This window comes from Ambystoma mexicanum, chromosome 5q (genome assembly GCF_040938575.1).
Source record: "Ambystoma mexicanum isolate Mex_15411 chromosome 5q, UKY_AmexF1_1, whole genome shotgun sequence".
NCBI classification, from domain to species: Eukaryota; Metazoa; Chordata; class Amphibia; order Caudata; family Ambystomatidae; genus Ambystoma; species Ambystoma mexicanum.
In genome coordinates this window covers 115648641-115720729 of record NC_090933.1, presented here as the reverse complement: position 1 = coordinate 115720729, position 72089 = coordinate 115648641, and positions in this window count along the sequence as shown.

The window sequence follows — 72089 nt, the reverse complement described above, 5'->3', positions numbered from 1 at the left end:
AAGACGGCAAGCATGGCCAATGATGTTATGCTATTATTACTGATATCAGATCTATATGAGTTATTTATATTTTCCTCCATCTCTTGAGCCTCCCTCTGGCCTTCCTGAACTGTTTGTGCACAAGCCGGCTCACTCAGAATATGGTAGCAGAGGGGTCTGATATCCATCAATTGATAGGTCTCCCAATGCTGTATTAAGTACAAACTGTGACACTTGACACTTTCCACACTCATCATGTGATGGGGTAGAGGTGATATTTACAGAATAGGCCAGCACATTACATAATTTTCCTACTTCAATGCCCGGATCTAATCTAATTTGATGATTATTGTGCTTGGCTATCAGACAATGTTCTACAACCTGCTTGGTTTCAGGGACAAGGGGCCTCATTACAAGTGTGCAGGTCCGGAAACAACAGTGCCGGTATGCTTACCGGCACTGTTGTTTCCGGACCGGGACACAATGGATTTGCATGCTGGAGCTGCTGTGCCCGACAGGGCTGACCCTGCCGGACACAGCGGCCATTATAGGCAAGCTGTAACGGAAGCACTGCCACCGTTAACAACAGAGCCGGTTCTTCCATCCTCCCCATTCCCATAGAGTCCAGTAGGACTCTATGGGAATGGGGACTTACAAATTGCTGGCACCTGACTTCCCGGACCGCCAGGGTTAGAATCCCCTGGTGTTACCGAGAAGTAAGGCGCTGTTAATTCATTCCGAGTCCGGCGGCAATCCGCCGGTATCACCGGCAGAGTTACCACCGGACTCGTAATGAGGCCCAAGATCTTTCAATGTAATACATTCATTCAGATGCCTTTTTCTAGCTCAATTTCGGCATTAGTAGTCGATTCTCCATTTATATCTCTTCTTTATTATTGTGAGTTACCCACTCTTGCACTCATCACCTCATAATCTGCACAGAAATCTGCTTCAAGATCAACAATAATATTGCATTCTATTTGTTGCATTTCCATCATACACTTTAGATCAGATACCTTGTCATTGGGCGTTTCAACAACACAACAAGTTTCAACAACACAAGTTGGTGTTATCACCCTCTCAATTAGTTTTGAACCAAAACACTGCAGTGTTACATTTAAATCTGACACTATTTCCTGGATGATTATTTCCTCCTGAATTGCCCGTAGGCCATCTATTTTAGGATAGTAGTTAGTCATTTTGTTTGACTTCTTTGTGTTGCCAAGAGTAGAAATAGGCGAAGAGATAGTTTTAGGCACACATGTGAAACAATGTCTAAAGGGTTATGTGCATTAAGGATCAGAAGTCACGTCCATATCCATAACAATAGTAGTGTCATTATTCATGATCTCCAATCCCGACTCTAGCACTTTGTTGAAATTGAGCTCATTAGTCGGTTTGGACGTCATGGCAACACTCCTAAGTCGTCCAATTAGGTTCTCTTGATATATTTTCGAACTAAGGCTATGTTAGTTCATGATTTATACCACAGAAATACCATAGCTCCTGATTACTCCACTCACAGTCTGTACTGAAGCAACACAACGCGCGTCACACGAGTTGCACTCGAACAGAAACGCACGTTGTTACTCGTTGTCATTCGCTAGCTGCTCTCTAATACGTTTCGCACCAATGTCCTCCTATATGTATCCTTCTTTGTTCTGTCACATGTATCCAATCACATACTAACTCCAAGAAATTTAATTCAACATACTAAACACAAACCGCCCAACTCCCCTCTCACCCCAAACCACCAAACAGCACTTCTGGAGCACTTCCAGGATACGCACGCATGCATGCGCGCTGCCCCTTCCTTAAGTAGGTGGGGGAGGAGTCAGTTGCACCAACCTTTTCCTTCTTAATAAGTAAAGATAAGACTTATGAGAGTGTGTCTAATGATCCAATGTTCACAATCTCCAACACTCTTAGTTAAATAGTCTGAAAAAAACTCACAAAAAGGGAGGAACAGCCGCCTGATTGCACACACCCTTGTTGCTTCTTTTCACCAGCACGGCCAGCAAAACCGCACTTTAGGGGCACTTCCAGTTTTTATGAAATGCCACATAGGATGACGTATGTAAAAGTATATCAACTCTGTGGTAGCAAACTTAGCTGTGAATATATCGAGCATCTACTTGATAGCTGTATTTCTCCCTGCTTTCTTTCATTGAGATTAAAGCAGGATTTTACCATCTTCCTTTGGTCTGTCCGATTTCTTGGTCTGTGATAATTACTGGTAATTCCATCTAGCACAAAGAAGACACTTCAAGGTGCTAGAGCACACTGTAATGCAAAGAAAGTGGGGATTAAACCGAAAGAAGGCATCTAAGACAGAATGCGCCTTGTTACAAACTGAGCGTGCGTTCCATAGAGCAACATTAATGGAAGGAGGAGCATTGACAGAAAAGGAGTAGCAGAGATTGGTGAGATTGTGAGTGACTGACTGGATAGGGGGTGAGTGGTAAGAATTGTGTGCAGGGATAGAAGAGAGATAGGAACAGAAAAAGTACAAGACGTTGCAGTTAACAGGCAAAACATTGAAATGAGAAGCTCCAAGATGTTAACCAACAGATGGGCCGTGAATGAAATCCACAAGGCGCAGATATGGGTGGAAGTTGGCTGGTGGGAGGACACCAGGCAAAGTGAGGGTCACGCAAGGGAGACATTAGAACAGTCAGAGCAGAACAGCAGGTAAAAGAGAAGGGTTGGCTCCCACCAGTGGACAGCTGCAGACAGCTGAGTCTGGACTTGCCTGACAAATAAGGGCTGACTTTAAAATACATTAGTACCCGGCGAGAGACAATCTGAATGCAACAAGCATTCTGAGTGGCTCCGCCAGGTCCCTCCCCGGCCGGGAATCCCTCCGTCGGGATTCTACGGCCTTTGTCCCCGGCGGGGGGAGTGGCAACCCCTCATCCAATGAGGAGGCTCGAAGCGGGGCCATCCGAGTGCCGAGCCTCCCCGCGGCTGAGATGCTGCCTTCGCCCCCTGCCGGGGACTCGGGTAAGTCTTTTTTTTCCCGCCCCCCCAACTTACCTTCTTGGTCCTGCATCCCCGGCGGGGGACGAGGGAGGCCTCCAGCCGTGTGGAGTCTCGGAGCGGGGCCATCCCCTCTCTGCGCCTCCACACGGCTTGGGGCTTCCCTCCAACTTATTCTTGGAGGCAAAAAATATGCATTCCTCCAAAAATCGGTCTATTTACTATGGCTGAATTACCACTTGGAGAAAATATGCAAAAATCCTCAGGGTGTCCTATGGCTCTAAAAAATGGTCTAACACCACTTTACCGCCACGTGTAATACCGCCATCGATCAGTGGGATCAAGTTGCAGTAATAAAATATGAAAATTAAGCTTTTTTGGATACAATGAACTACGTCTTCGACAAATGTCTGTTTTCCCTTGAACTGCGAAAAACAGACTAATGGCCTTCACTATAAGATGATGAATGTGCAGTAATGATTACTGCCATCACCTTTACTGGAAACTGGTGATGAGGCCACAGTCTGTTTTTATGCGCATGAATAAGCCAGTGATGTGTCCAAGTGCTAGGAAGATGGGTGGTGTCGCCCCTGTATTTTAAAGATGTTAAACACAAGTTAACCTTTACCTTTTCTTAGGACGTAGTTCCTGCTGTCAAATTAAAGTGGTTCCCTCAGACAAATTAAAGCCAAACAGAAAAATAGCATTGAGAAACTAAAAAGAGACACAAAAAGACTGTAATGGCGGGAACTCAAGATTGTGAACAGCAGTAACATTTGACATGGGGGCTGTCAGTGCACAACCTTGGATCAGATCTGTCAGTTTCAATATATGTATCTAACAAACACCATGGATGTTATGGTGGGTTTACAAATGCATAAGAAAACCCTTTCCGCCCAAAATATGAGAGTAAAACAGGCCATTTCACACAAGGCCACATGCAACAACCATGTAGTCATGATTGCAGGTTCACCTCCACTTCTGAACGACTGGACAATGTATTGCAGGTATGCAAATTACCTAAAAGGCACACACCTTACATCAAAAAATGCTCCTTTTTCTTACACAGAAGCACTATTTTATATATAGTTTTAATAAGACAGAACCAACAGCTCACAATGACACAATCAACTACTTATACATGTTATCCTAATTAGGAATCATCAGAGATTAATAGATTGACATCCTTGCAGAAGTGAGTATGTTTAGCAAACACCATCAATATTATGGGGGGTTGGAAAGTGCATGAAAAAACCTTTCTCACGGAAATGTAGGAGCAGAAATAGACCTTTCAGCTAACAAGCCCCACATGGACAACACCACCCACTAGCCATCCCTGAAGGTTCACCTCCAGTTTCAGTTCAGAGCTACTGAACAACGCATTGTGGATATGGAAATTAGCTCACATTATCTAATTAAAGGCAAATTAGCTTAAAGCTTAGGCATGCATCTTCCAAAAGGAAATGATCTTTGTCTTAGACAGCAGCACTATTTTATACATAGCTAACAGAGTCGGTTTAATTTCCATTACAACGCAAGGAACAACCCCACAGAGCATACATTTCAGAAAATATGAATGCACAAATAAGCAAACCTGACCCCTCTTAAAGTATATCACATAATAAACAGAGAGTATTCTTATTCTTATTTTTATCATGGTAATTATTGACCGCGGTCCTAGCTCAGAGAACACACAGAGCGCTTTACAGAGGGATACACCAACACAGATAAACAACGGAGCACTTTTTAGAGGTATGCAACAGTACAGATGTATAATGGAGCGCTTTTCAGAGATAACAACAGAACGGATATACAGCAGGGGCAGGATTCAAAAGGGCACCGAGGACAGCCAAAGGCTGGCGGGGAGGAGGACAGTGGCTAGCAAGTCAGATGGCAGGGGGGGGTGCAACATGATGGCCTAGGTGTTGAAGAGGAAGGACTCCTTTGATTGATTACTTGATTGATTTGTTATTTATTATGCGCCTATACACAAGTGTTTCAAGGTGCAACAAGGCAAGGGTGGGGTAACAGAGGGAGGACAAGACAGCGATCTTACTAGGCCCTGTGCCATCGAGATCGTGCAAGTGCGCAAACAAGAAGTGCAGTGGAGAGGGTACAGGGAGAAGTGCACCCAGAGCAGCAGAGTCCTGAGTTAAGTGCTGGGAAGATGTGACTACAAGGGGCAATCCCAGCCCAGTAGTGCAAGGTTAGCCAGGAGACAGTACAAGTAGAGGCTAGGTGGCAAGTGCAGAGGGACTAGTGAAGGGGGTAGAGGGACGGGTGTCCTGTAACACTCAGAGGACAACCAGGCAGCCAGTCAGCAGATGGAGCAGGAGCAAGGGAAGGCCAGCAGGGAAGATGGAGAGAGAAAGAAGAGGAGAAAAGGTAGGTCTTGAGGAGTTTCCAGAACTTAAGGAGGTCCGGCTCAAGGCGGAGAGAGGCAGGGAGGCCATTCCAGAGGAAGGCACCTGCAGAGGAGAGCGTTCTACCCTCCTATCTCTGTGTCATGAACCATCGGACACGTCCCTTTTGGACTTCCTGGTCCCTGACACACAGGGGCTTGCACTCAGCAGTACTCTCAACATGGCCGTCAAACACGGAACGTTGTTTACCAGCTTCCGCGTCGGACACAGCACGTTCTATAAAGAAGACACGCGCCCGCGGCCCCGTGCGTCTCAACGCTACCGCTTGCAGTGGCTAGACGTGTGCTGCCATAGTTCGCTCTCGCTACCTTCTTTGATTCCTGGTTCCTGGCCTCTAATTTTCCCTCCTCATTCATTCCCTTCCTCTTTATTACCTCTTGCATCCCGGATCTCCGTGTACCCGTCTCCGAGTACACTCTTCATCGTTTTCCAGGACTTCCCGGACATTCTGAACGTTCCAGGAGTCGGAAGGCTGAACGCACGCTGGGCTGGAACCCGAGGACGTTCGCACAGGGTTATACAAGACCCGAACTGTGCGCAAGAAGACTCCTTCAAAGAACTCCAATAAAGAACACAGACAGGTGAGAAGTGGGGAAACCTGTGACAGATTGAGACGCCAACAAACTGAAATTGATACGGACATGGAGGCGGCAGTTCAAGACCTCATGCGCGGCATGCAGGAGTTAACAACAGAAGTGCAGAATCTTAAAGCTGAGAATGCTGCATTAAAACAATTAGTCCTATCCTGTGACTCTGCGACCAAGGAAAGCGTATTGCTGGGCGGAGTAGTAGATAAATACGATGGTTCTTCAAAAAATCTTCGCGGATTCCTTGATTTGTGTTTAGTCCACTTTACCTTTAAGCCCTACTACTTCTCTACCCCCAGGGCAAAGGTGGGCTTTATGATTTTGCATCTTTCCGGGAATGCATTAACTTGGGCTACGCCTTTAGTTAATTCTGGAGATGCCCTCCTGGATGACTATGATGGATTCGTACAGGCCCTAAAGGCCATGTTTTACCGCCCAGAACAGGTCTACAGTGCCCAGGAACGCCTACTGGATTTCCAACAAGGTTCCCGGGAGATGCTTACATATGTGACACGCTTTAAGCAACTGGCCAAAGAAGCAGGTTGGTCCTCAGAAGCCTGCTTTACCCTATTTTGAAGAGGACTGAATGAAGAAATAAAAGATGAGCTAGCCAGAGTGGATCGCCCAGGTTCCTTCCGGGCTCTTATGGACCTCTCTTTACAGATAGACTTCCGTATCCAGGAAAGGAAGGCAGAAAAGAAGAAGACTACAATGCCTTACCAAAAGACCTCCATAGAACCTTCCTCTAAAGCTGAGCCCACTCCTGCCCCCACTACAGATCCAGAACCCATGCAACTGGGGGCCTTCAGCGGACCCATATCCCTGCAAGAAAGAATGTGACGGATTCACACTGGGCTGTGTATGTATTGTGCCTCAGACAAACGTCTTGTGAGAGAATGTCCCTTAGCTCCTCCACGGCGTTCGGGAAACGCCAGCTCCCGATCCTAGATGGAGCACAGCTTCGGGAGAGAGATGTTTGCTCCACATCTATTCCATCCTTGAACTCTCCTGGACAAAACAATCTTGTGATCTTGCAGGCCTTTCTATCGCCATCCAAGAACGAAACCTACCCCATTTTGGCATTGGTGGATTGTGGAGCCATGGGGATATTTATAGATCAAGATTGGGTCACTACCCACCACATTCCATATGAAACTCGAGGCATCATGCAACCTGTAGATGCTATCGATGGAAGACCTCTCTCTTCAGGACCCCTAGCCCTACAAACCAAAGAGATCCATCTCTCGATAAACCATCATCGAGAGTTGATCAAATTTGACATCAAGTCTGCTCAATACCCAATGGTACTGGGTATGCCCTGGTTACAGAAGCACAACCCATACATCAACTGGGCAGCAGGATCCTTGTTTCTTGGTTCCGAGCATTGTATGTCTCACTGTCTATCCCTGGATTTCTCGTCAACATCTTCTGAAGGTACGCTGACAGACCAGCAAGGCCCATTCACGGTCTCAAATATCATCCAGGTTCCTAGGGCCTATTAGGATTACACTGATGTGTTTTCAACTGCCATAGTTCAGGCCCTACCCCCTCACAGACCTGAAGACTGCACTATTGAAACTGAACCCTCAGCAGTGATTCCTTTTGGAAGGATGTTCATTTTATCCGAACCTGAGAAAAGGGCCCTTTAAGAATACTTGGATACCAACCTTGAAAATGGCACCATACGACCTTCCAAATCTCCAGCGGGAGCTTCGTTGTTTTTTGTTCCCAAGAAAAATACTAAAGAGCTTAGGCCTTGTCTTGATTATCGTGGTTTAAATCAATGCACCCTCAAGGACCGCTACCCATTGCCCTTAATCTCAGATATCCTGGAAGCGGTGAGAGGAGTTGTAGTCTTCACGAAATTGGATCTCAGAGGTGCCTACCATCAGATCCGTATTAGGGAGGGTGACGAATGGAAAACAGCCTTTAGAACACCCTTTGGTCACTTTGAATACCCGGTCATGCCCTTCGGACTCGCCAATGCCCCAGCGGTCTTCCAACTTTTAATGGACCGGGTGTTTTACGATATGCTGTTCCTCTTCGTCATAGTTTACCTGGACGATATTCTGATATACTCGAAGGACCATCTTAAGCATGAAGAGCATGTTAAGGCAGTCTTACAGCGGCTACGTGAACACAAGCTCCTGGCTAAACCTGAGAAATGCCTTTTCCATGTCTCTACTGTTCACTATCTAGGATTTGTTCTTCGTCCAGAAGGATTTGGAATGGATCACTCAAAAGTAAAAGCTATACTATCCTGGCCTGTTCCAACTACTGTGAAACAGATTCAATCCTTCCTGGGACTTGCCAACTTTTACTGGAAATTCATACCTTCCTTGACTGAGATAGTTCAACCGATTATTACATTGTTGAAAAAAGATACGCACTTTCTCTGGACAGCAGCCCAAGGTGAAGCGTTCCAATGATTAAAGGCAGTGTTTAATCAAGCCCCCATCCTGGCTCAACCTGACATCAATCGACCTTTCCTAGTGGAGACGGATGCCTCTAACTACGCCATAGGAGCAGTTCTAAAGCAGGAATTTGAGGATAACTTAGAACATCCCATTGCTTATCTGTCATGATCCGCCCCTGGAAGCTATGGCACGATTGGAAAGCACTGCCACGAAGAACCTGACAGTAACGGTCTAGCCCTCAACCAACATGGCGGCGACCGTTACTTAAAACAGCCCCGCCCACCTACCGGCGCGTTGTATCTGTGATTTTCTACGATACGCTCGCTCGGCTACTCCTCCGAGTAGCCTCCTCCCAGCCTTCTACCGTTTTCTACCTGCTTATTACTCTACTTGCTCAGCCTACGATTTTGCCTTGCTTCCTCTTTTCTGCGGCGTCTGCCGCTCGTCATTTCTATCTGTTTCCTTACCTTCGGCGCCTCGCCGTTCCGACTCACGGTCTCCTCTGCCACTCTCGCGCCTCCTCGCGTTCTCCTCTATTAGCTTCGGGGTTCTGTCTATCCTTTGGGTTTGTGACTATACCTGGCTTCTACGCTCTCTCTCTCTTTCTATCCTTTCTGCTTCCATCGCTCTCTTCGGAAATTGTTACGGATCCTTCTGTGACAGCTTACAGTACTCTACTACTTCTCCCAATACACCGGACACTTTATTGTACACTATTCCTGGGACTTTGCCTGTTTGCTTCCTATTTGATCCTGAGAAGAGAAAGTCACCCCAGAACTTTACCGGCCAGCCTCTTGCACTATACTCGACTCGAGTATCCTTCCTCGAACAGTCTGCAGGGTTTTTTGGTGCCATCCATCGGCTTTTTCCCTGTCTTTTGGGGCTTGGCTCCTCGGGGCCCCCCTCAAGACAGGTCCCACTCCCTGTCGAGGTGGCCTCCGAGGGAGCCAGGCCTTACTTGCATGACAGGAAGTCAAAGGAGAAACCATCTAAGGAACATCCCAAGGTACTACGGAAGAAGCCATCCAGTGTCCAAGAAAGCCAAGAAGAATCTTCAGGTGAGGAGCAGGGGGCGGAAGGTGATCAACGTGACAGAATACAACGCCCGAACGTAACCATGGCTTCTCTGGAACAGTACCAGGAGTTGGTTGCCGCCTTACAGGGTTTAACCTTAGAAGTTCAAGCCCTGAAAACTGAGAACGCCGCTTTACGCCAACAAGTGGTCCTCCGTAGAGATGACCAAGGGGACTTGCCGCCTATGCCTCTTACATTTGGAAAGTGTGATGGTTATGATGGTTATCCCGGCGGTCTTAAGGAATTCTTAGACGCCTGCCAAGTTCACTTTATCTTTCGACCTTATGCGTTTGAAACTGCCAGAGCTAGGGTCGGTTTCCTTGTCACCAACCTAACGGGGAATGGCCTTGGCTTGGGCCACCCCTTTGGTGACCAGAAACGATCCCGCTCTGTCCAACTATGACCAGTTTGTGGATCTCTTCAAAGGGAGATTCAATCGTCCTGAGGTCCTATACACCTCTCTTGAGGCAATACTCGATGTGAAACAGGGGAACACAGACGTGCAGACCTACATATCCCGATTTCTGAGACTAGCGGCGAAGACAGACTGGCCTGATTCAGCTAAGCAAACGATATTTAGGAGAGGTCTCCAGGACGAACTAAAGGACGAGTTGGCTAGGGTAGCTCGCCCACCGTCGTTCCAAGATCTCATCACACTGACCCTACAATTGGAATACCGGCTATCTGAACGCCGACGGGAAAGAAGGAGACCTCGGCTCAATCTACCATCACCTAGCCCTGCTCCACATCCTCCCAAAGACATGCCGACATCAGAAGAACCAATGCAGTTAGGAACAGCCCAAGGTCCTTTGACGCCAGCAGAACGCAAAAGAAGGAGAGACTCCGGTCTCTGTTTATATTGCGGTTCCTCGAAGCATTTACTCAGGGACTGCCCTGAAGTACCTCTACGAAGAAAGGAAAACTCCAACCCTCGGTCCTTTGCAAGGGTGGTCTCGGGGGAACAAGAAGCAGCCCTTGCAACCTTACCCGACCCTCGGAACTAAGGGAAGACAACAGTCTGATGATCTTTCGGGTTCAACTATGGACTACAGAATCCTCCCCCATAGAAGTTCTTGCTATGCTGGACTGCGGAGCCGCAGGAAACTTCATGGATATCGAATGGGCTAAGGCACAACGAATCGCCATTAGACGTAAGGAGAAACCTATCCCTGTAGAAGGGGTAGACGGTGAACCCTTGTCCTCAGGCCCCATAGAATCCAAGACTTTACCCTTACACTTGGTCTTGGGAGAACACCATGAATCTATGATATTTGACCTAATTCGAGCAGCACATTTTCCTTTGGTGATAGGTATTCCATGGCTTAGGCGTCACAACCCTCAGATCAATTGGACCACCAATATTGTGCGTTTTGACTCTATTTATTGTAACGACCACTGTACCATCAATCCCCCTACCCAGGGAGAGAACAAGGAGCACCGAGCACCCCAGCTTAAGGTGGTAGCTGCCATTCCCCTACGATACCAGGAATATGCTGAGGTGTTTCAGGACACTGTACCCAAGCTATTACCTCCCAATCGACCAGAGGACTGTGCCTTAGATCTCCATCCAGGGTCCATGGTTCCCTTTGGTAGAATGTATCCTTTGTCTCCTTCCGAAAAACTAGCCTTACGGATCTACTTGGACGATAACCTTCAGAACGGACTCATTCAAGAATCCCGATCGTCAGGGGGAGCTTCGTTATTCTTCATCCCCAAAAAAGACACCACCGAATTGCGGTCTTGTATTGATTACAGGGGACTCAACCAGATCACTGTTCGTGACCGCTATCCTATGCCTTTAATCAGAGACATTCTGGAAGCGGTCAGAGGGGCCTCTTATTTCACGAAACTAGACCTCAGGGGAGCCTATCATCTTCTCAGGATAAGGACAGGCGACGAATGGAAGACCGCATTTCGTACCCCATTTGGGTTATATGAATACCGTGTCATGCCCTTTGGTCTCGTGAATGCCCCAGCTGTCTTCCAAAGATTTATAGATAAGATCTTTTCTGACATGTTGTTTGTGTCAGTTGTCATTTATCTGGATGACATCCTTATCTACTCTGAAAGGCTTCAAGAACACCAAGAACATGTTAGATAGGTGCTACACCGACTCCAGTCTAACCACCTTCTGGTAAAACCCGAGAAATGCCAGTTCGAAGTAACAACTGTTTCTTATCTAGGTTATATCCTATCCAAGGAAGGAATCCAGATGGAACCCGAGAAGATTAGAGCTATCATCGAATGGAAGGAACCTAGAGGAGTAAAGGAGGTTCAAATATTCTTTGGTTTAGCCAATTTCTATCGCCAGTTCATCCCTAACTTTTCCAAACTGATGTTACCTATTACAGGTCTTCTCAAGAAAGGAGTTAAGTACGTTTTTGGTCCAGAACAGAAGATGGCATTTTTACGCCGTAAGGAGTTATTTACTTCGGCTCCCATACTTGTACAACCTGATCAAACAAGACCCTTTATCGTGGAAACAGACGCGTCTGGAGGAGCACTGGGAGCCGTACTTCTACAAAGAACGGACGATGGCCTCAAACATCCAGTCGCCTATTACTCAAGGACTCTGACGAAAAGTGAACGTAATTACTCAGTTCTGGAAAGAGAATTACTTGCCATAAAGTCAGCCTGTCAAGAGTAGAGGCACCTACTCTTGGGAGCAGCTTATCCTTTCCAAATACTTACAGATCACCGCAACCTCCGGGTGTTGCAGCAGATGGAGTGCACCAATGCTCGACATGCAAGATGGGCCTATTACTTTTCCCAATTTGAGTTCACCATTTCATATGTACCTGGTACTGAAAACAAGATGGCAGACGCACTCTCCAGATGCCAAGGAGAGGAAAACAACCTACCGCAGGAGCATGACCTCTTGTTCCCAAATCTGAAGATTATGGCTAGGGTCGTGCCACTTCTACAAGATCTGGTAACCCAATACAGTCATCTACCGGCCATACCAGCCTCCGTCACTCAGGCCAATTACGGTCTATACTACCATGGTGCAGAGCTGTTTCTCCCTTCCAGAGAGCTTCAAGAACAGATACTATCATGGTGCCACGATACCCCCCTAGCGGGACACCCAGGTATCAAGAAGACACAGGAATTCATAAGCCGCAGATTCTGGTGGGCAGGACTACCCAAGGATGTAAAAAGATATGTAACCACCTGTCCCGTATGCGCCGCCAACAAATACCAAACAGGCAAACCTTTGGGCCAGTTGCAACAGCCCATCCTACCCACTAGACCCTGGGAACTGATTTCCATGGATTTTATTGTTGACCTGCCGGAATCCGAGAACAAGACAGCAATTATGGTCACTGTAGACACCTGCAGCATGCTGGCCCATTTTTCTGCTCTTCCAGGTCTTCCGTCAGCTCCAGAGACGGCTTCGATCTTTCTCAGAGACGTCATTCGTCTCCATGGATTGCCTCGGACCATCATTTCGGACCGCGGAACCCAATTCACCTCCAAATTCTGGACATTACTATGTCACCAATTGGGTATCAGCCGAGCACTTTCCTCTGGGTTTCACCCCCAAACTAACGGTCAGACCGAGAGACTCAATGCTGGGTTGGAGCAATATTTGAGGTGTTTCTGTAGCCACAAACAAGAAAGATGGTCAGCCTTTCTCTCTCAGGCCGAATTCGCCTATAATAACAATTACCACACGTCCATTCGCATGAGTCCATTCTACTGCACTTACGGGTATCATCCACAACAACTGCCCTGGACCGGATTGCAACCTACCCAATCTCCCGCCATAGACGACAGGTTGTCTGAACTCAAGGAAGTTCGTAGAATGGCTAGAGAAGCACTGGAAGGCAGTCAGCTCACACAGAAAAGATGGGCGGATAGAAGTCGACGGTCCAACCCAGAATGGAAGCCAGGACAGAGAGTCTGGTTGTCTACCAAACATCTCCCTAGATGGATACACACAGGCAAGTTTGCACCTCGATTCCTGGGTCCTTATCCCATCATCAGACAGATCAACCCCATAGCTTATGAACTACGCTTACCTAAGGGTCTTCAAAGAGTACATCCAGTCTTCCACACCTCATTACTCAAGGAATACAAGGAGGATCCTTTACACCGCAAGACTCAGAAGACTAAGACTCCGGAGGTAAAGGAATCCCAAGAATACGAGGTTGATTACTTAGTGGATTCACGTTACCACCGAGGGAGACTCCAATATCTGGTCCATTGGAAGGGATATTCTGAAGATGAAAGGACGTGGGAACCCAGGTACCATCTTCACGCACCCAGACTTATAAGAAGGTTTCATCTGAGGTATCCAGGAAAACCAGGGGGGTTCCGGGGAGGGAGAGGCCATACTGTCATGATCCGCCCCTGGAAGCTATGGCATGATTGGAAAGCACTGCCACGAAGAACCTGACAGTAACGGTCTAGCCCTCAACCAACATGGCGGCCACCCTTACTTAAACCAGCCCCGCCCACCTACCTGCGCGTTGTATCTGTGATTTTCTACGATACGCTCGCTCGACTACTCCTCCGAGTAGCCTCCTCCCAGCCTTCTACCTTTTTTCTACCTGCTCATTACTCTACTTGCTCAGCCTACGATTTTGCCTTGCATCCTCTTTTCTGGGGCGTCTGCCGCTCGTCATTTCTATCTGTTTCCTTACCTTTGGCGCCTCGCCGTTCTGACTCGCGGTCTCCTCCGCCACTCTCGCGCCTCCTCGCGTTCTCCTCTATTAGCTTCGGGGTTCTGTCTATCCTTTGGGTTTGTGACTATACCTGGCTTCTACGCTCTCTCTCTTTTTCTATCCTTTCTGCTTCCATCGCTCTCTTCGGAAATTGTTACGGATCCTTCTGTGACAGTTTACAGTACACTTCTACTTCTCCCAATACACCGGACACTTTATTTTACACTATTCCTGGGGCTTTGCCTGTTTGCTTCCTATTTGATCCTGAGAAGAGAAAGTCACCCCAGAACTTTACCGGCCAGCCTCTTGCACTATACTCGACTCGAGTATCCTTCCTGGAACAGTCTGCAGGGTTTTTTGGTGCCATCCATCGGCTTTTTCCCTGTCTTTTGGGGCTTGGCTCCTCGGGGCCCCCCTCAAGACAGGTCCCACTCCCTGTCGAGGTGGCCTCCAAAGGAGCCAGGCCTTACTTGCATGACAGGAAGTCAAAGGAGAAACCATCTAAGGAACATCCCAAGGTACTACGGAAGAAGCCATCCAGTGTCCAAGAAAGCCAAGAAGAATCTTCAGGTGAGGAGCAGGGGGCGTAAGGTGATCAACGTGACATTATCTTTCACGTACTCTAACTCCCAGCGAGACTCATTATTCCGTATGGCGACATCTACTTCTGGGAGCAAAACATCCTATTCAGGTCCGTACGGACCATCGGAATCTTCACTTTTTGCAATCCCTGGAATGTAGGAATAGTCGTCAAGCCCGTTGGGCCTTCTTTTATGTCCAGTACCAGTTCCAGATCCATCATGTCCCTGGAACACAGAACATAATTGCTCACGCCTTATCCCGACGTCCCGACTACGAAACTCTTGAAGATCGGTCCTTCCCAAAGATGTTCCCCCACACAATTTTTGTAGCCCAAGCAATCAGCCTCCTGGAAGACATTTGGATGCAAACCCAGTCCTCTGAGATCTGGAAGGAATTTACAGGGAAGAATCGATGGAATCTTAGAACAAAGGACAGGTATATGTTCAAGGATAATGGCCTGGTCATTCCCACACAGAGACTACAACAAAGGATTATAAACCTCTGTCACGATACCCTTCACTCAGGACATCGTGGCATCACCAACACCCTCCGTCTAATACAAAGACAATTTTGGTGGCCAAAGATGAAAGTTGACATCCAAATGTACATCCAAACCTGTTCAGTCTGCAATCAAAACAAACATGATAACAAGAGACCAGCGGGTCTCCTACTTCAACCTACACTACCGACAAGGCCCTGGGAATTCATCGCTACGGACTTTATTGTGTAATTGCCACCTTCCAGGTAATACACGAATATCATGGTCACCATTGATTTATTCACTCATATGGCTCATTTTACACCATTGTATAAACTACCATCTTCCTCAGAACTTGCTGGAATCTTCCTGGAACACGTATTTCGACTTCATGGACTTCCTTCCAAGATCATATCAGACAGAGGAGCTCAATACATCTATCAATTTTTGAAACACTTATGCCATATATTAGTAATCCAACGCGCCCTCTCCTCAGGTTATCATCCACAGACTAACGGAGCTACTGAACGTGTGAACCAAACCCTACAGCAATATCTTCGTTGTTTCACCACCAAGGTACAGGACGATTGGTCACTCTTTATACCTGTGGCTGAATTTGCCTACAACAATTTGGATCACTCGGCTGTCAAGACCAGCCCCTTTTTTTGCAGCTAAGGATTCCACCCTTTGGTTCTACCTTCCATTCTCCCACATCCTACACCAGTACATACAGTCAACTCCTGGATTGAAACTCTCATCAACGTACACAAGGAAGCCAAAGAACACTTAGAAAGGGCCCAAACTAACACCAAGCATTATGCGGACTCCAAAAGAAGACCAGGAACTTCCTATGCAGTGGGTGATAAGGTCTGACTATCCTTGAAACTACTGCCTCGACATTTACGACCGAATAAGTTGGCTCCCCGGTACTATGGCCCCTTTTCCATAAAGGAAATCATAAACCCTGTGGCCTTCCGACTCAAACTACCAGACTCCTGGAAGAGGATCCATCCAGTGTTTCACACGTCTCTAATGAAACCGTGCGCCCAGTCCTCCCGGACTGCCCCAAGGTCTACCCCTGTAATTGTCGACGACCAGCTGGAATACGAAGTGTCCAGAATATGTTACTCCAGGTACAGATGTGGTCAGCTACAGTACCTGGTTGAGTGGAAAGGGTACCCTCCTAGTGAACGCAGCTGGGAACCAATCTCAAACCTAAATGCCCCCAGATTACTCAGAAGGTATCATCTTATACACCCGGGCAAACCCGGAGGGACAGTCCTTCAGAGGAGGCATGCTGTCATGAACCATCGAACGCATCCCTTTTGGACTTCCTGGTCCCTGACACATAGGGGCTTGCACTCAGCAGTACTCCCAACATGGCAGTCAAAGACAGAACGTTGTTTACCAGCTTCCGCGTCGGACGCAGCACGTTCTATAAAGAACACACGCCCCTGCAGCCCCGCACGTCTCAACGCTACCGCTTGCAGTGGCTAGACGTGTGCTGCCGTAGTTCGGTCTCGCTACCTTCTTGGATTCCTGGTTCCTGGCCCCTAATTGTCCCTCCTCATTCATTCCCTTCCTCTTTATTACCTCTTGCATCCCGGATCTCTGTGTACCCATCTCCGAATACACTCTTCATCATTTTCCAGGACTTCCCGGACATTCTGAACGTTCCAGGAGTCGGAACGCTGAACGCACGCTGGAACCCGAGGACGTTCGCACAGGGTTATACAAGACCCGAACTGTGCGCAAGAAGACTCTTTCAAAGAACTCCAATAAAGAACACAGACAGGTGAGAAGGGGGGAAACCTGTGACACTCTGCTTTGAGAAGTGACTCAACAGTAGAGAGTTAGAGGTAGACGAGCGAAGGACTCTACAGGGAAGGTACATAGGAAGAGAGAGTTTAAGGTAGTAAGTGCCACCGCCTCAAAAGCCTTTTTTTATTTCAAATTTTTTTATTGGGTTTTTTAACAACATAACAATTAGTGTCATCAATGTGCAATTTTATAATAACTTGAATATCCCCTCACCGTCCATTCCCTCCCCCCGCCCTCCCAAGACCACAGTTTTTCTTCTTTCAATTCTGCCTCCACCAGTTGTCCATCATGGGGTGCCGGCTTCATCGGCGGAAGCAGCTTCCTCTCTGGGATTGAATAATGACACCGTGAGTGCCACCCATTGGTGTAGGTCTTCGCTAGTGTCCAGTTTTTGTTCTCTAAGCGCATTCTCCCATGCCCCAGTTTCTGCCGTCACCCACTTTCGGAGGTCCTCCCACCATAATGTAGTGCTTGGGTTTTTGGGGCTTTTCCAACCCATAGCGATGCGTCTCTTTGCTAGAATGTACATCAGGTCCTTAAGTTTCTTCAGGAACTTGTTCTTCTTGCTTTTCTTGTATCTGGCCAGTATGCATGCCTTTGGTGACAGTACGTCTAAGTTAATGTCTGCCTCGGCCACTTTTGCAGCGATTGCCCAAAAGGATTGTATTACCTGGCATCCCCAAAACATGTGTGTCATCCCCGCGCGATGTTCGTTACATTTTGGGCATTCTTTGGTGCTCGCCCCCTTGAACTTGGAGATGATCTCAGGTGTGAGGTATGCTCTATTAGTGATGTAGAACTGTATAAATTAAAATTGGGCATTTGTGGATACCTTTTTGTGATAGTGGGTTATGGATCCCCATTCCTTATCCTCAAATTGCAGGCCCAACTCATGTTCCCATTTCTCTTTGCTCTTGAGTTCTTGCTTAGTCGTGCTGTCTAACAATGTTTCATAGAGCCTCGAGGTTTTGTGTCCTCCCTCAGCTGCGTTCAGCATGTTCTCTATGGCCTCGTGCCCTGTTTCAAGGTTTTCGGTCTCAGGCCATCTGTCTATGAGCCTTCGTACCACTGCACTGTGGAGTAGGAATTGTCCCTTTGGGAGTCCCGAGGTCTCATGTAGCTCCGTAAATGTCAAGATCCCTTGATCACACACTAGGTCACCCAGGGTGGCAACTCCGCAGGGTTCCCATGTACTTCTGACCTCTTTTAAGCCCCCGGGTCTGTTCGTCATAATAGCAGCTATTGGGATCTGGGGAGAGTATGGGTCATTTATCTTCACAGTCCTGCAAGCTCGTTTCCAGAATACGATCTCTAGTTTCACCAAGTATGGTTTGTGTTGGGTTACGCCTGCAGGGGTCCAGAGTAAGTCTCTGAGTAGTATGTGGGGGATAGCTGGTTGAAGGAGTCGGGTGTCAGTTGTGGCTTCATCTGCCATCCATTGCACCACATGTTTTAGTTGACCTACTAGGTAGTATAGCTCGAAGTTGGGGATTTTCAGGCCTCCTTTGTCGTAGGGTCTCTGCAGCACTTCTAGTGCAATTCTGTGCCTCCCTCCCTGCCAGAGGAATCGTCTGCAAAGCTTGTTTAGATCTTTGAAAAACTGCGGTTGGATGTTGAATGGGACGTTGGTGAAGTGATGTAAGAGCTGGGGCAACGCCACCATCTTAAGAAGCCCAGCTCTACCTGCCACTGACTGAGAGCAGGAGTTTATTACAGAAGTCCATTGATTTTTCTAAGCTTTCCTTTGCTCTCACCGTGTTCAAGGTGTATTCGGTCTTAGGGTCTCGGTGGATGGTAATACCCAGATATTTGAAAGAGGTGGTCTCCCACTTGAAGGCCATGGTAGGGAGGCATTCTTCTCTGGCCTCACTTAGATCGGCCAGGGGAAAGAGGCATGACTTTTCGTGATTGATTTGTATCCCCGTGTATCTGTGGAACCCATCTAGAGTCTCTAGGATGTATGGCAATATGTGTTCTGGGTTGTTGAGGTATAGGAGAGTGTCATCTGCATGCATAGAGACCAGGTGGGTCACTCCGTCTGTCACAATGCACCCATATCCGTATTCCTGCCTTAGGTATGCTGCAACAGGTTCAATGGCTATGATGTACAACATGGGGGAAAGTAGGCATCCCTGCCGCGTGCCCCTGTAGAGGTGCCACTTGTCTGAGTATGTGTTGTTCGTACGCACCCTGGCCGTGGGTTTGGTGTATATGAGTTTGGTCCACTTCAAAAAGGACGGCCCTATCCCCATCTTCGTCATGGTGGCGTGCAGCCAGGACCATCGGACAGAATCAAATGCCTTGGTGGCATCCAAGGACGCCACTGCGCGATTTCTCCGGCCTTCCATAGGTGCTATATATAACATGATGTAATTTGCGGAGGTTCTCTGTAATGGACCGTCCTCGCACATAGCCGGTCTGGTCGTGGTGGATCAGCAAGGGGACCGCTCTGCGCAGCCTCCTCGCCTGTAGCGATGTCAGGATCTTGTTGTCAGAGTTTAACAAAGATAGGGGCCTGTATGAGCTGCACTCCTCTTCATTCTTACCGGGTTTTAATAGGGGGATAATTACGGCTTCTCTCATGGTGTCAGGGAGGGTGCCTATTTCGTATGCTTCATTGAACACTTTGGCTAAGAGAGGTGCCAGAGCATCTTCATATGTTTTATAAAACTCCCCCGGGAGCCTGTCTGTTCCTGGGGCTTTTCCGGACGGTAGGGATCTGATGGTGGCCCCCACCTTGTCTGGGGTGATGGGCTCATCTAGGGTCTCGGTCATTTGTGCATCTAGTTTGGGTAGCCTGATAATGTCCAGGACATCTTCTATTTCAATGTCTGTGGTGTGGGGGACAGGGGGTCGGTATAAAGGTCCTGGTAGAATTCAGAAAATGCCACATTTATCTCAGCCTGTGTGTGTACTACTGCGCCATCCTGTCTGTGGACTTGGCAGATGGGCTTTCTGGGGGCTTCCCGTTTGTAGAGCCATGCTAGGAGCTTCCCTGTTTTGTCACCGAGGGCATGGCTCCTTTCCATGTGTTTGGTGTTGCTGAGCTTCCCTAGTTTTTCCCAGTGCACCAAACAGGCTTGTCTGAGCTCAACCACTTTTTGTATGTGATCTGGGTCCAATGTGGCCTTGGCTTCTAATTCCACCAGCTCTTCCTCAGTGCGTGCTAGTGATGTTACAATGGATCTCTGGGCTCCCCCTATGGCTGCAATCATTTCCCCCCTCATGACCACTTTGTACGCCTCCCAAGCTGTGCTAATGTGCTGCACGCTATTTTCATTTGTTTCCCAGAAGTCTAGTGTGGACTTCCTGATCTGTTCGCAGAAGGCCTCTTCCAGCAGGTCCTCGCCTCTAAGCCTCCACGTGGGCGCAGGGGTCTAGGTGCGAACACTGTCCAGGTGGTTGTTAAAGGGGAGTGGCCAGACAACACTCTGGCCAGGTATTGCGTGTCCCCAAACGAGACTTTTTGCTCTTCGCTCGCAAATATGTAATCTAATCTGGTGTGAACAGCATGTGGGGGTGAGTAAAAGGAGTACTCTGGTTTATCTGGGTGTTGCTCCCTCCATAAGTCTCGAAGCGTGATTTGTTGTGTCAGTGCGATCAATATTTTGGCAGGTGGGGACGGGCGGCTGTGCTTGCTGTGAGATCTGTCTTTGGAGGGGTCTAGGGTGCAATTGTGGTGTCCCCCCATATCATGGTGCTGTCTCTGTATGGGCGTAGCCGATTGTATAGTGAGCGAAAGAAGACCGTGGCGTCTTGGTTGGGGGCATAGGTGCAAATTAGTCATACTTCCTTTCCTTCTATTGTGCCATGTATAAGGGCCATTCTGCCTTCGTCGACCGTTTTCGAGTGTATCAGTTTTATGGGGATGGTTGGGGCAATCCAGATCAGGACTCCTCTGGCGTACGTGGAGTATGTGGAGCCTATCAATGTCCCTCTCCAGGTTTGGCGAATGCTGCAAGCTTTCGCGCATCCAGATGAGTCTCTTGCAGAAGGGCGATTCCGACCCTGTTCGTTTTATGAATGTGTGAATCCGGCGCTGCTTGACGTAGCTATTCATTCCCCTAACATTCCATGTCATGATTCTGATTCTGATTTTGTCAGCCATGAACTTTGCATGTTCAAGGGTTCAGGGGTGGCGCTTATGGTGGGCTTTCTTCTGGTTCCGGCAGCTTTTGATGCGATGGGTGGTCTTGGCTTTCCCTTATATAATTCCACAACTAAAATACCAACTCCAATGTTCCCTCCCTCCCTGAACTTTAAACTCCCTTGTAACAGAACAGGTCCAGCGAGGTTTCCCCCGTTCTGACTAACCCGTTTCCGCTCCATTTGACCGTGTGGCGGTCTCTTGGTGCCCCACGAGTGGGTAGGGTACACCCAAATTACTTCTGGGAGTGGAAGAAGTCCGCTTCGGCTGCTATCACGTTAGAAGCAGTCCGTCTTCGGTACGGCTCCTATCTGAATCTGTCTTGCTGCATTAGGTTGTAAGTTTTGCCGTTTGCATGCTTGTCTTGTCTAATGGCTGGGTTCACGGTAGTCCTTCTTATCGTGGCTTAGTGTGGTTTGCACTCTTTTGCTTCTAAGTCTGGGATCTGTTCCCCATCCATCCAGTCTCTGGCTTCTGCCGGCATGTCGAACAGGCCACTTTGTTGTCATGCAGTACTTTCAGTCTTGCTGGATATAGGAGCATGTAGCGCAGGCCTGCTTTTTTCAGTCTCGCTTTGGTGTAAATGAATTGGGCTCTTTTCAGTTGGACTTGGAAAGTGTAGTCGGGACATATGGCTATCTTTGCAGACTCTCTTTGTATGTGGCCACCTGATCTCGAAAAAGCTAAGATTGTCTCTCTGTCTCTGTAGTAGAGCACTTTAGCAATTATTGGCCTGGGTGGGCTCTCTCGATGATGAAGCCTTGCGATAGTTTCTCAGCCCCAATTTCTTGCAGTAGGAGATCTTCGATATAGTTTGTGGGGTCGTTCCCTTCAATGCCCTCTGACAGGCCTAAAATCCTAATGTTATTTCGGCGCGCCCGCCCTTTGGCTTCCTCAGCCCTATCTTCCACGTTTTTTACCTTCTGTAGCAGCTTGTTAACATCCTTCAATAGCTGTGCTTTGGTCTCAGTGTTGTCTCGAACCTGGGTTTCGAGCGCGTCGGTTCTGCCAGCAATGGTGCAGACATCTTGTCACAGTAAATTCAGGTCTATGGCCACTGCATCTATTTTGCTTTCCATAGTCGTTTGGAGCGTTTTGATGGCAGCCAGGATCTGTGAGTTACCTGGTTCTGTAGTAATTTTGGGGGGGTTCGGGTGGTGCTGTTGCAGCACTAGTGTTGCTGGTGTCGGGTCTCGCTGCTCCTCCAACCGTGTAGGTCTCCATGGTGGTCTGTTTCTGCTTGCCCCTAGCTCCTCTTGTGGACAATACACAGCCAGGGCACAGGGCATTGTCTTATGTGCTCCCTCTGGGGCTGTATGGTCAGCACCTGGGGTTCGTGGTGGATTTGCGGCTTGTCCGTCCGTGTGTGTTTTTTATCCCCAGCCCCCTTATTACGTGGGAGCTGGGCAGAGGGCCGCTTTGGTGCCCAGGCTTGCCACCCAGTCGGGGTGCCATCCGTACACTGCGCCTAGGTGTATGTGGCATGTAAACTCAGTATGAGGGCCAGTCCTCTTCCTCACCAGAGCAGGGCCCTATCTCTGCCGGGATCTCTATTTGCGCTGTGCCGGGAGTCAGGCGGCACAAGTCCCTCTCAGCGCTTACTCCCCCTCTGGCTCTCCAGTTCCCCAGCAGTGGTTCCGTTGTTTGCCCTGTGAACCCTCTGTGCCCTGTTATGGGCCCTGCGCTGTCTCGCCTCGGGTTTCCTCTCTGTGAGGGCAGAGTCCTGCGGGGAGGAAGGTAGCCCAGTTCCCAGGGTGCTATGGAGTGGCAGTCTGGCTGGGTCTCCCCTCCCCGCTATCTCCTCACCTTACGTGCTCCTCTGCCTTGGCGATGTCGTCGCAGCTCCAGGGTTGCCGCTCCGCTCCCTGTAGTGATCTTTCCGCCACTCAGGTGTCCCCTCTGCAGCACTGCTGTGGCCCCTCCACCGGGAGCGATCTCCGCTCTCCTTGCGGCGCTGTTGCTGCTCCTGGATGTTTTTGCCCTGCCACAGGGGTCCCGGCCCAGGCACCAGGGTGCGGTGCTTCTTTCTCCCTCGGTCCGGCCTGCTCGGTTCCCTCAGGGGCGGTCCTCTCACGGAGCCCTGAGCTCGCTGGGTCGCCGGAGCCAGCCAGTGCCTGCAAGCACACCCATCTCCTTTCCTCAGTCGCTGCGGGTTCCTGCTTGTTTCAGCCTCTTTGGCTATGCCCAAGGCTCCCTCGTCCGTTCTTTGGTTCTTGTTGACCCGCCAAGGGTCGGATCAGTAGCCTGTGTGTGTGAGCGCGGCTCCGCTCGAGTCCTTCACATGGTGGGCGCTATTTTCCGTTCCGCTCCGGGGCTCCGTGTCTCACGGTGTCTTGCACGAGTTAGGGCTCGCAGGGTCTCAGGAATCAGGGCGGAGTTGCCAGATATCTTCGGCAGCAGATGTAGCGATGAGCTGATGCATTAGGTGTCCATAAAACGTATTTTAGCAGCTTATTTTTGTCACATCATGCGGAGCTTGCTGATTGTGCGTCTTCTCTACATGGTGGTTAGCCACGCCCCCCTCCTGCCTCAAAAGCCTTGTGGATGATGCAGAGGGTCTTAAACTTGATCCTTGCAGCCACCGGGAGCCAGTGGAGGGATTTCATGGCCACAGAGATGCAGTCCCTGCACTTGAGGCCAAGGATATGTATTGCAGTCGTGTTCTGGATGAGTTGAAAAGGGCGAAGAGTAGAGGTAGGCAGATTGTTGCAGTAGTCCAGCATAGTGAGAACCAGAGCTCTGGAGACAGTGAGCTTCTGGGGGAAGGTGAGAAAAGGGAGATTACCTTTGAGGAGGTACAGCTGGAAGTTGGCCTTCTTGGCAAGGTCTGTGATGTGTGGCGAGAAGGAGAGTGTGGAGTCGAACATCACTCCAAGGTTTTTTGCCTCACTAGAGGGTGACTGCAGAGGGCCCAAGGTGGGTGGCCAGAGTGAGAGAGGGAAAGTGGGAGCAGGGGTCCGAATGGGAAGTATCTCAGTCTTACGGGCATTGAGGCAGAGATCGTTAAAGGTGCACCATGACTGAATAGCAGCTAGACAGTCAGGGATGAGCGAGGAGCAGGCCGAGGGTAGCCTGAAAGAGAACCTGAAAGAGATCCACATAAGACTGATAGTTAGAGGTGAATGTAGAGATCAGGAGGGCCAGAGTGGCCAGATAGATGTTGAAGAGCAAGGGGAAGAGGATAGAGCCTTGGAGTGCACCACATGAAGAGAGAGAGGTGGTGGAGAGAAAGGAACCAAGCTGGACCTCAGAGGGTCGGTCCAGGAGGATGAAGGTCAGCCAAGCCGGAGCCTGATCTGGGATTTCAAAGGTCTCGCAGAGACGAGTAATCAGGATGTTATGGTTGACCGTGTCAAAAGCAGAGGAAAGGTCGAGGAGAATAAGGCTAGGAGGAGAACCAGATCTTCACGGGTGCTCAGGAGTGCAATTTCTGTGCCTCTGGCTGCTCTGAAGCCAGACTGATGGTCATGGAGACAACCAACAGATTCAGTGTAGAGGGTTAGCTGGGAGATGACCACTGCAAAAGGAAGTGCTTGAGAAAAGAGGGGAAAGTGCCAATGGCGAATGAGTGATTACAGAAATCGGCCAAGGCTGGAGTGAGTGAACGATTGTTGCCCTTGATGGTTCTGGAGGAGCAGGGGTCACCTGTTTAGATGAGACTTTCACTGACGGGACTGGTCTGGAAACATCTTCACGTGTTACAGGAGAGAAGGAGGAGAGAAGGAGAGGAGGGGCGGCAGCCAAGGAAGTCCTTGGAGGGGTGGGGGAGAGAGAGAGAGGAGAAGTGGTAGAGAGTGCGGACAGGATTTCCTGGGTTTTAATGGTGAAATGAGAAGCCAGAGCCATGCAGAGGGCCTGGGTGGGTGTTGAGGAGGAGGATACTGCAGTAGGATTGAACAGCTCCTTGCAGATTTTGAAAAGTGTAGTTAGAGGCAGCAGAGATGCGGGCTTGAATGTAGTCCCTCTTCTTAGAGAAGATGGATGGTCTGTATTGCGTTTGGAGCAGGCCAGGCCAGTTTGTCAGAGGGTGTACCCGAAGCTCCCACTTCTGCTAAGCTACTCTGCACTTGTATTTCAGAGCAGCCAAATCGGAGTATTACCAAGGGTTGCACTTTGTGGCAGGCTTCACGCGGATCCTCATAACAGGGGCAAGGATATCAAGAGTGTTAGAGATTGAGAGGTGAAGGTTGGAAAGGGCCGTGTCGGGATGGAAGTCAGCCACAGGAGTAGGTGCATGGGAGAAGGTGGAGGCAAAGGCGGACGCTGACACTCGCTACATAGATCGAATGACCGCAAAGGAAGGTGGCATTGCTGAGAGGGCCTTTGCCAAAGGTACAGGAAAAGGATTAGAGAGGGGGATGCCTGAAGAAATTAGAACATCCACAGTGTGAATGGCAGAGTGAGTCGGACCAGAGGGTAGAATGGAGAGGGAAAGAGAGTTGTGTTGGTTTGTGAAAGAGCCCAGAGCAGTCTGGGGAAATCCAGGTCGATTTTGTGATCCCCAAGGAGGAGGAGCTGGGTGGTTGAGGATAGGAGAGAAGAAAGAGATCAGCCCATTGAGAGAGGAAGAGAGTAACTCAGCCAGGAGGCCTGCCGATGGTGCCCTATGTCAGAGAGAGGCCAGGAGAGATAGAGAGCCTGCAGACCTTGCATTCTAAGGAAGAGTAGGTCTGAGTGGGGATGATGGAAGCAGGGATCCACTCAGTTCAGTAAAGATCAGGGCCACTGCGCCTCTGTGCCTGTTGGCCCGGGGCTCTGAGAGGATCTTGTAGCCCTCGGGGGGAGTGTGTCAAAACTTGTGACAGAGCGGGCCTTGAACCATGTCTCGGTAAGAGTGACAACATCCAGGTACAAAGGTTCAAGAAGGTGGCAGATGTCAGAGGAGTGTTTGACAGCCGAGCAAGAGTTGAAAGTACCCATGTGGAGCAGGTTACCACTTTTGAAAGACTTCTGAGGGGTGCAGGGGAGAGGAGTCTCCAACAGAAGATGCAGAGCAGCCAGGGAGGTGGAAGGAGGAAGTGGCAGAGGAGCCAGGGATGTAGTGGTTGGCGAGGGACCCAGAGCGGTAAAAGGAGGAGGATGAGGCAGAGTAGCCTGAGAAGTGGTAGAAGGAATAGCAGGAGAAGGAAGGAAGTTGATGAGCCGGAGCTCCTCAAGTTCCGGAAACTCATCAGTACCTTCCTCTTTTCTTCCTTTTCTCTCTTCCTCTACCTTGCTAACCTCCCTCTTTTCCCTCCTGCCTTCCTCCTCCGAATGCTCTTCCCTAACTCGGCTCAGTTTCTTTTGACTGGTCTCCTGGTTCAGGAGATAGAAAAGCAATTAGAGAAGATGGGAGAGATTGAGAACACCATAGTGGGTGTAATAGAGGGAGGCAAAGGAGAAGTGAGAAGAGGAGAAGGAAAACACAGCACAAAGCTTAACCCCACAGGGTGCACTTGGGGTGAAGTTGTGTACAAGGGGGGGCTAGTCGGGTACAAGGGGGGTAACATAGGGGAAGCAGGCAACAGCAGAGCGCAGACGGAGACAAGCAGCATGGGCAGCACCAGGCAGTGTGTGGAGAGTGCGATGAGAGCCAACCAGGCTCAGCTCAACAGATAGAGGAAAAGCCTGGAGGGCAACAGTAGAGATCACAGCATAAGAGATGCAAGGCAGAGTCATAGAGGCCAATACATTCACCTAGAGGGAAAAAAGCGTAACATCAGAGGAATGCAGAGAAACAGTGATTGAAGCCTAAACAGACACCTAGATGGGGAGAAAATGCGGCAGATGCAACAGAAAAACAGGGAAACAGCTTGCAAAGACAGCAGAAAACAAATGTACGACTACCCAGAAGCGGGATAGCCTAAGGAATACATAGAAACAATGCAGGTTGAGATACGCATGAAAATGGAGGTATGCACGAGGTAGGGCAGTTTAGTAGGATGCAGTAATGGTGCGTCCCCCGCCAGCACCTGTCTTACCTTGCAGTCACAGCTGGTCCGCGGCTGTGCTGAATGCTCACAATCTGTGTTCCGACCCCATCATTGCCAAACACCCTCGCCGCATAACACTGCAGGCTTATCCTGCGAGGCCTTTGCCAAAGAGGGTCAGATCCTCCGTTTTTAATGGTTTAGATGCGTGGTATTAAGCACAGCGTATTAAGCACCGACGGGCAGCATCTCCAGCGTACCTGCGTCGCACAACACTGTGGGCTTGTTTTGAGAAGGCTTTGACCCTGAAGAGGTGGGTCTTGAGTTCTTTTTCTGAATTGTAGGAGTGTGCAGGTAAGTATGATACTGACAGGGAGGAGCTTCCATAGTTTTGAGGTGTAGGTAGAGAAGGCTTGCTTTCCGGCCCTTTTACTTTTTGCAGATGCACACTTCAAGTCTACACGTGTCCTGGCTCCTGGTGGTCTGCTGTCCACCGGAGATGCTGAGTTTCTCTGCGAGGTAGCTGAGCGACTTGAGGGTGACTTCTTTAAAGATGATGCAGCAAGTCTTGAAGGTGATTTGTGCATGCAGTAGGAGCCAGAGAAGGTTAATGAGGGCTGGGGTGTTGTGGCCGTCTCTGCGTAGACCTTGATGAGGCGTGCGGCCGCATGTAGGGCACTTCTCAGGGGCACAAGGGAGGATGATGAGAGGAGCAGATAGCAATTAATGCTTGATTGAAATTCAGGCTGTTTAAGTAGGTTGTGCTGCACAAGTAAACGTAGGATTTTAATCTACCCTACACACAGAAACTGTTCTTAAGAGAAGATGCTGTTTTTGTCAAAGATTGTCTGTACTTGCTCAGTTTTTATACATTAAACAAAGCCAAACAGCTGCTCATCTCCCAGTGGGAAAAGCAACGCGTGTCTCTTTCAATTATTGAGCATAGCTGCTTAGCTTAAAAAAGCATTTTAAGAAATATAATTGTGAAACTGGAAAAGAAATGCTGTTTTTGGAGAAACCTCAAATTAATTTTCCAAAGGAGCATTATACAAGTATGCCAGGGGAATTGCGAGTTCAGTAATGCAAGATAAAAAGCGTACAGCCGGGACAGACGGTGTTTAGCAGTGGTAGAAATCTATACACAGGCCCAGCTCTAGCAGGGAGGCCAGGGGGGCTAGGCCCCCCCAATGCCACGCTCTGGCCCCCCCAGAATGTAGGCCATGCCAGTGGGACATGAGGGAATATGGGTGTGGGGGTGGATTTCACTCTACAGGTGCACCAGCAACCTCAGAGATATTCTGAGAAGGTGAACTGCAGGAGGTCGGCCAGGATTTGTTTTCATGCCCTAGACAATGTATGCCCCACAGCCATGACATGACTATGGAGATGGAGGGCATTCACACCTAGCATAATTATTCAAGCTGGCTCCCTACAACTATTTTCTCACCTAAAATCACAGTTTTGCTTTCTGTAATTTAAAGCATGTATATCTTTTGTGGGAATATAGCAGTTTTTCGCATCATGCTTAATAAAATGCTTAACTATATCAAACAATAAATGACAGATGATGCTGCTTGAACACATATTTCTGCAGAATGTGCATCATCTGACTGGGGGACCTTACAAATTACATTCAAAGTATTTATTCTGCTGCATTAACTACTTGAGTACAAGTAAAAAGATTAGGTTGATAGTAACACAAATGTAATTCTGGAATGCAGTAAAACAAAAAGTGATAGATGCAAGGCTTTGAATTAAACATTACCACTACCGTTGCTGTGCGCAACATTCCATGCCATAATTCTGTACTATGTCTGTGCCATTACAGAAGGGGAGAAGCCATTAGCAAATTACTCTGGGTGCTACAACCAAACGTTGCAGTCCAATCTCAATTGCTAGACCATGCCCCCTCAGCACTGGAACACAGCAACCACATGCATTTTTAGGCCTTGTGGTCTAGCAGTTTGGGAAGGGCTTCTAGCATTAGTGAATGGGCCAAGGCTGATTTGCAAACAATGGTAAAGAGGACTGACCAGTGCAATGCCAGTGGTTATAATTGATTCACACTTTTTCCTATTAGGTTTCAGACAGAACTCATGCAGTGGAACACAGATAGGATGGAGATAAAATGTAAGGAGAAACACACATCCGATGGGTGTATTTGGTCATTTATCCACCGAACAACTAGCCATGGCTATGTTAGAGCCCATGGCATTACCATCAACTACCTGCCTCTCGCCACCAAAATCTAACCTTTCTGGTACTCTTTGAGCAAGTTCTATTATAGCTAAGCATTCTTTTAGTGTTTAATTACTTCACTGTAAATGAGCTCCTGGTATGATTAAACAAAAAACTCTTAATGTGGGTCTTCAGCCAGTTGATTTTATAAACAATATCTTTTTCAATGCCTCTGCCTGAAGCACTGTTTTAAACAAGCAATCGCAAAGCCAACCGTTTTTGCTTGTGCATAGGTATTAGACATTTGCTAGGCAATGACATCATATGCCCAGGTTCTTGCACCATTTTCTGCTGTTCCCATTGTATGGCCAGGTTGTACCCTTATGGCAGTGCCTGGCAAATGCCTATCCATGCCTGATCAAAAGCCCAAGCTGTTTGCTTTGTCAATGCATGTAGGTTTCAGTTTGTCTCCCGAAGTGAACATGTATATGCCCAGATGTGAGTGCCTTGCTTGCTACGCCTAGGGAATCAAGCAGAACCTCACTGAGTTGGCCTAACAAGGGCCTACCTGAAAATGATAAGGCTACGATGGCAAGTATGGACCGGTTTCAGATCTTCTCATGCATACTTAACAGTGGGCTCCGACCTAAATAGAATGCATCTTTGTCTGTGTGAAAGCCTAGGCTAGTCTGCCAGAACGTTCATGATTCAAACTAAGTACTGACTTGATAAGCTCATACTGTTTGAGTAACTTACCAGAGTTTGCATTCCAACAGAATACATCATGTGCATTGTGGGTCTTGTTTGTAAAGTATAATCTAAATCCTGGGTGCTGGGTGTTTAGGCCGTGCCGTGAATCCTTAAAGAGCACTTTTAAAATAACACGAGAGAAGAGCATTTCCTATAATGTTGCATGCAAAGTATAAAAGGTGTACATATTTCCTAAAGATTGCAATCAGAGGTGGATTTAACATTTGGACCTGGGACAAATGCCCATGCCCCCCTGCTCTGCCTCTCTCCCCCAAATACAAACAGCCAGGGCTGCACAGGCCCTCACACTTAGGTTGTATCTTTTTAACATGTCTCAGAGGCAACTTATTTACAACAGGAAGTGATTAACAAAGTAATTGGAGATGAGAAAAGGTAACAGGTAGTGACCATTGCTGTGGGCACTTTTTTCTTTAAATTATATAGGGTTTTAATAAGCAATGTAAGTGTGATTTTTGGGTGAATAGGGTACAGAACAAGCGATGTGAAACAATGATCTTGTCATGCATTTCATTTCACTTTGTGTCTGTATGAGATTTTTTGTAAATACTCATTAATGTGTATATATTATTATTATTATGCTTCCTTTCCGGATGGTGAAAACAAAGCTACAATTATAGGGGGTCATTCTCCAAGCGGAGTGCAAGAAGTGGTGATAATTGCATTTATTTCCACTTTTTATGACCTGCAAGATTTTGCATGATTTGGCATGTGAGATTGGAGACCAGAGGTCCCAGTGCCAAATCAGATTGGTTTTCCACCAGCATGTATTTTTATGTTGGCAGAAAACCAATGGATTCCTCTGGGGTCTGTCTGACATTAACACCTGGTAAAAGCAGGAAGATTCCAAAGGAATCCATTGTGGTTGGCTCAAACAATCATTAATTGTGGAAATGATTTACACTTCCCAGACACGTAGAGTAAATGTAAAGAGCAAAGGTGATTTTCGCCTGTGTTTTACACTTTACTTTTCCAGTACTTGGTTGAAACAATTACAATGAATGAATTGCCTCTTTTGCAAAAAGTGCAAACAGTAGTGGTTCCTTCCTGTGCAATTTAGGATTCAAAACAAAATGCCCCCTTACTCTTTTCATCAACACGTTCCTAGAATGATGAATACATTGTCAGATTGATTTATCATTTGACTTGTGCATTTTTAAAGTAATCTCTATAAAATTAAGTATTATTGTAGGTATTCAAAACAAAACTTCAACACATATTTGTACCAAGTTGAGCTTGGAAGATGCATGGTCAAGTATCTAAATTTCAGGCTATGCTCAAAGTCTAGCCTTACCACTCAACCAAAGTGTGTGATCCTGTAAAAATCATTTAATTCCACTATGTCGTATACACATCAAACAAAAAGTAATCATGGACAATTGCATATTATAACCAGTATGTACCAAACAATGATGTACAAGGGCAAGGCAGGAGAGCAAGGCCCTCTCATCACTGCCACACCACACCAGGAGTGATACCAGGAGGCCGTAAACCCCTCAACTTGCACAGTATGCCCCTTCATGCAGCTCTCCCAGCCCTTGCATTTTCTCCTACATGCTAGCACTCCCTCACACCCTCGACTTAATTAAAATGTACTGCAAAAATGCAACGTAATTTTCTAAGAAACACAATCTCCTATTCCTTACTTCAATATTCTGGGGGATATGTCTTTCACATAAAATGGAGGGACCACAAGCACCTCCTCTGGGGCCTCTTGAGAGTAGCCACAGTGTTCAGGAAGGCATTGTTGGGTGAACACCATCATCTGAGATGGTACAAAGACTAGGGGCCTCACTGCTCAGCCCTCTCAGAGGAGGTGGAGTATGCATCGCCCTCGATGTTCCCTAGCCAGGCTAAGAAAGAAATGCTGGGGGCTGGTAGGAGTAGGTGGGAGTGGAGGTTAATGGGAATGGTGATTAGGGGAGCTGAAGGAAGGTGACTTGGGGTGAAAGGTGGAGGATGATAGGACATAATAGCAAGGGAAGAGCAGATGGGAAGGGAGATAGGTAGATTGATTTTGCAACACTATTTTCCTTGCTTCTGCTTTTGCTCTATACTGTTTTTTTTTAATAGAGGGGTGCAAATGTATTTTTCCAGATCTGGGAAGAAGTTTTTGCAGGATCACAGAACAGTGAAATCTGGATTGACGCAAGCACTTTCTTTAGGGTGCTCCTAGACCCAAATCCAATGTAATTTGGGCCCCCCTTATCGTAAACCTGGCCCACCCAGATGAATAGTCCTGGAACCGTGCCTGTCTGTACATATACTGCTCAATACAGGATTATTTGAATGTCCGGGTACTTCATTACAAAGCTCTCTAAATGAGCCTGAACGTTTGTCATAGCTTGTTTTTATTTTATATGTCGGAAGTCACTTTAGTGTCCTCTCTTCTTATGGACAATCAGACAAAGTAACATCACGTCCACACGGATTGAGTTTTATCTTAGATTGACTTAAATACTTGCTTCCTCTCTCCTCCATACGCCACATCCGTCCATCAACATAATGACCCTTCACACATAATGATATTGAGTGACTGTAAACCAGACGTTACAATCTGCAAGGTTGTGCTTCCCGTGCAACAGGCTGTCTTTCCCCTTGCTCACCAGGATGCTCTGACCTCTCATCGTGCGCTTCCTCCTCATTATTATTATTCTGTTTCCTTTCAGAATCAGTTTTGAGGGTGAGATTGACAGTTCATCCTTTATTCGTGTCAGGGTTGACATCAGTGTCATGTCCACTGCAGTGTTTCTTGCTGCCAACCTTTCTGTTCTCCACCTCCCTGTTTGGATACACGATGCAGCCAGTGCCAGTGTAGGGCCCTCTAACATGTGAAATGTGACGTCCTCTTACGCCACTAATGTGCGTTGTGCATGGTGCACCACATAGATGACATACTCGTCCAAGCCATTTACAAGTCCTGGTAGCGAATGGCGTGACAGAAAATCTGATGTATAGGCCTCTGTTCCTGGTTGTGGGCATTGTTGAACCTGTATTCTTTTAAGCTTAGACCCCATCATGCGATGCGAGGTGGCATCTCTGCAGACAGCGTACCTTAGATCGTGACTAGAGCCTGGTGGTCTGTAATGATGGTGAATGGTTTCCCAAACAGAAAAAGATGATAATGCATGCACGCCCATGCGTGATTCTCCTTCTCTGCCTGCAAGTATCTTTGTTCAACATCAGAGAGACTTTTACTAGCCTATGAGACGATGCACCTTTCAGAATGACTGCCTTTTCGAGTGTTGTGCCAATATTGCCCCCCCATGCAGGTTCGGGTCGAAGTACAAAATGCAGACAGCCAACGCTATCTCACAACACATTTTGTCAAATGCTTCCTGCCATTCTGGGTCCAAGACAAATGTTAAAAGAACCCTTCTAAGTGAGAGATCGTAGTGGGGAGCTAGTGGAGGCAAAATCAAGTAGGTAGCGTGGACAGTATCTGTGAAGTCCTAAAACAGATCGAACTTGTGCTACGCTCGTAGGTTGTGGTGCCTCTGTCAGTGTATTTTTTTTTTCATCTGGATCTGGCTCAATGCCCTTTTGGGAAAATATGTGTCTGGAGAATTTCAGTGTTGATTTGTTTAATGCACGCTTATCCTTATTCAATGTAAGGTTTACCTCCTCTAGTGCTTTGCACACTTTGAGCATATGTGGTGTCGTGGGCTTCCTGCAAGGTTCCATATATCAGAATATTGTCACTATAATTTAGATATTTCAGGATGTTACACCTCCTCAATTGTCCCACCTTTTTTTCCAGACTGGATTTAAACAAAGGATACCATAAGCTTGAGATCAGCAAAGAATCCAGAAACCACTAATTTCACTGCGCCTTTTGTATTTCCTCCTGAAATATCTCTGTCGCGGACGATATTCCAAAAATGAGTCATTTATATCGGAACACGCCCAGAGGCGCAGTGAAAGTAGTGATGTTTCTGGATTCTTTACTGATGTCAAGCTTATGGTATCCTTTATTTAAATCCAGTCTGGAAAAAATAGGTGGGACAATTGAGTAGGTGCATCATATCTGAGATGCAGGGTGCCTGATGGCGTTCCCTTATTATGGCTTGGTTGAGGACTCTAATATCTGTACACAGTCAGATCTGGTTGTCAGGTCCTTTCTTGGGTTCCGGTAACACTGGGAACAGCCATGGGGTGGGTTTGGTTGCTGGTTCAATTATGTCTGCACATATTGGGGCTTGCAATTCCTTTTCAACTTGGTGTGGGATGTTGATGGAATGTGGATGGAATGCCTCTGTAATACTGGGATTTTGGTTTAACGGACGGGTCAATTTGGAGCTTGATCTAGCATTCTTTGAGTTTTCCAATGCCTCGAATTAATGACGGGAACGTGGCTTTGATTTTAGCAGCTGGCGTTATTTATCTGCCAGAAAAGCAGAGACCCCCAGACACACCTAGAATAGGGTTTAGAAAGAGCACTGACAGAAAATCTAGGTCATGTTTGAAAAATAAACTTTTTATTCAAGATTTTTATTTTATATAACAAAATGTATTAGACTTTAATCATACATAATTTTCAAAAACACCATCAATAAAAAATGAACCTCCGATTACTATCAACATAACTGCTCAAGCCAACAGCTAATGTGTCAGGTGAACACAACCAAACTCAATCAATCACATTCAAATTCATCCATGATTCAGGAAAAGGAATTATACCAAGGCAAACACATGAATGAAAATCAAGGCTTTCATCATAGGTTTTCAGTCCAAATCCTAGGTTGTCAAAGTATTCAGGAACCCAGGTAGAAACAAGTCCCAAATTATTTCGACGTAAATCTGTTCAAAACGTCTTCATCAGGGAAAGAAGAATCACTATGATTAAAAAAGTACATGAACGTTCTTAAGGGAACACGTTCATCACAATTTCTTTTTTAAACAATATATTCAATCAGAATACCGAACCCAATGCAGCATATATTTTTAAAGAGCCATCCATCAGCCGATAGAGTACGTGTAAGAATCCCGTCTGCACGGCAGACTGAAAACTCAATAAACATCCGCACGTAGTCTCTGCCTCAATGACGTGGATAGTGATGTAGTCAGATTTGTGCACATATGTGCAAGTAGTGGTGAATGCACCCTTACGGGTAAGTGGATGTGTGGCTCCATATGCTGCGAGGGGTCAGTGATGCGAGGCAGAAAACTGCTTGTGTTTTTATCCAAATGAAACATTTTATTAAAGATATGAAGTACAAACAAGTCCTCACTAAATCTACTCTATCAGATAGTTCCCTACCTAGTCTAAGGTCTAACGGGATTACTCCTAGCATAAACAAAATGGCCCTAACACTAAACAACAAAACATTAAAGTAAATCATAAACAACATAAATAAGTACATAACCAACAACCAGTAATTTTGATGACCTTCAACTGTCCTTGGTAGATCCCTTCCCCAGGATTGTTTAAAGTACATTTCTTCCAATGTTCAAAAACAAAAGTAAAGTCTGGAACCAGTTCTTGTAAAATCTAAATGAAACTAAAGTTCACCAAACAAAAATCCACTAGTAAAAGTTCTTCAGCTTTCTGTGGAAAAGCTCTCCTTCCAATTGCAGTCCAAATGGTAATCCTGGTAAACCTCTTTACGACATTCTCAACTCCTGCTTCAATAACTTTCCATGTATTTATGACCTCTGTAGTGTCAGGGTGCTTCTTCTTAAGGTGTTGCTTTTCTCTTGACAACCACCCTTCTACTACTGTTACTGTGGGAACTGTCAAAACTTAAAGGGATGAAAGGGTATCGACCCCCTCACCCGAACTACAGAAGCTGAATAGTTCGACCCTCCCACTGTGGATGGCAGGGGCACCTGGATATTGATAACACAGGTAACCACGTGGCAGCCAATGGGGGGAAGAAGGAGTTAGGGAAAGGGTCTGGACAGATAAAGGGAAGGTGGGGAAGAGATAACATGCATATACATAACAATCAATCGTAATGACAACCTGTACTCCTAAGCCTAACCTCCAACCCGATTATTTCTAGTCATACCTAACTCCTGCCTCTATGTGTAATGCATGCACCATAGCCTCTGCTTAATCATCCCAAACAGAATGTGAATGCACATATAACAATTTGTTAGATAAATACAACATGGGTAACATAGCACCAGACATAAAGCTTATGGGTTCAAGATGCAAGACATGGTTTCAACAGCAATCTGTATGGCACAAATAAGGGAATTTCCCTTCAGTGAAGTAACAAGATGGGGGATATTTTTACCCATGTGAATGCACCCCACTACACCCCTTTGCCAATGGGGGAAAGAAACAGCCAAAAATGGATGCGCTAACACCTGTGCGCGCCAAATCTGCAAAACTGTGCATGGTTCATAAATCACAAAAAGGCGGCACCACCGTGCCACACACAGTCAAAGTTGATGTCAAAACAGAACTCCCTGCAGGAGAATGCCAGTGGGTGCTGTACATGTAACATGAAGCAAGGCCACAGAAGTGGGCTAAAAACCGAAATCAATTGCAACCTTCAAAGTGCTGTTTTCGCGCTAAATTCAGTCATTTTTCAAGTGAACTATTGAAATGAAAAGTGTGCTGAAACCACAGATCATCCAGTGCAGTCAGAAGAAACTGGGCCTCACTGACTGACAGCAGCTAAGAAATGTATTTATGAAACACCAGTCCAGCAACAGTTTGTTTTCAGTTACACAGGAAAAATGCAGATGAAAATGCCAACATATCAATTTCAGCTGTGCAGAGAAGCTGAATACTTACTTCCAGATTGCAGAAAATTTCCAGCACTCAAAGGCAGACTAATGCTGAGTTGAATGTGCATGTGCTGCATAAGAAAATATGATGTAAGAGGGCGCTAGAGCGTGACCAAGATGGCCGCACTGGTGTGAGCGAGTTCAGCGCACCTAATTAATCCTTCCCAATAACGCAGATCTGGGGGCCATCCGACCCCCTCAGTGGTGGGGTTGCTGTCTCAAAGTATAGCGCACCGACCGCCACCTCCTCAACCCCCTCAAAAGATGTGGAGAACGACTGCGGCCTCCCATGCAACCCGAGGCGTGGTACAAGAAGGCCCTGATCTGCGGCATCTGAGCGAGGCGCCGCGGGAGAGTGATCCGTCACTACGTGCGACCTGGGCCGACACACACGAGAAAGCGGCCGGGGATCAACAACCTTCCCGGCAAGAAGATAAGTCAACAAGAGGCTGCCTGGGCATACCACATTGGGCGAGCAGATCCAGCGGCCCCCGAAAGGCGCGGCGTCCGGCGGGAGTGTTCCACCCGAGCGGCACCACTGGCGACAGGCAACGAAACAAGGAGAAGGCGCACCAGCCCTCTCGCCAGATTCGGTCCGGGGGCCATCCAACCCCCCGAAGGTGAGACAGATTCGAGGCCGGACACGGAGGTGGGCGGTGCCGGGGGCGCTGGCTGGGGACTGGCGGGTCAGGGGAGCAGGGGAAGATAGACAACTCCCCAAACCAAGTGGCAGGCCTACCCTGCCTCCCCCACTGCCTCCTCGGCGGCCATCCAGCGCGAAGCCGATAGGCCCGGTAGCTGCCACCAAGCGCCGGGGAGTTGAGATCCGCGTAGACACCTCGGCACAACAGCAGGCCAGAGGCCGGCCGGACTGCGGGCCCACCCCCGGCGATCACACAGCGCTCAAAGGACCCCTGCGACACCGGGAGGGACACGAACCAGCCGGCACTTCGGCGCCCGCCCCCTCCCACGCCCTAATGGTTCAAGCGGCAGGCAATCCTACATGCTCACATCGGGGCCAGAGCTGGGCACCTAAACCAACCCTTCAGGTCGAGAGGAAACCCCTCCCGGGGTACCCAATAACACGGACAAAGGCAGGACAGGAAAGGCCGGCTAACTGCAGCTCAAGAAACATCTGAAATACAGCCACACAAGACAACACTTGAGACCACAGGCGAAGGCCCCCACTCTATTAACGCAAACACAGTAGACCATCACGATGGGGAAAGCAGACAAAGCTCAGCGGAAGCTGACATTCGAGGCTGGAGCCATAGTGAAAACCCCCAAAACAAATGTGGGACAAGAAAACTTGGAAGGGGACACACCCCGAGAAGTCGAGCCCATTCCAGAAACAGACATCAGAGAAATCCTCCTTGACTTAAAAGCGGGGATTGGCAACATAGATAGCAAGCTAGACTCCCTGTCCACCAAAGTTGACCAACTTCAACACCGTTTAGACAAACACGGGGACAGGTTGGACACGGCTGAACAACGAATTTCCGACGTGGAGGATAACGTGACCTCTATGACCGCCAGAGTGACAACGCTAGAAACACAAATGAGGGCTGTTATGGCCAAGAACGAGGACCTAGAAGGGCGTTCACGCCGGAACAACATCAGGATCCTCGGGGTAAGGGAACGACAAACCACAGGAAAAATGGAGGACTTCATCGAAAAACTATGCAAGGAGATATTTGGAAACCCTGCATTGTCCGACATGTTCGTAGTGGAGCGGGCTCACAGGGTCCCAACTACCTGCCCCATCCCTGGAGCAGCCCCCCGCCCTATAATCGCAAAGTTGCTTAACTTCAGAGACCGAGATACAATCCTCCAGCTTGCAAGAGAGAAAGGGCACCTGCAATACGATGGAGATAACATCCAATTTTTTCCCGACTTCTTCCCTTCGGTCCAGGCCTTGCGCAGAACATTCACTGGCGTGAAACATCGACTGCAAGACAACAAGTTGATGTATTCCATGCTCTACTCAGCCAAGCTACGTATCCAACACAACGGCAAGTCACAATTTTTCAATACGCCCGAGGAGGCAAATTCGTTTCTCGATAAGCTGGGGTGCAGACAAAACATAGACAACGCTAGACCCTGAAGAAGCGAACGAGGCAATGGGGACCCACCCTGAGATTCATTTGCATCCGTCAATAGGCTGCCCTGAGACGCATAAGAACGACCCCCCGGATCCAGACTTCCATGTTAAAAACGTTAAGGTGCGCTGGTCCTTGGAAGCTCCCTAGCGCCCCAAGCACAGTTTAGTTATGTTTCGGGACCTGGGGAGGGGAAAGCTGATGGGCAAGTTGGGGTTGCCCATGATTGGGAGGGAAATGGTTTGTTATTATGGAATTGGGCTTGTCAGGGGCCCGTGCTCCCCCTATCGCCGCCCGGAAACGCCCAACGGCTGTACCATAGTCCGCTGACATCTAAAGATGCGGAAACTCAGAATAAACACATGTGGAACACCCCACGACAAGGTGGTGCCCCACCCTGGCCAAAACTTACCTCAAAATCCAATTACTCACAACATTCAAGATAGCTACGTGGAACATCAAAGGTGGCAATAACCCGATTAAAACCAGGAGAATGACACAATACCTCCGAAGACACAAGGTAGACATCGCCTTGGTCCAGGAAACCCACCTCCTCCTGGGAACAGAGAACCGGTGGGCCAGAGATTGGGGGTGCCACAGATACTTTGCGTCTTTTTCCACATACGCCAGAGGAGTGTCAATCCTAATAAATAGAACTCTGAAATTCAAATTACTTGCAACCAAAAGTGATGAGGACGGAAGGTCACTTCTACTACACGGAATTCTCGAAAACTCTAAACTCATAATAATAAACTACTACGGTCCGAACACAGACGGTTGCAACAACTTTGATTGGGTCATGACGCACCTGGGAGAAACAAGATCAGCAACTATCATATGGGCAGGTGACTTGAACACCACTCTAGACCCACAGAAGGATAAATCCCACCCGACCTCCACAACTACTCCCAAAGCTGCGTGCCAGGTTCTGGAGATCTGTAGAGCATACAACCTAGTGGACATCTGGAGACGCCAACACGGCGAGTCCCGGGAGTACTCGTTCCACTCCTGGGTCCACCAAACCAGCTCCCGCCTGGATTACATCCTTGTATCCGCACACAGCCAAACTCAATGGTCGAATAGCCAAATACTGCCCAGAACCATGTCCGATCACTCGGCAGTAACAGTGGAATACACCCTGCCAGACCCATCGGAGGGAAGGAGACACTGGAGACTCAAACCTGGGTCACTGCAGGATCAGGTGTTCGCCGCCGAACTCTGCACAGAAATCACAACTTTCCTCGAAATCAATCAAGGATCGGTGGCGTCCGCTGGGACCCTGTGGGAGTCCTTAAAATGCTACATCAGAGGAGTCTGTTTATCCAAAGAGCAAGGAATTCTGAAACTCATCAGACGAGAACTGTCACAGAGCGAAACTCGCCTGAAGGAGCTTGAACAACTACAATCGACCTAACACGACCCTCAGGTGCTGGCGTCACTGAAGATAGAACTTGATAAGTTCAGAGCAGCCGCAGACCGAGAACTGAATTTCCTCTCCCACGGCCACCGCGTCCGCCAGTATGGAGAGGGGCAGAAACCAGGCACCCTTCTCGCGAGACTGATACCAGCAGACCGAAAACCCACACAAATTGAGCAAATCCGAAACCTCCAAGGAACCCTTGTGCACAATGACAAGGAAATAGCAGAAACTTTTGCATCTTTTATCAAACCCTATCCACGACTAACTTTCACGCCACCCAAAGGGAACTGTGCCAATATCTAGCAGACATAGAATTATATTGGGTAGACACCATGTTAAGGGAACCCCTAAACACACCTATCACTATTGAAGAAATCCTCCAGGCCATCAAAGACCTACCAGGCACCAAAGCCCCAGGCCCGGACGGGCTGATTGGTGAGTTCTATAAAACATTTGCACCCATCCTTGCCCCATTATTATTACAAGTCTATGAGGAGGCACTAGAAACCGGATCGCTCCCCCGACCCTCCGTGAGGCGAACATGATACTACTCCACAAAACCGACAAACCCCCAGAGGAATGTGGATCATACAGGCCAATATCACTGATCAATTTAGGTAACAAGATACTGGCCAAGATTCTGGCCTCCAGACTCATTCCTCTGATGCCCGCTATGGTTCTGGCGGACCAAGCCAGATTTATACCAGGCCGCAATACCACGTTCGGCATTAGACGCATGTTCGGGGTTTTAGAGGTGGCAGACCCCACACACCAGGCAGTGCCAGTCCTCCTCGACGCTGAAAAGGCTTTCGATTCTATCGAGTGGCCTTTTCTTTTTGGAATCCTTCAGAGAATGGGCCTAGGTAAGAGATTCCTCCAACTGACAGCCCTACTATATAACCAGCCCCAATCCCACATCATTCTAGGGAAAACCAGATCAACGGCGATCGACCTTCAAAGATGAACAAGGTTGGGGTGCCCGTTGTCCGCCTTGCTTTTTGCATTGGTGATGGAGCCCCTCGCCTCAGACCTTCGAGCTAAACACATACAAAGAGGCCTATCCTTCGGTCCCCATAAATTAATAATCTCCCTATACGAGGATGATATTGCCCTGTATATACGCGACCCGATAACAAACCTAGACCCAGTCATCCTTGACATAAAAGATTCCGCAACTTCTCCGGCTTAAAGATTAACCATAGTAATTCAGTCATATTCCCACTCACCCCCGAGACCCATAGCTTCCAAGACGATTATGGTTTTAAATGGGAACACACAAATGTACGCTACCTAGGCAATCAATTGGCCAGAGACCACCAAACACTGTTCCAAGACAACTACGGTAAAGTAATCCAAGCGTTACAAGGGAGAGTCGACAGATGGAAATCACTTCCGCTCACCCTATGGGGCCGAGTGTCATTAGTAAAAATGGTGATACTCCCCAAACTCCTCTACCTGTTCGGAAATCTCCCCCTACTAGTGCCCCAAAAACAGCTCCACCATTTAAAAAGCATAATCCTGGAACTTCTCTGGGCGGGCAAGCCAGCCAGAATAGCTTACCAATCACTAATACAACCGGTTAAAAAAGGTGGAATGGCTCTCCCCGACTTAGAACGCTACTATTGGGCATCACAAGCCCAATTCCTCGGGCACTGGTACACTACGCAATTCATTCGCCCACATGTCCAACTAGAACGCGCCTTGGCTTCCCCCAACCTGCTCAGAGCAACCATCCGCGGTCTGACCCACACCCCACATAAAACCCTGAATACGGTCCTTTCTACCATAGCAATATGGAAGAAAATAGCGTTGAAGTGTGCGATCCAGACCAGATTCTCCCTGTTACTCCCGGTAAAATTCATTCCCGGAGTCCAACTAACCACAGAAAAAGTCTTCCTAAACTGGGTTGTCAAGCTAAATCTTAAATCCATAGGTGACCTCTTTGTCGATGGACACTTCCTCACACCCGAACAGGCCAGATCCCGCGGAGCATCTACTGCCCTAGACTCGTTTATCTATTTCCGCCTCAGAGGCGCCCTACATACTATACTACCCTCGTTCCCACGACAGCCTGAAACATGGCAATTGCTCCACGGGGTTATCCAGTCGCAGGGTGAGGGCAAGCTGGTCTCGATGCTTTACAGATCCTTACTGGCAGACACAGCTCCAAGCCCGATAACACCAAAAGTGAGGTGGGAAAAAACCCTCCAGACCCCATTCCAGGACGAAGATTGGGAATACATTCTGGCACAAACCCAGAGGATATCCCTAAACACCAGGAACAAACTGATCCACCTAAAATGTATACATCAAGCATACCTCACCCCAGCCAGAATTCACCGCTACCATCTCTCAACCCCCCCACAGTGTGGCCGATGTAGCGCCCCAACGGCAGACTTCCTCCACCTAGCTTGGGCTTGTCCGAGGTTACAACACTTCTGGGAATCGGTTCTGGAAAAGACAGCTGATATAGTGGATGTACCCATAGAACCCAAACCCAAAATCACTCTCTTGGGACTCACCAAACACTTTCCCCCCACAACACGCAAACTTGGAGGGTTACTGTTACTGTTGGCGCGCAGAAGAATTGCGATGTCCTGGGGGAAGGGTCCCGTGCGGACCACACAGCAATGGCTAAACGATATATCATACTGCCAAGACACGGAAACAAACTTCACCAAACTGTTACCCTTACACGCCCGGCCACCTGACATCTGGGGCCCCTATATAGCTTATCTAATGTCCAACGGAGACAGCAAGGCTTCCCGAGATGCATCACCTGAACCTCATCGGAAACCCACGGAGGTAAGTCCCACCATGAACAATACAACTAACCACGAACCACTACAGACCCAGGCTTGGTTATAAGGCGAAGAGGGGCGGAGGACAATGGAGGGGAAGTGGGCACGAGAAGCACAAGTAATTCCATGTATGTTATGTTATAATTTGATTTTTGAAAATTCAAAAATAAAGTTTAAAAAAAAGAAAATATGATGTAAAAACCCAGTTTAAACGTGTTTTTTTTCCTGAAGAAATTGCAAAATTTGCCTATTTAACCAAATGTTTCTGAAGGGCTTAATTCTTTTAAATGTTCAAAACCCTTGTAAACTGTGCTTATTTTTATATGTGTTAAAGGAAAGACCTTAAAGTGAATTTTAAAGTAACCCAGTTTTGGAGATAAGTAAATACTTAATTCTGAACTGATAGTGCCCAGCCTGGGAAAGATGACACTTCAGTTGACACTCCCTTGCTACAGGAAGCCTTAATGGATGCTTGAGGTTCCCGCAAATTGACAACAAAGGACATAGCAGACTTTCATCTCTGGATGAGCCAAGGACAATGGCAGGCTGCCTACTGATCTCTACAGGGGAGCTTCCCTCTCAAGGAAGAGGACACAACTCCCTGATCAAAGGAATGTGACAGCTGTTGCCTGTGAAAGAGAAGTTACAAAGAAAAAAGAACTGCCTGGAACTTTTGGTGTTTAAATCCTTATTTGTGATTAAGTTTGAAACTCTTTAACTGTACAACCTGAAGGAGGATAAATCTAAAAATGGGTAGATGTTAACCTGATCTTAGGCCCTTGCTTTGAAGACATTAATGAACCCTGTACCACCTAAGGAACACCAAAGTTACAGGAAAATCCTATTTGTAGCAAAACTATTAATGCTGCAACTCTTAGATTGTATATTCATGCTCCAGTGATAATCGCCCAGATATGTACTGAATTAGAAATTATTAGTCCAAACTGTTATGATTCAAAATTCCATAGAATGACAAAGACAGCTCTCACAGAGATGGGGGCTGAATGTGAAAATAACCCATCAAATATGCAATGTATGTGTCCGATTTTATTATGGGACATAATTTTAGAAATGTACATTTGTGCAAAAGTTAGGTTTTGGTCAAAATCAATGTGGGAGTTCCTAAATCCCATCATAAAGATGACAGCTCTGTTCTGACTGACAACCAGAACAAGGCAAGTACCTTTGGCCACTCACAGCCATGGTGGTGTGGTTTGAAATTCTGCCCATACCATAAACTTTGTGATGTCATTTAGTAGGATAGATATAGGAACTTCACCACACATAGACACACACTGCTTCCTGAACACATCCTTTGCAGAATCCAGGCCTCAGCATTGCTGAACTCTTTTTAGCTAGGCCCACACTCAACCATCCCAAACTGAAGGGAATTTGATTATGATCCAGTCTGCCTTGCTACCATCAGACTTGCCGCTGAAACTCGCATTCTGCTAATCTGCCATGTCCATTGACCCGAAGGGCCAATCCATTACAAATCCAGTTGCGGTGCCGTCCAAATTGACCAGACCTGCCCAGCTGATTGATCCCTCCAGAAGTGCCCTGCTGCCGGTAGACCCGATCCGATGACCATAACTCTGACGGTCCAATCTTAATTACAAGGGACTAAGTATCAATAGGAAGAATAGTAACCCATAGTATATTGCCTTGACTTATCCTAATCTCAAACCGTCCATCTTTAACTTCACAACCTCTAATATTGTCAGAACTATTCTTGTGCTGATGTTTTCTCATTTGTCTCATTAAACCATAACCCATTAATGATTTGGAGTAAATAAAGTAATTCCCATACAAAACGGAAACTAGAGTATCACACGTGAAGAGTTACAAGCGGCCGTGAGTAACTGTGGAGATTCACGGGTGGCATTTTCTTTTTCATAGTCATTAATATAGTGTAATAAAACCAATCTGTCATTTTAAAAACCAAATTTCTGCTTTTCTCTGCGCCTATTTTTTCAAAAACTCATCTCACTAAAACTTCTATAACTTCTTCAATTGTATAGATAGAAACCTAATTTCAATTCTCACTGATACCTAAGACCCTTAGCTACATCGACAACCAAAATCGCAGAAAATTGTATTTGACCTGTTTTTATCAAAAAACGCATCGTGAAATTTTGCTGCGAATTTATATTTTCAAAAGTACCCACGTGTCTTTTTCTCATTCAAAGTGTTTCTTAAACTCCCATTCTGATCTAAAGTGTGTACTGTTGCTTATATTGTAGCTCATGTTTGTTAGGACCTGTTTAGTGTTGCTCTCATACGAATTTCTATCAATTTAAGCATTTGTGTACCCTTTTGCATTGTATCACTAAGCCATTTTCACCTGTCATTTTAAAAGTGTCATTTTCCAAAACCGGGTTTCTCTCTTGTTTGGGGAGGGAAAATTGCATTCAAACTCTAAACATTGTGTTTCATTCCTGAATACCTGCTGATTACTTACATCTGTGTAGGATTGCTCATTTGTGCCTTAAGAACTTTGCAGGGGTAAATATTAACTGAAACGCTATCTGTTCACAAACCAAAACTGTTTGTTTTCCTGTGTTTTATATTCTACATTATTATAAATGAATTCAATTGCTTTACTTATTTTTTCATTGTATTTTCACCGCTTGGTGATTTCTGCCCCATATATATATACATATATTAAAACTTATGTGTCATTTGAATTTTAAACAAATAAATAAATCTTTACCTTTACAAACTAGCCTGGTTCCTGATCCAGTATGTTGTGGGGGGTATTTTGAGATGGGTGTGATATGAGTGGTATATCATTCAGAATATTGAACTTATAGACCCATAAGTATTTCATTTGTGCACTACATGCTAGGCGAGACCCGGGTGTGTGCCTGATTGAAATCCTTGACAAAGATACATGGCCCTTTGGGCTAGCAAAAGCAACAAACAAACATTACATTTAATAGTGCCCTTCTTAACTTGTCTAGAGGAGCCACCCCTATACAGCATGTAACATTTGCAATAACATGTCCTTAACGTCCTTTAGCAGCACGCATGGCGTGCTTTAAATCTCCTGGGCATATGTGCTATAAACAGGTGTTCCCCAGCATTAACCGCCAGGAACGTGTCCTTTAATCTCTCTGTCACTCATGAGATTTGCTTGTGCACCAAATGGAATGATCACAATGGAATTCATTCACTAACTAAATATTAAGAGAACCGTGACTTTAGCTCCTCTCACTCTGTTCCTTACAAGTTGCAGATGGCGTGCACACGGCACGCGCACTTATTACCCCACTAGTGTGTAAGGGAGACTTGTACACCAGTATTTCCTCACAACGTAGTAACTACTAAATCACTTATCTGTGTGTCCAGGTGCCTCACAAGGTCACCCGGCACCTGGAGAATGATGCTATGATGCTGCTGAGGCCGCCTCTGTTCACTGCCGTGGCCCGGAATCCCAATTCAGCATTCCTCCGGCGTCACAGTTTCACCCAGATCTCCCCACTGCCATCAAAACGCTGTAGCCGCCCGAGCTGCATATCCTTAATTATCGGCACCGGAGCACGGGTGGCCGGTGGTTTAAGAAGCCACCAAATTACACCCAGCTGGCTCGGCGCGTAAATGCTCTGAACTACACGTTGGTCCACAGGCTGCAGGGAATTGTTCAGAGCTGTTTTTTGCAATTTATGCGCATTCTCTTGCCCCAACCACAATTCCTGACTGTACCTCCTCTCCTAGGGCTCTTCCCAGGACCTGCTTTATCAGGATGGCACAAATGAAATTGTCTCACCAAACGAGGTGACTGAACAGAACTGGTCAGTTCCCAAGAACAGTCTTCAGGACCATAACTGGCCCATTGAATCGGATACCACAACACTTGCTGTCTCCACCTTGAATCCAGTATTCTTTTAACCTCGTATTCCGTCTGACCCTCCTTGTTAATTGATGGTGGCCTCTGCACACGCGTCCCGGGAACTGTGGGTTTGCGCAAAGACCCATGGACTACTGGATGTATCTTTAAAGTTGGAGGCAATTGTAATTTGACAGCCACTGAAGACATACATTTCACAATCTCGTATGGGCCGATAAACTTGGGTGAAAATTTACGGGGTCCTACCAAAGGCAAATTGTGTGTGGATAACCATACTTTGTTTCCCACCTTGTACTGGGGAGCTTTTCGTCTTTTCTTGTCTGTGTGTCTCTTGTAATGCTCTTTGGCCTGTTCTAGATTGGCTCGTGCCTTCTGTCTGATGGTCAGAAGAAATTGTTTTCTCTCTTGAAGCACTGGAATGTGTTCCACCTCAGGTAGCTGCTCAGGCAACATATTTTGCACCTGCCCATATAAGCATTCATTAGGGGCCATACCCAGTGAGGCATGCTCTGTATTATTGTATGTGAATTCTGTTAACCACAACACTTGAACCCATGAGTCCATGCCATTATTCAAATAACAACGCAAATATTGTTCCATAGTCTGGTTGACCCGCTCAGTTTTTCCATCAATCTGGGGATGATAGCTCGTAGATAGAGCACAATCGATTACTTACATCTGACAGAAGGCGCGCCAGAACTTAGAGGTAAATTGGGGACCTCTATCTGATACAATGCTTCGAGGCAACCCATGCAATCTGACAACATGTTGCAAAAATAATTCTGCCTCTCTCCCAGCTCCAGGAATTCCGTTACAGGGCACAAAATGAGCTACCACTACCCAATAGTGTCATACTGCTTATCAGGAGGCAAATCAGTAATGAAGTCCATGGAAATATGAGTCCATATCTGCACAGGAGTGGGCAGTGGCTGAAGCAGCCCGCTTTCTTTGCATGGTCTGTCTTACTGCTTACATAAGTTTCACATCTCTGAATGTTCTTCATAATATCCTGTCTCAAACTTGGCCACCAAAAATACCTTTCCAACATGTCTAGCGTCTTTTTACTTCCAGAATGACCACCCAATGGTGAATTATGACACACAATACATAGCCTTTTCTTGTAAATCACGAGTAGGCAAGTATAACTTCCCTGCATAATAAGGAAGACCATTACAAAATGTTTTTAGTGGATCTTCCACCCCCCATTTCAACCTCTCCTGTTTTCTCATCTCTTGCTTCACTTGTCTCAACAATCTTTTCGTAACTGCTCCTACCACCTTCTCTGATGGAATGATTGTTTTTACTTCTGTCACGGTATTTTCAAAATGTTGCTGTCTTGGCAAAGCATCGGCTTTCCCGTTTCTTTTTCCCAGTCTAAAAGTCACCAAGATGTCAAACTCATTAAAGTACTGGGACCAACGTAATTGCCTTAGGCTTAGAGTGTGTGCTGTTTTAAAGTACTGCAGATTCTTATGATCAGTAACTACCATCACCTGATGCTTGGCCCCCTGCAAATAATGCCTCCATTCCAAGAAAGCCGCTTGGATGGCTAGCAGCTCCTTATCTGTAATAGAGTAGTTTTGTTCACAACTAGTGAGTTTACGAGAATAGAAGGCTACTGGGTGCCAAATACCCTCCTCATCTTTTTGAGACAATACTACCTCCACTGCCACATTTGATGCATCTGTTTCTACTTGAAAGGGTTTTCCAGGGTCTGGGTGTCTCAAGACCGGGGCTGAAGTGAATGCCTCTTTCAAATCTTGAAAGGCCCTTTCCGCTTCTTGATTCCAACAGAAGCTAGTTGGTTTCCTTAACAACTTAGTGATTGGAGTAACAATTTGTGAAATATTTGAATTAAACCTTCTATAAAAATTAGCAAATCCCAAAAAAGACTGAATATCCTTGATATATTGTGGCGCTGGCCATTCAGTGACTGCCTGTACTTTCTTATTGTCCATTACTATGCCTGTAGGAGTCAAAATGAACCCAAGAAACTCCACCTGAGTGGTATGAAATGCAAATTGCTCCAAATTTACATGCAACTTCTGCAGAACCGCCATAACATGTTGTCATGCCCCCAATAGGCTCATCCCCGGCAATCCCGCCTAGCATCCAACAAAAACACCAGAACCCCAAACAGAGTAACCCCCATATACCTGTGCAGGTCTGCCGGTGAGAGGGTGGCGGTGGTTGGCACCCGGTACTGCTGCGTCATCCTTATTTGTGCTGGCGAATCCCCTGGCGTCTCGCCACATTGTCCGCACAGCGGCGACACCGGGGGGCTAGGTGAGCTCGCTGCGCGGTGGTCCACATGACCATTGGAGCCCCGGGAGGCAGAACGCGGAGCATCCATCGCGCAGGAAACAACCTAAAGTCACATGTATTGAAGCACAGCCACGTGATAAGACCTACGGTCTTGTGACATGATCACGTGAGCGCTTTTGGCTTTCAAAAGAGACGCGTTCACTAGCGTTAAATGCTTCACAACTGACCTTGTTCATCCTGTTTGGCTTTTCTACGGATTACTTTGCTACTGCTCTTTGACCACAGAACGTTTTTTGGGACTGCTTTTTGGATTTCACCTTTGGTACTTTTGCCCGGACCCTGCATATCAGATACGACCTTGGCTTTTTCCTTAGGACTGATTTTGGATCACCCTACTGTGTTAATACGGACAGCTACATTTTGTTGACCACGGATTGCTCATAGGATTGTTTTTGAACTCCTCTTGTGTACTCTTGACTTTGTTTGCCTGTATCAGGTGATACATCATCTTTGCTGAGTGCCATCCAAACTACCAACCGCCGCCAACCTCTGCCTACCACCATTGACCCCTATCCAGTTCATCCTTCACTGAGTTCCCTACCATCTATACTGTGTAAGCCCTCTTGTAGATATATCGTTTCCTTAGAGTTGGAATTGTGTTCTTGGTCTAACCTAATTGTTTGCCTTTTAGTGGTCAGGGGGGTCCATCCAGCGTTCCTGGTTCTGGCTGACGGCATTCTACACCTGTGGCTCCAGGCACTACGCAGGCAGTGTTAGTATTGTCTGCTCGAGTGGTGTACAGGGACAGAGGTCTCATCGTCTACACGACCATCAAGTCTTGACACATGTCCCATATGTTGATCTTCTGAAGAGGAATAAATCAGGATGTCATCGATATACCCGATAAGAAACACATCAAGGAACTCACTCAACACTTCCTGCATAAAATACTGCAATGCTGCAGGAGCATTACACAGTCCAAAAGACATGACTATATATTCAAACAGTCCAAATTTGGTCATAAAAAGGCAGTTTTCCATTCATCCCCTTCTTTTACTCAAATCAAAGGACATGCCCCTCTTAAATCCAGCTTTGTTTACACCACTGTTGTCTTTACCTGATCCAACAATACTGAAATTAAAGGCAAGGGATATCTATTCTTCACTCTCACTTTGTTCAGAGCGCGATAGTCAATGCATGTTCTGAGTGTTCCAAGGGCGACGAGACTGGAGAAGTGGAATGTCTAATGAAACCTTTTTCCAACATGTCATCCAAATACTCCCATAAATGTTGATTTTCTGTTTCAGTCAATGCATATATCCTGCTACAAGGCAATTAGGCCGCAGGCCAATCACACAATTATATGATCGATTGGGAGGCAACTCTCGGCTCCCCCTTTGTCAAAGACACTGGAAAAATCTCTATACTGGTCTGGAATACCTGGCCCCACAGCTCCCACCACTTGTGGTTCTTGCGTCTGATCTGCCAAGAACAAGGTAGGACCCATCTCTTCCTCCATATGGCTCACACACCCCGACATTTCAGAAAGTACTTCCCGAGTGACCCAATCAATCCTAGGATTAGAAAAATCGTTTGGAGGAGGAGAAGACAATTTGTTGCTACAGCAGGAAAACTTGACTGGAAACCAGAGTGCGCGCCTTGCCATCATTCTTAACACTATGTTCCAGGAGTACCGGGCTCAAGAGGCTGCAGCACCAGGGCCATCATGCTTTAGTATGGAGAGCCATAAACATGGTATTCCCCCTCCCCCTAACAAGGGAAAGATTTGTGCTTTGGAGGGAGTTGTTTCCCAGTCACCTGCAATTGAAAAAAAGTGTGAGAATGCAAGTACCAGAATCCTTAGAGACATCAATGTTAATTAACCTGAAACACCTGAAAAGGAAATGTAACTAGACACGCCTGAAGAGGAAAAGAAACACAGCCTCCCTGATGATTGATCGAGTCAAGAAAACATTTGGAGGAGAAGACAATTTGTTGCTACAGCAGGAAAACTTGACTGGGAACCAGTGTGCGCGCCTTGCCATCATTCTTAACAATATGTTCCAGGAGTCCCGGGCTCAAGAGGCTGCAGCACCAGGGCCATCATGCCTTACTATGGAGAGCCATAAACATGGTTTTCCCCCTCCCCCTACCAAGGGAAAGATTTGTGCTTTCGAGGGAGTTGTTTCCCAGTCACCTGCAATTGAAAAAAAGCGTGAGAATACAAGTACCAGAATCCTTAGAGACATCAATGTGAATTAACCTGAAACACCTGAAAAGGAAATGTAACTAAACATGCCTGAAAAGGAAAAGAAACACAGCCTCCCTGATGATTGATGGAGTCAAGAAAACGTTTGGAGGAGAAGACAATGTGTTGCTACAGCAGCAAAACTTGACTGGGAACCAGAGTGTGCGCCTTGCCACCATTCTTAATCCTAGGATTATGCTGTACTAACCAAGGCATACCTAAAATGAGTCCAAACGGAGGTGCCGCTATTAGATCAAACACAATTTCTTCCACATGCCCCGACACACACCTCATTTGAATTGGTTGAGTCTGTTGACAAATGGGCCTGGAAATTAAGGGTGACCCATCTACCGACTGCACCCCTTCCACCTGTGATCTATCCCTCAACAGTAAATCCAATCTTTTGGCCAAACAGATATCAATGACATTTTCTGTGGCCCCTGAGTCCACCATAGCTGACACGATCTGTTTGGTGCACGCAAAGAATAACGTCACCAGGATGTACAAATGTGAATTCCTGTTTCCTGCCATATTTGCTACCCAACTGGGGAATCTACCTTCAGCTGGGCCTGACACCTGAGTTCCCCCTAAGGCTAGCCCAATCCTTTTTCTATCTCCCCTTGCTTCTATCCCCTCTTGCTCTCTTCTTCGGAGTGTTAGGGCATGTACGGATATAATGTCCTGGTTGCCCACAATACAAACACAGAATATTAGCCTTATGTTGCTCCTTCTCTGCTGACGATAAGGGACCTCTCACTCCTCCAATCTGCATAGGCTCTCCTTCTCCACTTCTGCCTCTCTTACCCTTATCCACTCATGCAAAAGGTACCACCTCCAGTTTCTTCTTATCTCCCTTGCGTTCGTTCATACGATGGTCCAATCTCAATGATAAATCAATCATGGCCTTACAGGAACTAGGTTGAGGTTCTACTTCAGCAATAGCATCCTTGCTTCCTCTCTTCACCCTTGGTAAAACAAAACGGTCTGTTTATTTTCTGGCCAATCTGTCTCAATGACCAGTCTATTAAACTGGGTCACATATGATACCAAATTGCGTGTTTCTTGCCTTAAGGCCAGCAATGCTTTACCCTGTGCCAAAGAAACTTCTCTACGGTCAAACAATCTTCCAAATTCTGCCAAAATCCCTTCCCAATTGTATAATAATGGGTCATCTTTCTGCACCAGAGGCATCGCCCAAGCTGCAGCATCCACAGGTTAAATATGAAATTACAAATGCTGTCCTGGCCTGTAATGTCTCAAAAGGGGTGGGTTTACACAAGAAATGCAATCTACACTGCGTCAAAAACATCTTAGGATCCTCCTCCAAAGGGGTACCTTGCACAACTAACCCTTGCACCTGAGCCTTACGGGTACCTGATTCCTGTCTTGCATGTGCTAATTCAAGTTGAATTTCCTGTAAAGCCTTTAGTTCTTCCGCTAAAGAGGGAGGATTAGTCTACATTTGGCATGGGTGGACCAAAAAACCCAAAATTGGGGGCGGATAATTCTGTCAAAACTTAAAGGGATGAAAGGGTATCAACCCCCTTTCCTGAACCACAGAAGCTGAATAGTTCGACCCTCCCACTGTGGTTGGTACGGGCGCTTGGATATTGATAACAAAGGTAACCACGTGGCAGCCAATAGGGGAAGAAGGAGTCAAGGAAAGGGTGTGGAAAGATAAAGGGAAGGTGGGGAAGAGATAACATGCATATACATAACAATCAATCCTAATGACAACTTGTACTCCTAAGCCTAACCTCCAAGATTTCTACTCATACTTAACTCCTGCCTCTATGCGTTATCCATGCACGATAGCCTCTGCTTAATCATCCGAAACAAAACATGAATGCACATAGAACAATGTGTTAGATACATAAAACATGGGTAACGTAGCACCAGACATAAAGCGTATGGGTTCAAGATGCAAGACATGGTTTTAACAGCAAGCTGTATGGCACAAACAAGGGAATTTCCCTTCAGTGAAGAAACAAGACACATGGCCCTTTGGGCTAGCAAGAGCAACAAACAAACATTACATTTAACAGTGCTCTTCTTAACTTGTCCAGAGGAGCCACCCCTATACAGCATGTAACATTCGCAATAACATATCCTTAAAGTCCTTTAGCAGCACTCATGGCGTGCTTTAAACCTCCGGGGCATATGTGCTATAAACAGGTGTACCCCAGCATTAACCGCCAGGAACGTGTCCTTTAATGTCTCTCATTCACTCATGAGATTTGCTTGTGCACCAAATGGTATGATCACAACGGAATTCATTCACTAACTAAACATGCAGAGGAGTGTGACTTTAGCTCCTCTCACTCTGTCCCTTACAAGTTGTAGATGGCATGCACACGGCACGCACACATATTCCCCCACTAGTGTGTAAGGGAGACTTGTACACCAGTATTTCCTCACAACGTAGTAACTACAAAATCACTTATCTGTGTGTCCGGGTGCCTCACGAGGTCACCCGGACCGTGGAGAATGATGCTAGGATGCCGCCTCTGTTCACCGCAGTGGCGCGGACTCCCAATTCAGCATTCCTCCGGCGTCGCAGTTTCACCCAGATCTCCTCACCTCCATCAAAACGCTGTAGCCACCCGTGCTGCACATCCTTAGTTATCCGCACCGGAGCACGGGCAGCCGGCGGTTTAAGAAGCCACCTAATTGCATCGAGCTCGTTCGGGGCGTAAACGCTCTGAACTTTATGTTGGCCCACAGGCTGCTGCGAATTGTAGTTCAGAGCTGTTTTTTGCAATGTATGCGCCTTCTCTTGCCCCAACCCCAATTCCTGACAGGAACAGCCCCCTTTGTTCTACACTATCCACTGATTCAACCACCTTTAATATAACATTCACCTACAGCGTTATACACAACCACAATCCTGGTAATTCTGCTTCAACTTTGTACTTTATAATTGTTAGGCATTTTAAAGACAAGACTGTTTGACCTCCACAGGTAGGTAAGTCACTCTTCTTTTCTATGCTGTAAGAAAATGGCAGCCTATTTGCCTCTTCTGTCTGTTTTACAAACCCCCAGTATAACTTCCTTTGCTGCCTTTCTCTCAACTTCAACAGTCTCAGCATTACAGGTTGTTGACTTAATCTTCTTACAAGCAGCCAATTCCCTTCCCCATCTTCATTCACACCTTCTTGGTTCCAGTAGCTACCCTGAAGCTGTATTGGCACACTTGCAGCTTCGGATAACAATGTCACACTTGTATCAAAGGACACTGAACCTTTAACAACTTTAGCAACCTCAGAATTCAGGTGGATAGATTTTAACAGGGCTGGTTTCACTATAGAAAGTATATGACTACTGGCTTGGGTAATGCTTGTTCTTCTCATCAGTTGAATAAATTCTGCATTTACAAAAAAAACTTGTTCTGGATGTTAAAAGGTTCAATCTTCAAAAGAGAAACAGATTTAGGTACACGCAACCCCTCTTTAAGGACGATCTTTAACTTTAAAGAACCGTAAGAAATTGTATTCGCCTTTATTAATACAGAGTTATGTTCTGCCTCTGTTCGGGCACTATAATTGTTTATACTTGACCTCACTTTGATGTGATAAGTCTGGTAAAAATTTGTGAAAGTCAGCTTTAGGGTTTCTGAGTGATTGAAAAGAGTTCCCCTTGCTAATATGGGGCACACAACCAATACAGTAATGTTAAACAGTTTAAGAATGGAAAATAAATAGTGTTCTCTTTATATGCGAGTACTCCGACTTGCATTAGAAGTGCCCATGATACATTTCCATTTTCAGCAGGACTTTTCGCAACGACTAACAGGTTTTACTCGATTCCACTCTTACGCAAGTTAATATAGAGCTGGTAACAGTTACCGGCAAGGATTTTAAAGTGAACCTGAACACAGAGCTTCACTCACCGGCTCCAGGAACACTGTGGTTGCAGGCTGCTTCCGCTTCCCCACTTCTTCTCCTCCTGCTACTTCTTTGGGCACTTTTGGGACCCACACCCCTCTGCAGCCTGGGTGCCTCCGGACCGGCCTCAACTGCAGGGAGTCTCCTTCACTACTCGGCTTGCTTCGTTACACAGGCCTCAGATTGCAGCACAATCATGGCTCTGCAATTAGGGCCACTAGGCGCACCTGGGAAGACCTTCAATCTCAGCACATCTCTCTCAGTGCAGCCACGGTAAGGCACTGTTAGTGAACACAGGACCCTCTCAGAACTTGCAGGTGAAATCTGCTTTCCTCGTGTCCCGGCATCCGTTAAGTGATCACAATTCCTCATGAACTGCCAGCCTTGTGCTCTTCTGCTTCTGCTACTACTGCCAGCCTTCCAGCTCCAGCTCCTGCTCCAGCTCCATCTCTCCCCCCCCCCTGCAGCAGCTTGTAATGCCTCTCAGGTGGGGCAATTGATTTCTGGCCCTTACTGTTAATTTGCCTGACCCTGGCAAAGGCTGTTAGGCATACTTGCCTGTCCTTCAATTCTATATGCCTCTCCAATCCTCTTCTTCGTCTCAGTCTCCATGTGATTTTGGGACATGTAGTTCACTTTAGTGAAACTAGGTTTTCCCACGTCTAATATAGCTTTAAAGGTAGGTTTAATTCCCTTTAACAGCTTTAACAGAGGGGCTGTAGACTTTAGCCTTATTAGATAAAGAAGATGTAGAGAAGGCAATATTTCCACCATTTCATGTAGTGTACCTTTGGTCTTGAGTGGGTTGTTTGTTTTTAGGTATACAAAAGGTTTGTTCTTTTGATATAATATGTTGTGGGATGACTATCTTAGAATTTACCATCTCAGTTTTACTAGGAGGTTGAGAGATGTTAAAATGACAGTAAGCCATAACCTCTTCTGGCAAGGTGGTAAGAATATCCCCTTTGGAGGAAAAATACTGTGTCTCATCCCACAGATTCTCCTCACTCCCCTGGGCCCTGTCTCCACCCAGGTGATTCTCCCGGAGTACGTCACCCCAGGGTTGGGATCAGGAAGTGCCTCCCCTTCCCTGGCCACCTGGGAAGAGACTTTAGGCAGGGCTTTAGGGAGGGATCCACAGGATTCTTAACAATGCATAGGTGTCAACTAGAGCTTTATTTAATTTAGGTATTTGTTTCAGCAACATGAACTCTGATCCTGACATTGCGTTTACCGTTGTGCCTCATCCTATAAGAAAATCATATATTGGCACATGTATTCGGAGTGGAAGTATCGGGCTGTGTGCTATGGCTGTAGGGTTGCCTATGGCATAAGAGTACCCTTTTCGCCTTTCTCTGCTTGATAAGCATTCAGACTCACTTGTGGAGGGCATTGTTCTTTGCAAGTGGTGTATGCATCGTCTTCCTTTCTGGTGTGTTCGGACGCCTTGAGTGTGTAGTGCGTCTTTCACATATGGGTTGTCGTCGTCCTGAAGTTCTCCTTTCCTCTTGAGGGTGGTGGGTAGGTGATTTACTCCTGTAGGTCAGTGTCTCTCGATTGTGTGAACTTGGCATTCTCGGCACATGACACATGGACTGGAAATGGTTCTTGCCCCCACAAGGTGAACATTCCTGACCCATCTCTGGGCATGTGCCTTAGCGTGGAAAGTCGTAAACACTTTGATAGCACTGTCCTTTCTCTCACCTGTCTTCCTTCAGTAGCAAGGGTTGTGACGTCATTTTAACTATGGTTTCCTCTTTGATGATGGGGTATGTCAAAATTGGGAGATAACGCAATGTGGAGATTTTGAAGTCTACCGCCATGGTGGTTCTGGCCAATAGTAGTATTTCTGCAAGTGTGGCTTCTGTAGTAGTTTCTTTTTAAACAGCGTGGATTCACACCATGCTATAATTTCTGATTTGATGGTCTCCTCGTTCGAATATAAGTGGACATCACAATGCCTTACCTTTGCTTGCAGTTGTGTTGCAAATTAGTCTATTGTTTTTTCTTGGGTCTGCATGATCATGTGGAAAATATGATGCTCATAGTCGACATTTTTATGTTCATTCAAGTGTCATTTTAAGTCAGGCTATGTATGTATTGCTTCCTCCAGAAGCTCAAAAATAATGTCATGCACCTCCAAGTCTGCTGTGACGGTAAGACATTCTCTTATTCGCTTATCTTTTTGCAGCGGCAAAGCGTCAAGGTATAAATTGAATTCTCGTATCCACTTTGCCCATCTGGGTCCTATGTTGGTGGTATCCGTCATGTTAAACAGTAGTAGAGTAGGTACATGGAGTGTGTCCCTTGTTTCTTGCATGTTCCCTCCTGGGACTAGACCCTGGATTTCTTGTGCCTGCTGCTGGTCTGACATTTGGGAGAATTTCTGGTAGCTTCTCTATGCCACAGTGCATCTTTCTTTGTGGCCTTATGCTGCCACGTACTTATACTTTCACTGTATTTCTTTGCTGAGACATGTGACGCCTGGTGCACTCTGGGTGGCGTGCTCTTCGGGCCTCATCCTACATGGCCGTCAGCTCCAGTTGCTGCATGCCGTTCTGGTTGCCTCACAGGCTGGCTCCTGTGGAGAGCCGGTGCCGGCACGTACTCCGTATGGCTGCTGGGCAGAGGCGCGTGTCGGCCGCCTTGCATAATCGGCTGAGGGGATGCCGCCCGGCACAGCGTGCGCCACTACTCTTGAGGCAGGCCGCCTCACAATAACTGCTGAACCCATATGCATGCATTAGTAATGGCCGAACCCCAAACCCTCACCCATAATGATAGGCTCACAACTTGTTTCAAGTGTTGGCAATAAAAAGCCGTAGGATTTTATTGTACAGATATGGGTTATTACAATAACAATATCACATATCATGATGGTATCATACTTTTGGGCACCGGGTCCTGAGGTTACTCCCTCGGACCTGTTCTGCCACACACGGGCAGGTTGCCGGCTGACCGTGTTCCCCCAAGAGTATGCCCTAGAGACAGCCCCTGTGAGCAAGTGTTGAATTGATTTCCCGAAAGAAATGCTCCATGCCCTGGCTAGACAAATGGGTGCCGTTGTCGAGAAAAAGGTCTGGGTTGCCTAGTGTAATGGCTGGGTGTTTTATGAAACCCAGTCCTCTAGTCATACAGAATCTCTCTATAGTCCTGTTCAGTTTTCTTCTGGATATGTCTATAGATTTCTAGCAGTTTGCCCCTAGCCATTTCTTTCTTGGTAAGATGGCTGAGAAATATATTCCGGTACCCCTCCAGTTGTGCGAAATGCCTGAAGGAATGAGTGCCGAAATGTTTGGGATCCCACCCTGCTCTGCTGATTGCTTTCATCAGCACTCCTTTAAATTGGTAGCGGCTTAGGGCTGATGCATCCTTGTGGATTAAAAAATTCCCCCCCAGTTTGGGTCGTTGTGCGTAATAGAGGTTGGTGATGCACACCGCGCAGTTTGTTGCCTCATCAATGCAACAAATATTGATGGTTCTTTTTGCACCCGTTTTCGACTGTTGCATTTCTATATTAACACTCTCCTGTCTCACCCTGATTTCCATGACGCCCAGGCCGTTCGCTGGAAGCGATAAGTTCTCCTGCCCGGAAAGCCCTGAAGTAGGCTAGGAAAAAGGCTGTTTTAAATAACATTATCTTGTAAGGGTGCCAAAATATGGCTTCCAAATGGCTTGCTATCTGTACCAGTTTGGTGAAATCAAGGGGTCAGCGGGTGTCCACTTGCGGCCCCTCTAATCTGCCCCATCCCTTCATTGCATAAGAAATGAGGGTGTTCTGGATGGGGTCTGAATCGCCCTGTATTTTCGTAAAGTATGAGATTGCCACCAGGTGTCTTTTAGCCCAATCCCTTTTGAAACCTTGTTCCCGGGCCCATTTTAAAAATACTTCTATATCTTTAATCGTTATTAGTTCTACGTGGTTTAAACCTGTGGCTTTGAATAGTGTTTGAAAACACTTACTGTACTGTGTTGCTGTGGTGCTTGCCACCGCCCTCTCTGCCATCTCTGTAAGGAAGCCTGTGAGGTTGTTGACACCCATTGTTGTTGTGCCTGATTCTTGTTGGGCATCCCGTCCTGGGCTCTCTGGCGCTGGCGTTGATGCCAATGTGTTGCTGGCACCCCTTTTAGAGGTGCCTGCTTTGTATTGCTCATCCCGGCCTGCACTCTCCTGTGCTGGCGTTGATGCCGATGTGTTGTTGGCACCCCTTTTAGAGGTGCCTGGTTTTCGTTGGGCATCCCGGCCTGTGCTCTCTGGCGTTGGCGTTGATGCCGTTATTCTTGTCTTCCCATTATTGCCCAGCATTCTGCTGGTATTGGCGTCATCTGTTCTTGGGCGTGCAGCGCTAGCTCTCGGAATCTTTTCCACTGAAAGCCAGATAAGGCATCAGCAATGTTATTATCTGCCCCTGAAATGTGCTTCGCTTTGAGTAAAACGTTTACTTGTAGTGTGACTGTTGTAATGGCTCGTAATACTTTTAGTACTATAAGGCATTTTGTAGACCTTCTGTTTATGGAGCCCACTACAGCCATGTTGTCGCACCAAATCAAAAGTTCCGTATTCGCTAGTCGCCTGCCCCAGATGTGTAATGTTAGCCAGATGGGGAATATTTCTAGTAAGGTGACGTTTCTTGTCCACCCTGCTGTTTGCCATGAATTGGGCCAGTGTCTTGCCACCCATTCGGAGTCTAGTATGGCTCCAAACCCCTTGCTCCCAGCTGCCTCGGTGTATAGGACCCTGTTTCACCGGGTATTTAAAGGCGTTCGCCAAAGTAAAGACCCGTTGAAATCTCTGAGGAATTTTCCCCATGTTTCCAGGTCCTGTTTCACCTCTCTGCCTAGCCGGATATGCAAGTGTGGTTTGGTGAGTGATTTGATTTTGAACTCCAGGCTTCTGGAAAATATCCTTCCTTGAGGTATTATTTTGTATGCGAAATTGAGGCTGCCTGCTAAGGATTGTATTTCCTTTACAGTCCCCTTTTCTCTCATTATCAGGTTTTGTATTTTAGCCGGGAGTTCTGATATTTTTGTTTTGGGATTCTGCAGAGCCCCTTTGCTGAGTCTATTTCGATGCCCCGAAAGGTTATATTTGTGTCTGGTTTGGAGGTTTTTTCCCCTCTCTAGGGGAATTCCCCACTGTGCGGCCATGTGCTCCAGTTTTGTTAAAGCCTGGCCGCATTCCTCTGAGTTTGGTGGCCCTATGACCATGAAATCATCTAGGTAATGCACTATTTTTGTCCCTGGTCTCTGCTTTAGGAAAGCTCATTGAAAAAAGGAACTGAATTGCTCAAATAGTGCACAGGATACTGAGCACCCCATGGGAAGGCATCTATCTACGTAGAATTTGTTGTTAAAAGTGAAACCTAGTCTCTGCTGTGACTCTGGGTGGACTGGCAAGAGTCTGAAAGCAGATTCGATGTCCAGCTTGGCCATCAAGGCATTTCTGCGCACTCTTGTATGAGCCTTACCGCTTCTTGGAAATGCGTGTAAGTTACAGCGTATTCTGTGTGTGGGATGCCATCGTTTAAAGACTGGCCTTTAGGGTAGGAAAGGTGATGGATTAGTCTCATTTTTCCGGGTTCTTTTTTGGGGACCAGGCCTAGTGGAGATATTAAATAGTCCTTTAGAGGCATGGCGTCCCAAGGACCTGCTACCCTGCCCAGTTGCAGTTCTTTCTTGATTTTGGTTTCTACTATCTGGGGGTTGTCCCTGGCTGATTTTAGGTTCATCGGGATGTATTGTGACCCAGTGCCCTTAAATGGGATAAAAAACCCTTTGGTGAAACCCTGCGATAGTATCCTGCTGGTTTCTGTGTCTGGGTAGCTGATTAGAGCGTCCCTAAAATTGCCCGGGTTGATGGGCGTTCGTCCTGGTTCTAACATTGGGATATCATTCTTTCTAGGCTGGTAGTCTGGTGCAATTGCTTGTTGCATGGTCGCCGTTGCAGTTTGTGCAGGCGTGTTTGTACCAGCATTCTTTGCCCCATGTACACTGGTTTTTCCCAAAATATCTGCATGGGATGTTGGATTTGACAGCCTGCTGTTTGTTCTGTCTGTGAGCATTATTTTTAGCCGCCCCAGGCTGGTTCCTCCGAAAGGGCTGCTCCCCTTTTTTGGATTTATCATTGTCATGGGATTTGCTTATTTGCAAATTTTTGCTATTTTTGGAAGAAGAATGCATGGTATCTTCTTCCTGGGGAGGTTCGGCGTTGAGGGTGTATAAATCGTTCTGGACTTCATCCCACTCAATTGCCGGTCTTTCTGACATGCTCCTCCTAACTCTGATGTCGTATGCAAGCCATGTCTTCCCCCTCTGTGTTACTTTTACTTCCCTTATTTTATCAACGTATGCCCAGATCTTCCTACCATCCATTGGGAATTTTTCTTCATATATTGTTGCTAGGATGGCGAAGGCCTGTAACCAGTTGTCCCAGTTTGTTCGACCTGGGCGTACCTGGCAATAGCTTTTTCTTCTATTTTTTTGGGATCTCTAAAAGCGTCTTTCCCTTTGCGCTGTGCTTCTATTAGGGAAAAGATTTCTATACATTTTTTGGCCCATACGGCTTCTTTGATTGTGGTATCAATGTTCCATGCCAGGCATCTTTTGTATCTATTTAATACCTCTGTTTGGAAAGATTTCATTTTTTGTTCTAATTGCGCATTACAGATTGATATAATGTCAGTTGTATTGCTGCCGGGTGGTCCCTGTCGCGCCCGTGTTGTCTGCGCCTGGCGTTGTCATTGCTTTTGTCCTGTTGGATCAGTTGCTGGAGTTGTGGAGGCTGTTGTATTTATAGCTGTGGGCGCTATTGGCAACTGCTGTACTTGTTGTGGCGGGATCGCTATCGGTAGTGTTACGGGTGGGTTGACAACCGTTATAGTAGGTTCTATTGTGATGGAGGGGTTTGAGGCCCCAGGTTCCCTTGTGGGCGGCGCCTGTTTCCCCCTTATTTCTACCATTAGTTGCTGTAATTCCGCTATATTCTCGCATAATTGTGACCATTTTTTGGTACCTTTTCTGGCGTCTTCGGATATTTTTCTCTTTTTTAATGGTGCAGGGACCTCCTCCTGGCTGGGTGGGCTGGTAATTCCTTCCCTGGGTAGGCCGTACATGTTTTCTCTAACCCATGCCCATCTGTAGTGCTCTGCCGCTTCAATGGCTGCTAGCAATTGTGGTGATTTGGGCTTCTGCGTTGGGGGTGCCCGTGTTTTCCGTTTGGGCCCCATGTTTTTCTATGCCTGCTGTAAAGTGTTGAATCGGAAACCGTCCGCGCCGTGCTGTTCGAGTGCCACTTCTCCTTCGTTCGCACTGGTTTTGTGGATGATTCCGCAGCACGCGTCTTTGTTTGCTGTGGATTGGACACGCTTGCCGCTCGTTTTTCAGTCTATGCCGAAAATGTTGAAACTGACAGCATCCGCGCTAGCCGTTCGGTTGCCGTTTCTTCCTTCGTTAAAACTGCATTGCAATTGGTTTGAACAGTACAATGTTCGGGAAGGAAAAAGACACTGCGATGTACAGCGAACTTCAAGAAATGCTAAAGAAGCAAGAAGTTTTTGAAAACACTGAGTAAACAGTGAACCTCTGTTTGCTTGGGTCCCCGTTCAGGGTCCACAAACAGATTGTGATTACTCTGAGCATGCTGCTCTCATTTATAGGACCCAGGGAGGCCCTGGGTCTTCGTTGTGTATGTGGTGGGGGCTGCTGTTGTCACAGCCCCCGGCCGGATAGCCGACTGTCTGACCCCTTGGTGGGGGCAGATCTTTGAACCTGGGCCCTGCCTGATGGTTGTTTTCCTTATGGCGCTTAGCACCTTGCTGTTTGGAGGAAGGGTGCGAGGACTGTTCGCACATTACCCTTCCGTGGCTTTTGTGCTGCTGAGACTGCGTGTCTCCGTAGCTGGGGGGAAGGAGAGGAGCAGGCGCGGGGAGGTTGGGTCTGCCCCTCTCCCAGCTGCCGATGGTAACAGCAATTACCCTGCCTCGCTTGTGGGATGCCCATGCAGCATTGCCCAGCACTCAGCTCGGAGCGGCTATAGGCTGAGTAGCACGTCCACACGGATTTAGTTTTATCTTAGACTGACTTTATTACTTGATTCTACTTACCTCCATACAGCACTTTGGGCCATCAACATATAGACCCTTCACACACATAACGAAATGGAGCGACTCTAAACCAGACATTACAGTGCCATGTTGTAGAAAGAAACATGCTGCCTTTCTTTTCAAGAATAAAATAACCCATGATTTTTCAGTTCTGGTAAACACCCAATCGCTCCTTCATAATCTAAGGAATAACCACCAGATATACCTCACAATTTGGGTCCCCTTCAAAGATGCATGACTTTCAGAGTATAAAATACCTTCCACTCCCCATCTCCCGGTTTCCTTTTCTTCTCTTGACATCCGTTAGTGCCCGTTGTTCTGTGATGTAATGGAAGTCATTCTGTCTCTATGCACGTAATTTATAATTAGGCATACCTTCGTAAAATACATCTCATTACAGCCCTATCTTCTCTTGTCAGCGCCATAATTCATTCTTTGTAGCTCGGGCACCTTCCCAGTTAGCCCTCTCTATCTCCTTTCACGACCTGTCACTACATTATTATTACTTTTTTCAGAGAATGATGGTCACTGTAGGATGCAGACTCGGGGACTGACTCTCGAAACTGCGTCATGAAGTTTCATTTACCTCAGCGGTGCGTATTTTAGAATTCAGTGTTTTCCCGGCTATACTTTACTTTTTTGACACGCTTGAGTGACACGACTTTTCTCGGGGCCAAACATTCAATGCATGTCGCTGCCTGGGTGCGCGCTCTTCTGTTGTTTGTGAAGCTGGTGCATGATCAGTCTGCCTTTGCACTGGGTATTACTCTTCCAATTTCATTTATTTTATGTCAGCCTAATTACACAGTAGATTTATGTCTGACAGACTTTTCTGGCTGCTGCCTCTGTCTCTATAATCAATTTTAAGTCACTGGAGTTGATGGGTTGAAAAAGTTCCCCAAAAGCAACTCATCTGAGAACACCAATCTGAATAAATCACAGCCGAGCATTTTCAGAGCAGGGTCCGCTTTCAAGTATATTTTCTGTGCAAATATAGTCATTGTGATTGCAGGGCCTGTGAGTGGTTCGTGTTTTGCAGCTGTGTACAATGAAATCCTGCGGATCTCCGCATCTGGACACAGAAAAGGTAGGAGTAGTGCAAACCTCTCCCAAAGAGCTACAACGGTGACACTACGCTAGCTGATCCATAAGATTATATTAGATATCACGTCAGGCCTTGTACGCCTGGCTCCCTGAAAGAGCAGCAATTCCTTTTCCTTGATCTGGATGTTTCAATTGTGGCACCATAAGTAAACAAGCATTGGCAATGCCAACAGTTTTGGCTTTTGTGTAGATATGGGAAAGTCATTTGCCTGGCATTGATGTAAGGTACTAACTGGCCATTAATGGTAGCAGCTTAAAAATGCTGCACGTCCCTGTGCAGTGTCTAGAAAATGCCTATCTAATACCTATACGCATGCCAAAACTGTTGGGTTTGCTAATGCTTGATGATTGTGCGCTCTAGCACTTTGAAGCGGCTTCAATGCGTTAGATGGAGTTAAGAGTAAATGTCTTAGACCAAATAACCAGTCAGACCCCAGGAAGATGGTAAAATACTGCTTTAATCTTAATGAAAGAAAGCAGGGAGTTTTACAGCTATCAACACAGATGCATGCATAATCACACTATCTTGTTTGTACAGAGTTTTAATACTTTTACACTCGTCATTTATTATGCCATTCTACGTGGCATTTTGCAAAACCTACTACCAGGAGGGATTCGATTAGAGGAACATGTCTACTTATAGAATCATATAAGTGTTAATATCTCATTGGCTGCCCCTTGTCTGTAGGACACGCCCTGAACCACATCTACATACATGGTATACTGATTATAATACAGAATATGGCAGTGGGTCTGTAACTGCAACATTTTATGTGAAATTGCATGGCATGCCTTGTGATTAGTTGGTAACACTATCCAACCTTGGACTTTCGCCTTGCTTAGCAGCATGTGAGTAGAAATGAAACCTAAGTGCTTGAGATGCGTCAATTAATTTCTTGTTTTCCCAATTAGACAATCGTATGTCATTGACCTGACTCTTTGCCAAGGCCTTCTGTTTGTAGTTGACCTCGTAGTCTGCTCACTGTTCTGGAACATTTCAGGGAGCATGAGCAGACCACTATCTCCATCTGGTTTTTAATGAATATCCCTGGTTTTCGACTTCTAATTCACGTGTTAGGAGACCACGATTTTGCCCATTTCAACCTCTTATTTAGGACAATTTGATTTTATTGAACAGGTTGCCATTACCCTCTCTCGTGTTTAGAGATTTGCTCACTCCACCTCACATAGGCTTTTGCTCTCGTGAATTTTCAATACTTGGCACTTACAAATGTCCTTGTCTCTCCTAATCTAATCAGAAATATGCCTTATGCATGTGGTCCGTTCCTTCGACTCACTTTGTGCTTTGCACCCAAATCTCGAAATAGCCTTCTTGATCCCAGGACAGGGTACTCCCTTATTCTGCATGCGAAAACAGCTTCTTCATCCGTTCTTCAATTTGCAATCCTAGGCTCATCTTTTGAGGTAACACGGTTATGTAAACCTCTTTTTAGCAAGCTCCTATGTATCTCTTCTACCTTCCATTACAGCGTATTTACAGTTATTGTTCAGCACGTTATTTCATCTTCTTATATTCACGATTACTTTGTCTTCAGGTACATGTTTCTCTTCGTGCCACAATTACTTTGTCAGTTTTAAGTATTTTCATATCGTTTTGACATAGGTTCATACATCTCCTTTATGACATCATTCTGTCATCTTCAAACTTTACTTAGAGTTCATCCATATTACTCAGAACCACATTCTAACATCTTGGTAGTGGGCACCCCTCCTGGTAGCATCCTTCTTCTGCTTTTATGTGAGGGTATAATTTAAATGGCGACCTGAGTGCATATCGTCTTCCCTATACTTGACAAAGTATAGAAATATTGCATGGATTCATGCATGCCACAATTGTAGCTCTTTGCCTGCTACTCTAACAGGACAATAGTGAGGGGGCGGGGAACAGAGAAGAGGCATCCACCTGCTCCTCTACATTCCCCCCTCTGGTTGAATATTCAACCATACTCTTCTTTTCCTCTTCTTCTGCAATTCCTTCTTCATCTTCTTCTATCATCTATCATCTCATAATTTTTTCTTTTATTTGGGACCCATTTTTTCATCACCCCGCTCAGGTGACCTTCAGTTTTTTATGTGTTCATCCACACTCCAAGTTATGTATCGACAATCCCCAGCTGGTGAATAGAATATCCATCATCCCACATACCTCTTCCAATTTTGGGGATAGTAAAACCTTGTTTCTGGAGGTGCAAGAGAACTCTTCTTAATGTTTTCTCAAGTACTTTCTTTTGCCTGCATCTTTTCTCCAGTGTCACTGTTAATGTCAATCATTATCTTCATTCCAGTAGCTTTCTTGGCTGCCTTCTGGCATTGATGATCCTTCTGAGACAGAATCGGAGTAGCACTAACACTAGTATGGCTCCGAGCCATTTGAAAGCATTCACCAACAAAGATAAACATTGTTATTGCTTCTGTCAGGGTTACATTTTCTACATCATGAGATGGTATAAACATACAGCAACACAGCCCAACCTTTGTACAAATGTCTCCTTCCATTTTTGTTATTAGATCCAGAACATACCTGTTCTGGAGGGTCTTCAGCCTGATGACTCTCAGTTCTTCTTTGATTGCATTGTATCCTTTTATTGTTGCATTGATCGTCTGCAGAAATTCCCAGCTAGTGATTTGTAACCACTTGGCATTTACTGCTGCTTGGAGTCCTGGTGGGAACATGGATGTCATTATCATGGCAGTTTTACTGAATAATTTGAATTCATCAGGAATATCTTCATAAGACTTTTGATTTTGATGAGAAATAGTTCTCTCTTTTTAGTTAACAAAGATGAAGTGATCTATTCTTTCTTTGCTACTTATTCATTTTTGGAAACTCCTCAATATGGAGGTCATTTTGGGGAATCACTAACGCTGGGACACGTACCATTACAATGCAGCACACCCCACCCCAGTCTTTAGGCAATTGCATGTAAGCTCTGGATCTGCAAGCCCAACATCGATCCATTAGCACTGCTGTTCCTCCATTCATTCCTGGTGCTTTGATTATTTATCCACAACCTTTATTCTTTCCAACATAGACCTTGCCATCATTCTTGAAGTAGGTTGTCTCATTCTTCACTTGCAAAATATGAACTGGCCCCTCTTCGTTCTCAACCCAGGCTAGTAGTTTTGCATGCTTGGCCCATGATTCCAAGCCTTCATCATACACCTTTTTCACCTTGCTGATTACTTATTTTTTCAATAAGTGTGCAGGGCATGATATTGGGCCATCTTCCCATCCAGCACTATTTGCTACACACCCATACGGTTCTATGTCATATCATCAATACCTTTTTTTTCAACTGGTGTTTTCCGAATAATTTTTTCTGAAAAAACATTTCAAAATGTTTATTTATTTATTTTTTGGGGGTTCCCCGCAGAGCCCTCCTCCACCACCTATTAATTTCTGTTCCCGACCCTCCCCCCCAAATTTGATATGCCTTTCAAACCCCCCAAAAAATGTTGATGTTTTTTTTTCGGCAATAATTGTTCAGAAAAACACCTCTCGAAAAAATGGGTGTCAATGGTAGGGCATCGTACCACCCATAGACCAACCGATGTGTTCTTTTCCAGCATCTTGGCTCTCCTGATTTTTCAGTCATGTTTGAGCAATTCTCTTCATTTCAACAGTTTTTATTGGGCCTCCATACTGAGATGGATACATGAGTTTATTGCTTGTCCACCCCAATCCAATCTATATTCTCTTTGTTTTCACTTTTATTCTTGTATGCCTACATGACTGTAATTATATAGTTTAACCTTCCTTTATGTTTGTTTGTTTTTGGTTAATAATTAAAACATTTTAAAAAATGTGTCTTCGTATGGAAAAGTTTGTCTTGATCACCATTGTAGAGGTGCCCATTTTCCTTCGAATTGTCCTCTGGTGGTCCATGCTGCCATGGTGGCTGAGACATTTTGCATCATGTGAAGGCATTTCCCTTGCAATATATGTTCTTACCGAATTCATGGCATACAGTATTAACAAGCAAACAAAAGAACCTCCTTCTGATGTGCTTTCTCCCACCTCCCTCATAGTTGGTACCATAGGTTGTTAGCTAGATGAGCTGCTCTGTATAAATATGTATTTATACTTTCATTTTCTTCTTCAGCGCCACTCCTTCTTCGAGTAAAAATTCTTTTAATATTAGAGAACAGTGGGGTTTTTGGAATCTTAATGGGGACACTAGTAGAGATCTTATTTTCTTGTTCAGTGTGGAGGCTGATCCTTATTCTGGTACCATTTAATGGGTGACCTCATAGACAATTTTCACAGGAGATTCCTCATAGTATATGGGGACCTCTGTCCTTAGGACCTTGCTCATATCATGGATCTCTGATAATACAGTAAATGTGATATTGACAACTTGGACCGTCAAACTCTGTTTTAATAGTATTATTTATGTATCAGAATGTCTTATTTTGTCAACTGAAGTATTAGTTACTGTAAGATATGTCTTATGTTTTTTAGTTGCTGGTTTTGATTTTGTTTGTAAAATTCCATCTTGCATCATCATTGGTGGTCCGAACTCTATTAATATGAAGAAGCAAGGCATCACTCTACATACTTTCCTCAAAGATATTTCTCTAATCCTGCAATTGCTATACAACTGCGGTGTTCAAGCAGTTCACTTGGACAGACAGAATAATGAAATCTCAGTAGATACAAGAAGAAATCGATGCCATGCATGCAATTGTCATTTCAGCACTGAGATGTACTGTATGAGTTGGTGGATATTACAAAGAAAGGCCATCCCAGGAGGACTAAGAAATTATATGCTACTGCTACATCAATGCTCTTTCCAGAAAAAAATAATAACAGTAAGTACAATGAAGTCATATGTTTTATACCGCTGTCTGTGTATTTGCATGTCTGAATTGTTCCTTTTCCTCATGATCCATTGCATTTCTTGACTGCAGGAGGAGACAGGGAGCCAGCATTCTGTGGGTGTCTTCAGAAACATTGCAGCACGGGGATCCAGTAATTACTGTACGCGGTAATACTGTAGCTGGTAATTGACGTATCCGTTTATGGTTTCATGGGGCAGTAAATTCTGCCCCGCAAAACCAGCTGGTAGAATGAGTTTCTATAACGAAACTCATAATTTGGTGGAGTGTTAAAACGCCGGCTAGTGGCAATTACGTGGTGTTTTGACATTACTGTCAAACTTGTAATCGGGCCCTTAGATTTTTTTTAATTCGATTAAATTGTCTCCCCAAAATCTGGAAACACCTTCCCAACCCTCTCAATCTTTTCGCTCGCTTCAGCGATGATGCAAATACATAAAATGGCGATTGCAATACCAATGTGAATGACTCTCACCTTTGTAAATGTTTTAGTCTGGCCCGAGAGTGGTAACGACAGAAGTTCTCTTGTACAGACCCTAATCTAAGAAAATTAAGGGTGTGTACCAATAGAAATCAATTGTACTATTATTACTACTTGCTAAATAATTTAGGTTCAAGTTACCATGGCTGAACAATTACATAATTTGTTAGGCATTATTTCCCAATAGTAATTACTTCATATGTTTCAACAGTGTTTTCTGTGCAGACATACGATTTTAAAAGTAAAGAAATCACACCAACATTCTAATTTTAAATGTTATTTTTCATGATGGTCCAGGAAAATTAAAGACTGCAAAACACAGACAGCATCACAAACAAGAAACACATGCTGTCAAATCACATTTGCTTGGACAAATTTGATCTTGCAACATCAACAAGAAGAGAGGTTCCATTTTCAATTGGTAGATGCGGAAACTATTTACTCACTACTATCACAACTGAAACCCACAAATGATTTGTCGTGTGCGATGCCAGCATGCACAGCTAAATGTCTAGCTGCTAATTTAACACCATTTATGACACTAATTGTAAACATATCAATACAGGCGGGTCAGGTCCCCAAGGCCCTTAAAAAGGTGCTAGTAAGACCGCTGTTAAAAATGTCCAATTTGGATCCAAAAACACTAAAAAAACTATCGGCCAGTTGCCAACCTGATTTGGCCAACCAAGATATTGGAAAAGATCGTTTGCACACAGTTCCAAGCGTTTGTGGACAAAGAAAAGCTGCTAGACAAATTCCAATCTGGATTCTGCCCCAATCATGAATTATGAAGGTAGGGAAGGCATTGGAAAAAGTAAAAGAATGGTTCAGATCCTTCCTAAAGGATAGGATGCAAAGAGTGGTGTTAGAGGGTTTTACTTCGGAATGGATTTCCTTGGACTGTGGGCACACCAGGGGTCATCCTTGTCCCCGCTGATTTTCAATCTATATTTTCATGCGGTGTTTGAGATATTTCAGAAGTATGGTCTTCCGTTTCACTCTTACGCCGACGATACTCAGGTTTACATTGAGATAGAAAATATGGAGTAAGCTTTTGAGAAGTTCAACCTGTGTATGAATGAGCTCAACGGGTGGATGGTAGATAATCAGCTCCAGCTTAACGCTGCTAAGACTGAGCTGATACTGTTTAGCCCAAAAGGGAAAATGGTATCAGAGAGACAGAAATCACCTGCGCTGATCCTGGGGGTACAATTGCAGTATGCTGACAAGGTCAGGAATCTGGGCTCTGTATGACAATCGAACCTCAGTAGTGAAGCCCAGGTGGGGGCCAAAGTTAAAGCAGTTTTCTATGCAATTCGGGTGATGCGTAATGTACTTCCTTTCATCCCGGAGGAAGATCACACAGTAGTGGTGGAAGCCATGGCCTGCCCCCATCTAGACTATTGTAACAGCCTGTTAGCAGGAGCCCCAGCTAAACAGAAAGCCAGATTACAGAGAGCCCAAAATGCAGCAGTCAAGCTAATGGGACAGCTGAAAAGAAGGGATCATGTATATGCCTTTTGAAGGTTATTACACTGGCTTAAGGTAGAGGACAGAATTAAATTTAAAGTGGCATGGCTTGTCTATAAGTGCCTCAATGGACTTGCCCTGGATTATCTAGTGGATAAGATCATCCGTTACTGTCCATGCAGAAACCGCCGCTCTAGAGACCAATTCCTGATTTGTGTGCCAAGATCTAACCTGGTCTTTGGGGGAGATAGAAGATTTGGTTTGTTTGGTCTGAAACTATGGAACCAACTACCATTAGAGATCAGGTCCTCTAAATCCTTAATACTATTCAGAAAGAGCCTGAAAACCTTTATTTTTAGATTGGTTGCCTTTACACCTATAGAATGCACAATTAACTGATACTCTGAAATTCCAATTAATAGTTTACATCTGCGCCCGTATATAGTTTATTCTGTATTCAGCAAATGTACTCATGAAAGATGCTTATGTGCCGTGGCCAGAGTTTGAAAAGAAAACCAATTTTGAGCCTTGGAAGGTTCTGAAAGACCATTGCTACTCTAAAATGTCTCATATCCAGCAAACAGTACCTCCAGAACAAGTACATGAATTTAACACAGATCAACATTTTATGCATTATAAGCCATCCAAGCTTGACTTCCATGGTGAAATGTCAATTTTTCCAATACCACCAATTCCATTTGGAGCACCAGATAAATCTCTTCTGTAAGCTCCAGATGTGCTTGAAAGAATTTCTC